General features: G+C 38.7%; 8 protein-coding genes and 1 long non-coding RNA gene across 9 annotated transcripts; 8 read left to right on the forward strand and 1 right to left on the reverse strand.

Annotated features, from left to right (window-relative positions):
- Positions 1–11,061: 11,061 nt before the first annotated feature.
- On the forward strand, positions 11,062–17,488 carry LOC114267960 (uncharacterized). Its single transcript, XM_082921587.1, has 12 exons — positions 11,062–13,488; positions 13,989–14,117; positions 14,251–14,442; positions 14,527–14,570; positions 14,674–15,374; positions 15,612–15,802; positions 15,919–16,134; positions 16,235–16,363; positions 16,612–16,759; positions 16,838–16,971; positions 17,232–17,318; positions 17,402–17,488. The coding sequence occupies exons 1-12, from the start codon at positions 11,110–11,112 to the stop codon at positions 17,486–17,488; spliced, it is 4,437 nt and encodes a 1,478-aa protein (XP_082777713.1). The 5' UTR covers positions 11,062–11,109.
- Positions 17,489–18,295: 807 nt separating this feature from the next.
- LOC114267959 (uncharacterized) lies at positions 18,296–46,074 on the forward strand. Its single transcript, XM_082924975.1, has 12 exons — positions 18,296–18,711; positions 39,598–39,726; positions 42,980–43,153; positions 43,238–43,281; positions 43,413–43,798; positions 44,093–44,250; positions 44,345–44,560; positions 44,661–44,936; positions 45,037–45,184; positions 45,263–45,396; positions 45,600–45,686; positions 45,770–46,074. Exons 1-12 carry the CDS (start codon positions 18,658–18,660, stop codon positions 45,854–45,856), a joined length of 1,893 nt encoding a protein of 630 aa, XP_082781101.1. The 5' UTR covers positions 18,296–18,657; the 3' UTR covers positions 45,857–46,074.
- On the forward strand, positions 31,774–33,963 carry LOC145824650 (uncharacterized). Its single transcript, XM_082924966.1, has one exon. The coding sequence runs from the start codon at positions 31,912–31,914 to the stop codon at positions 33,961–33,963; it is 2,052 nt and encodes a 683-aa protein (XP_082781092.1). The 5' UTR covers positions 31,774–31,911.
- Positions 37,171–38,822, reverse strand: LOC145824651 (uncharacterized). Its single transcript, XM_082924972.1, has 2 exons — positions 37,671–38,822; positions 37,171–37,356 (listed from the first exon to the last, which is right to left on the reverse strand). The coding sequence occupies exons 1-2, from the start codon at positions 38,683–38,685 to the stop codon at positions 37,322–37,324; spliced, it is 1,050 nt and encodes a 349-aa protein (XP_082781098.1). The 5' UTR covers positions 38,686–38,822; the 3' UTR covers positions 37,171–37,321.
- An 844-nt stretch (positions 46,075–46,918) lies between the features above and the next one.
- Positions 46,919–49,136, forward strand: LOC114267958 (uncharacterized). The gene is made up of 2 exons (XM_028209062.2): positions 46,919–47,053; positions 47,725–49,136. The coding sequence occupies exon 2, from the start codon at positions 47,739–47,741 to the stop codon at positions 49,056–49,058; it is 1,320 nt and encodes a 439-aa protein (XP_028064863.2). The 5' UTR covers positions 46,919–47,053; positions 47,725–47,738; the 3' UTR covers positions 49,059–49,136.
- Positions 49,137–51,988: 2,852 nt separating this feature from the next.
- LOC114267948 (uncharacterized) lies at positions 51,989–56,772 on the forward strand. The gene is made up of 12 exons (XM_028209044.2): positions 51,989–53,093; positions 53,354–53,482; positions 53,572–53,763; positions 53,869–53,921; positions 54,014–54,402; positions 54,625–54,818; positions 54,934–55,149; positions 55,278–55,553; positions 55,654–55,801; positions 55,880–56,013; positions 56,304–56,390; positions 56,474–56,772. The coding sequence occupies exons 1-12, from the start codon at positions 52,137–52,139 to the stop codon at positions 56,558–56,560; spliced, it is 2,862 nt and encodes a 953-aa protein (XP_028064845.2). The 5' UTR covers positions 51,989–52,136; the 3' UTR covers positions 56,561–56,772.
- Positions 56,773–62,111: 5,339 nt separating this feature from the next.
- Positions 62,112–64,707, forward strand: LOC114267957 (uncharacterized). Its single transcript, XM_028209061.2, has one exon. The coding sequence runs from the start codon at positions 62,112–62,114 to the stop codon at positions 64,698–64,700; it is 2,589 nt and encodes an 862-aa protein (XP_028064862.2). The 3' UTR covers positions 64,701–64,707.
- Positions 64,708–64,881: 174 nt separating this feature from the next.
- Positions 64,882–65,879, forward strand: LOC145824664 (uncharacterized). The gene is made up of 4 exons (XR_014366602.1): positions 64,882–65,239; positions 65,346–65,398; positions 65,490–65,565; positions 65,685–65,879. It is a non-coding gene; the product is annotated as an uncharacterized LOC145824664 (long non-coding RNA).
- Positions 65,880–65,938: 59 nt separating this feature from the next.
- LOC114267956 (uncharacterized) lies at positions 65,939–67,288 on the forward strand. Its single transcript, XM_082869804.1, has 5 exons — positions 65,939–66,133; positions 66,326–66,509; positions 66,589–66,722; positions 66,816–66,902; positions 66,986–67,288. Exons 1-5 carry the CDS (start codon positions 65,939–65,941, stop codon positions 67,070–67,072), a joined length of 687 nt encoding a protein of 228 aa, XP_082725930.1. The 3' UTR covers positions 67,073–67,288.
- Positions 67,289–70,719: the final 3,431 nt, after the last annotated feature.

Below are 70,719 nucleotides of genomic sequence, written 5' to 3' on the forward strand. Positions count from 1 at the left end.
AAAAAGCTCACTAGGACCAACCAGTTGCCGCCTAGACGGGGCAATGCGACTCAATCTCTCTCATGCCCAAATCTGTAATAGTTTGAACACAATTACAATACTGATATATGGCATACAATATGAATTGACATGTAATAAAATTCTTACTAACCTGTAACAACACAAGTGGTCCTCCAATCTCCCTCGTACTCACCTGAGCTGCTCGACATAGCATCCTATACAAGTATGCCAGAGCCGCGCTACCCCAGCTGTACTGCCCAATCTCGTCAATGTCTCTCAGCAGTGGCAAGTACATCAGCTTGAGCAGGTTCAATGACTTATCAGGGAAAAGTACCCCCCAATAAGCCACAGAATATATGCTTGGGTATGCTGCTGTACTAACTCATCTGGAGCATGATCTGGAAGATGAGCAAACATCTCGGCCAGCCACCTGACCTTCAGTCTACCTTCCTGTAAGTCTGCTGGTGTAGGTGCTACTCCCAATAGCTTAGCACATAGGGCTATCCACTACTCCGTCGCGAGAGATGGGTCAACTCCTGTAACTGCTCAGCCATCAATCTGAAGACCATATAGGACGGATACATCCTGTAATGTGACGCTGGCCTCCCCGATCGGGAAATGGAATGTATGAGTCTCTATGCGCCACCTCTCGACGAGAGCAGTGATGAGTGCGTGGTCCAGTCAAATGTGCCCGATACGATACACACCATAGAATCTCGCACGTAATATATACTGCAAGACTCTATGGTCCAACGGATGCTCCCACAATCCAGAATCTGCCCGACGGCATGTCAACACGATGCGTGCCTTATCCTGCACAACAGAATGACCAATTTAAATAATAGCATTATCACGAAATATACAACAAAATGCAATGTATTTTAATTGTAAGCGTAAAGTCCAACAAACGTTATTGCATACCGGACGCTCCCATATACTGTCAGCCCGATGTGCTTGTTTGAACAGTGGAACCTCCTCAGGTATATGTGCCATGACGCTTGTATAACTGAAATATTAGATCATCCATATCCAAATCTCATTTAATCATAACATAATAACAGAGAAACTGTAATTATTGATTTTGTACTTAACGATTTAAAATACAATGAAGTAAATCTTATGGGTTCGAGAAAAGACAAATTTATGTGCCACTTACATGGAAGCAATTCGAAATTAATGATTACATTTATGGCATATTTGATAAAACTTAAATATTGATTTTGTAATGCTAAAAGTTTGAATAAATTACAAATTTTGTAAATTACATATAAAATTTGTAATTGTGAACAATGACTGCAGCATTCCAATTTTTAAAATTTTAATTTATAATAGGTTAATTTTTTTAAAATTTGTAAATTTTTTAAATTATAAAATGTGAACAATGATTGCAGCATTCGATATTAAATTTATTCAAAAATATGAAATTTTGAAATGGTAGAAGAACTACGTGATTAAGTATAGAATCTTGTAATACACATTTTGAATCAAGTACATAGTGAAAAACTAGTACACATTTTCAATAAATTATACAAGTTTAAATAAATTATACACATTTTCAATTTTGTATTACACATTTTGAATCAAGTACACATTTTGTAATACACATTTTAAATGTACAACCCCGTTTACAAATAAAGAATTTAAAAATACATAATTAAATGATCTATTACAAATAAAGAATTTCAAAATGATATATTACAATATGTAAGTATTACATAGTCTTCATCGACCAAGTCGCGCTGGGCATGTTCGTCTGTCATGACCTGTCTGCTGGCACTAACTACAACGAGTTGTTAAACGCCTGTCTGATATATCCATCTCATTCGGAATACGAGCCATAGATGTACGACCCCGTTTTACTTCTCGCAGACGAAGTACATTAGGCATTAAGGTTCACTGCGGATCATCCCAATAATCTTGATGCGGTATTGGATTGAATTTAGTTTCCCAAACCCTCATGTATACATGAAGCCTATCTACTGGATCAATGTACTCGAATGGATTGTCACCGCATTCAGACATTACAGCGAACATATGGGAACATGGATAGTGTCTTATCTCATATTTTCCACAACTGCACGTGGGTTGATTTATCCGCACAATCTTTCTATTGCGACCTCGTCCACGGCGAAAAGATGTTTGCACCTCAAATACGCGGCGGGGCCTATAAGACAATATTGATACAAACTAATCAAGTTCATGTTTTTAGGTGTAATTAACTTAACAACATAATAATAACAATTTTTTCACATTACAAACTAACCTATCATACGATATCAATTGGAAAGTATTTCCCCTTGCGATACCCTCCTCGATAGTTTTTTGTATCTCTCTAGGGTATTGGAACTCATTCCGTACATCTGTTTCAGCTTGGGCTCCCATCTCGTCAAAATATTTGACGAGCCATCGAAATGTAAATTCAACCATAGTTGAGATAGGTAAGTTCCTTGCACCTTTCAAGACGCTGTTGAAGCACTTTGCATCATTACTGGTCAATACCCCCCAGCGATATCCACCGTCATATGCAAGGGCCCAGTCCTTAGGATTCATCTTGTGGACCCAATTGATGGCTTCTTGGTTAATAGCCTGTATCTGTTCTAAGTAACCATTACACTTTCGTCGTTAATCAGCACTCCCTGCTTTCCATAGAAGTTGTTTGAGCTCCTTATTTTTGAACTTTGTGTTAAAATTACTACAAACATGTCGAAGGCAGTGCTGATGATATCCAACACATTGGAGCGAGGGATTCAGCCAATGCCGCCTCACAGCAGCTAAAATACTCTCAGCTCGATCAGATATCAAAGTCACTCCCTGTCAGTCCAGGACAATATGTTCCTTGATATTTTGAATGAAGAACAACCAAGACTCCAAACTCTCTCTGTCGACAACAGCGAATGCAAGCGGTAATATTTTGCCATTGGTAGTGACAATCGTTGCTACAAACAACACACCAGTGTATTTACCGTATAAGAATGTACCATCTATAGTTATAACAAGCCTACAATATCTAAAGCCATCGATGACGGGTTTGAAAGACTAGAAAACAAAGTGGAAGACGGGCATAATGGTTGTATGCCCGGTATATCTATGCTTCCATTTGACGATGGTGCCAGGAGTAGATGTCTGTGATGCATGCATGAATTTAGGCAACTGCCTATATGATTCATCCTAATCACTGAATACCATTTTAATTGCCTTTGCCCTTGCATGCCACGCCTTCTTGTATGATATACTATAGTTCATGGTCATTTTGATATCTTCGATGACATTCTTAATTGGCATATCAGGTTCATTCTACATACGACAATCAAATATGAGTTGGATTATCTGGGTGTGAACACTATAAACAACCAAATATGTATATATATGTAAACATTTATTTTTTATACTAACCGCAACTTGTCCCAAAATATGAGAAGCAATGTAACTGTAGCTAATATTAGTGTGGTCCCTGTTCATTCGTGGGTATAAACAATGGTGAGGACCCCTGTACTGCTTTATTTCAAAAAGACCATGTTTCTTACTAAGAGATGCACGTAACCACCAACTGGAGTCGTGCTGGCAAACAGACACCCAAACGTCTCGCTTGGAGGTTACGACCTTATACTCTCGATTATTTGTTGCATGGTACAATTTCACAGCATGTATAAGTTGCTTCTTATCAACAAAAACCATTCCTCTATCCAACTCTGGATTTTCAGCGCTCCAGATCCGATTACGGGGAACGACATCACGGGTACTAATGTCAAAATCACCACCCATGTGAATGTTGTCATAGAAAGGGATTTCAACTCTAGGTGGAATGGGGGCATTTTCAGGATCAACGGGAGCCTCGGCGTCATCTTCATCATCATCATCATCATCTGATCCGCCCAATAAATTTTCTTCATCACACATTCATTGTCATCATCGTTTAGGGCGACATCAGGACCGTACATGTCACTATCAGCAAATTGCACATTGTTCACTATTTCTACCATGTTACCCGCAGCTTCAACCGGAGTGGTATGATGGCTACATGTGGGTGCATCTTGTGTGTTATTGTCAAATTCATAATCGTATCCACCACGTGAACTTGATTCTACACCATGGCCCTGAAATGACTATTGTGTGTAGCCTAGTGGATAACATTGATCTGATTCATAAATAGGAGACTGAAACGCTGTTGTGTCAATCCCATGCGTCAGCAATGTAGTGAACGGACGAGAACCCATCTGTGTCATGTTTGGGATATTGTGTACAACCACTTTATCAATGTAGACTTCCAAACAATTTGGTGCTTGAAAACTTGCACCGATACTTAATACGGTGTGCAACGCCTCATCGTCATTGATCGGTAATATCTTGTATTTGCTGCGTGCTTGCCACTGACGATAAGGATATCTACATTTGAAGGTCAATCGGACACTTTCCCCGTAACTTGCCACCTTTGACATAAACATGTCCTCCAAATTGCTAAGCGTGGTGCCAATTTGCACCGTATATATCCCTTTCGGCTCAGCATCATATGAGACGCCTTCATCAGGATCCCGAATTATGTTTCCCCCCCAGTAAAAAATAATTAGAACAGTCTCCATATACTTGCTTCAATTAAGATAAAAAATATTAAAATAGCAACAATATACTTATATCTGCTTGTACTTGTAAAAGAATTATATGAATTTTAACTCATTCAATTACAATTACTTGTGACGCAAAAATTTTATTTAAGTAATCAGCAATTGTAATCCAACAATCATTATTGATTTTTTAATTAAAATATGAGTTAAAATAATGATAATGCTTTAGATATTTTAGCTTTTTAAGAAACAAATCTTACAACACATACAAAATTAACATCATGCTCTTGCGTTATGCTTTTTACATTATTTATTAGGATTATGATCATGCTCTTGTGCACATTAAATGTAATTTAGTTAAGTTTTAGGTCTGAAAATCTTTTATTAATTTTGGATTAATTTTGTATAAATTATATAAAAATGATTATAAATTATAAAGTAACAACATTTGTAATCATTAAATAAATGTAGTTGATGTAAGTTGATTTAGGTAATTTATAAATTATGAATCTAAGTAATTTACATAAACTTATGAGTGTAAGTTGTTAATCTTGTTACTTTGAGTGTAGGTAAACTTATGAGTGTAGGAAAATCCAACAATCTTATGAGGTAGGTAAACTTTTGAGTGTAGGTAAACCTAACTTTACATCAAAGTAACAACCTACATCAAAGTAACAATATTTCTAATTTACCTAAATCTCTAATAATTACATAAATTATGAGTGTAGGTTGTGACTTTATATAAATTATAAAATGTTGGTAAACTTGATTTATACATAAAGAAATTTGATTTATACATATTCGTGACCACGCTTGTAAGTAAAATATGTAAAAACGTGTTTTCAAAACACATTTTGAACAAAAAATCAAAAAGCAGCACTCACTTTTCTTTGTCACACACATACACAAATAATGTAGGAAATAACTTAGGGAAATAACGTAAGAAATAACCTAAATAAAAAAGTAACGAGCTCTCATAATTTTAAGCAATATAAAAAACATAACAAAAAAATTATCGACCTGAACCGAGTCGAACTTGAGTTTCATTAATATTAATGAGCTCTCATTATGTGTTAAAAATTAGGTATGCTCCTTTCAGGTCTCAAGTTGAACTCTCAGTATGTGTCATGTTTATAGGTATTAATTGAGATTTGTTGGATCTACGTGGAAGGAACGTTTGGTGTGGATTTTAAGATTAGTCCATAAATACGTAAACTGATTCAGACATTCGACTATCATAAAAAGTTAAAACTTAATTGAATAAACATAATGCAGGCGCATAGAGAATAAGTCAATTGGATAATTCAAGTGGGTAAAAATTATCGAGAATGAGTCATTTTATAAATCAAATATTTTAATTTTTTCAAACATAATTTTTAAACAAATTTTTTTTATTTATATTAAATGTTTTGATAATAGCATTTTCCAGGACGACTTCAAAGGCCTCTTTTGGGAAAGAGGTAAAAAGTCATTTTTTGACTTCTAACTTTTTGTGGATCACCTCTAATGTTTATATCAATTTTTTTGTGGATCAAATGTTTTGACCTCTAATGTTTATATCAATTTTTTTGTAAAAAGTCATTTATTTATATCAAATTTTTTGACTTCTAATGTTTTGGTAATTTTTTGGCAAAGAGGTAAAAAGGCATTTTCAGTATTTTTTTTACACGTTTTTCCAAAAAAAAAAATTAAAAAAATACAAAAAATTAGCTTTTAACTTATTTCCTAAAACAACCCAAAAAATTGTTTGTACAAGTTATAGTGGCATAATGATGAAGTTGAAGATATAAGCGAAAGAATAATAAGATTTAACCATATCGACAGTACTAAGAAGCAATCAGAAATTAAATTTTCAATTCAAAAAATATAGGCAGGATTTACAATTCAAAATTCAAAAACCTAATTTGTAAAAAAATAGATAGGATTCACAGTTCACAATGCAATAAATATATACAGGATTCACAATTCAAAACCCAAATTCCTGAAACCATAACCCTAATTTCTGATTTTACAATTGAAAACCCTATAAAATATATTTGTAATTCTCAATCAGAAGAACGTCGTCGACGACCATTTTGGGTTTCACTCAGACTATTCCCGGTGAAGGACACGGCCACTCTCTCACAACTGAAAATTTTCTCTCATTTTCCCTTAAATTTTCTCCTCATTTTTTTTTGGCTGAACTTGCTTTTCTTTTATGCCAAACATCCCCCTTATATTTTCCATAATAGAGAAAGAAAAAATTATATAATGATCAGTTGGATCTATAGACTCGGGATAATTAGTACTAGACTAACCATGACAACTTTAAACATGTTCCTTGTAATTCAATTTTGTATGACACTGATATATATTATATGATTCTATTTTTATTTTTTTTTAATATATCGTAAATATTGTTAGGCTGTGCTTAATTTATTGGAATGAAAATAAAAGGGAATGGCATAATTATCCCTTAAATATGTTTTGATTAAAAAGAAAAATTTGTGGAAAGTGAAAGTGAAAGAAAAAAAAAATTTGGAAATTTTGAATGAAAGGGATAGAAAATTTTGAAATTTTAATTATAGATAATTTTTATATAGACAAAATTAGATTTTCTTGTGTTTTGCCATGTTTTTTTCCAAGAAATTATAAAGTTAGTTACGATAATAATATACAAAAAAATTATTATTATTATAGATAATTATTTGTTCCTAAAAATTATTTGTTCCTAAAAAAAATCATATAACATTATTAAAAAAATTTAACTTATCATAAATTTGTTAAACCCTAATTTCTGAAACCATAACCCTCATTTCTGATTTCACAATTTAAAACCCTAACCCTAATTGAAAAATGATTTCACATTCATCAATTCAAAACCCTAATTCAAAACCAAAACCCTCATTTCTGATTTCACATTCAATAGAAAACCATAACTCTCATTTTCTCATTTCAAACATAATATTTAAATTTTTCTAAACAGATTCAACATTCAACAAATTTCACATTTAACAGATGTCACATTGAACAGAAATTTGATTTCACATTCAATAGAAATCTGATTTCACATTCAACAGATTTCACAATTATAAACAAATTTCACATTTCTAAACAGATTTCACAAATTTTTAAATAGATTTCACAATTCAAAACCCTAATTTCTCAAACCGTAATCGTAATTTCTGATTTCACAATTATAAACCCTAACCCTAATTTATTATTTATGATTTCACAGTATTTTCACATTCATCAATCCTATTCTACCAACATTATACCCACATTCATGAACCCTATTCTACCAACATTATACCCACATTCACATTTTCACAAACACAAAAAATGCATTAAAGTAGATCAACAGAGAGAGGCAGAAGCCATACCAACGAGAGAGAGCACAGAGAGCGACAGTACTAAAGCAGAGGGAGCTCGAACACAGCGACAGAGAGAGAGCAGTAAGAGCGAGAGAGAGAGAGAGAGAGTAGTAAGAGCGAGAGAGAGAGAGCAGGGAGCGAGAGAGAGAGCAGGCAGCGAGAGTGAAAGGTGTAACAAGCGTGATTGCAAAAGACGGGGCTGGGGAGATTTTATATAAGTTTTAAAAGCGTGGTTACAAACCACGCTTTCACTTAAAGAAAAAAAATTGTATAAAAAGCGTGGTTCACAAACACATTTTCAGAACAAAAAAGTTTTTTCCAAAAAGCATGGTTCATAACCACGTTTTCAGAAGAAAAAAATTTAAGCTAAAAGCGTGGTTCGTAAACACAATTTCAGAAGAAATTTTTTTTGGTTAAAAGCGTGGTTCACAACCACGCTTTCAGAACAAAAAAAAATGTAAGTTAAAAGCGTGGTTCAGAACAGCAATTTCAAATGAAAAAAAAATTAATTAAAAGTGCCTTTTGTAACCGCACTTTCTTAATTAAAAGCGCGTTTTGTAACCACGCTTTTAAGACTTCCCAATCCTCACGCGGGACAGGCGCACAGACGTGAAAGCGTGGTTGTGAACCACGTTTTAGCCTATTTTGGAAAATCTTTCAAAACTAGGCCTAGTTTGGGAATTGAATTGATAATTTGGCTGATTTGGGGAAATGGCCCCATTAAGTCGACTCAAACCCTAATACGCAAACAAAAAAAAAACAAAACAAAACAAAACAAAAGGTCAATATTTTAGGTAGTTAAATTTGTTAAAACCATTGCACCTAATCTGAGCGAATCCCTGACATATGCCTATTTTCAAAATGGGAATGGCTTCTGTCCAGTCCTTAATCGGACTGCACCGTGTTGTTGGGCCCGTGGAGGCCTACCACGGGTCCCGTTTTGATAATCTGAACCGTTGAATGTGTAGAATTCGTCGAATACTATATATTTATTAAAAATCACATTGATCGGATATCGATAGCTATGTGATCAAAATAGATTTTTGTCAACCGTTAATTTATTCACCGTCCATTTTTTTTTTTATACAAAACTGATTTGATCACCTACCTATCGATATTCGATTAACTTGATTTTTTATAAGCATATAGTAATCAACGAGTTCTAGACATTGAACGATTTAGATTATCAAAACGGGACCCGTGGTGGGCCTCCACGAGCCCAACAGCATGGTCCAGTCCGATTAAGGACGGAACAGAAGCCATGCCCTTTGAAAATATAGTAAAGAGTAATTTTTTTGACTTTTAACTAAGTTTTTGGCTTTTTTAAATAAATGATTTGGAAAGTTGATAAAAAGTTACATTTGACTTTTTTGATTAATATTTGTTTATGATGTCAAATCATAATAAAATGACTAAACTACCTCTATTTAGTTTAAAATATTTACAATTTCATCCATGTAATACATTTTGACCCATGAAAGATAGAATTGTAATTTCACCATTGGCTAAAAACTAACTTCCCAAATGAAAAAAAATTCAAAAAGTCAACTTTTAACTTTTACTACAAACCAAAAAAAATAACTAAAAGCCAACTTCCTAAAACAAGCCATAGTGACCCACTTAAAGACTGCTACTGTTCCATCAAATCGAATTCTTGATCTTTCTACACTTTGTCACAAGGACACGAAATTATCATTTAAATAATTTTATATCAATTATTATATCTTTACACTAAAATATATACGTAATTTTATTTATTAATTTTGGTCACTTTTATCTTATTAAAAATGAGGTTTGTGTAGTTATATAAAGCTTGTGGAGTTAACTATATATATATTTAAAATATAGGAGAGGTAATTGTAATTTAGAATAGATTATGTTACACACTCCTTAAAAGCGTGTATACTATATGCACTTTATAATTATAGAATAAAATAATATAATTTCATAATTTTTTAATCATAACTATAAAAAAAAAAGTCATAATCAAACACACAAAAAAAAAAATCATAACTAAATATCTCAAAATAATGCCATAATTAAAAAATAAATAAATTTGGTTATAACTACATAAGAAAATGACGTAACTAAGAATCTATATGATATGAGGGTGTATATAATAGAATTTTCCTGATAATTTACAAAAAAATAAAAAATAATATACCACAAAATTGTTTGTAAAAAAATAATTTTAATCGTGTATTAATAACAAATATATAAGAACATTTCCAATCCCATGTTAGATGTTTCATTAAATTTGAATTTGATGAAAAGCGTCTCATTTTGGGGCCAAGCCTTTCACCAGATTCATATGAAATAGAGGAAAAATCAAAACTTTAATCAAATTTAAATTGTTACTATTGGTCTGAATATCTTCCCTAATATTCACCCAAATGTCCACATTTTTCTTTTCATGTCCGAACGACCTTGAGGACATCCACGACAACCAAGATGTGAAAAAATTTGATAAAAATTATAATTTTAACATTAGAGTTAATGGTATCAAATTTAAATTTTTACTCAAATTTAATAAAATTTTTAACTCAACGTTGGAAAAAAAAAAACAAAAACTTACAAGTGTTCCCTTGACCCAAACTCAGGGAAACAAAATAAATACTTACGCAAATATGTAAATTACGATTTTATACAAAATGGGTGAATAACATTATTATTTTCGACCCACTAAAAAAGTTAATACGAATTGTAAAATAAAATGATTATACAGACATAACCCTCACTCTTTTTCCTTTTTTTTTTTTTTATTTCCCTCCATTCTCGTTTGAAAAAAAAAAAAAATTGATTAAAAAATCCAAAAAATACGCATATGCGAATATTTTGAAGTAGTTTTCGGAAAATAAATTTATGTACTCTTTTTTAAATTGGGAGAATAACAGCTCAGTGAGTTTTTGAAAAAATATTTACAAACATATGATAATATTTAGAATTTTAATTATTTATAATAAAAAAAAATTCACTATTTTTTCACTAAATTGCTATTTTCCTTTTTAAATTTATGTTTTTCCCTCCAAGGTCCTGCCTCCGTGGCACCACAGATAACTGACTTAGAAAAATCCTATATATATATATATATATATCTGATCTTGAAAGCTGATAATCAAGAACAAACATCCGATGCTAATCAATCACATAATCGAATTATCGTATTCAATTATTTTCAGTTCAGTTTGAATCTCCCAATGGGGCGTAAGAAGCGAAACCTGCCTCCGCACTCGAAACCACCACCGACAGAGGATAGAGCCGCCGTGGACGGCGGAGCATCATCAAGTGTCAATCTCAGCGACGATCTCTCTCAAGAACAGAGCAAGATTGATCCACACTCTCCCGCAAACGCCCCAATCAAACTTGAATGCGTGCGCGCCATCAATGCTATCGAGCGTGGAAACCACGCCAAAGCCCTACGGATCTTGAAAGACCTGTGTCTTCGCCACGAGGACTCTCCTTTCGTTCACCGCGTTGAAGGCTATGCACATTGTCAACTAGCTTCTCTAATCGATGACAATGTCACCAAGCTACGCCACTTGCAAAACGCTGTGGATTCGGCTCGTCGAGCGGTTTCTTTATCGCCAAACTCGTTAGAATACGCTACTTTTTACGCGAATTTACTCTACCGACTGTCCTGTGATGACAATAGCTACGAAGAAGCAGCGAGAGAGTGTGAGCGAGCGTTGTCGATTGAGAATCCGATCGACCCTGGCAGAGAAATGGTTGTAGCAGCGAGCCAATTAAATGTATCCACCGTTGAAGAGCGAATTGCGAATACGAGGGATTCATTGCAGATTCTTGTACAGAAATGTAGGATTGCTTCTTCATCTTCGACTTTGACAGAGAATCTTGAAACCAGGAGGCCAAATGTAATTCAAAAGGTAGTGAAAACGGTTGAGGAGCGGAGAAGGGAAATCGAGGTTCAAGTGGCTATGCAGCAAAATTTAGAATCCATGCAAACGGGACTTGATCTGAATTCGGAGAATAACAAACATGATGACAGAAGGAAGTACGCTTCCCTGATGAAGATGATGCCATCATTGAAAAGAATGGATGAGTTTAAATCATATTGGAACTCTATGAGTGTCGAGAAAAAGCGGGGATTGCTTGAACTCAGAATTCGTGATTTGAGAGACCATTTTAGTTCATTCAAGGATGGTTTAGCGACAAAGGCTTTCTCGGAAGCTATAGGCTTTGCTCAGAAGAACAAGACTTGGAAGTTCTCGTCTTGTTTCTTTTGTGGTGAGACGTTTAAAGACTCAGAATTGCGAATTGAGCATATTGAGCAGGAGCACGAGGGAGGCATCTCATCGAAGTTGAAACGAATTATGCCAGAAGAAGTTGATGCTGATTGGGCTGAAATGCTTGTCAATTGTACATGGAAGCCAGTGGATATCCATGGAGCTCTGAAAATTATTCAGAAAAAATTAGAAAGCGTATTGGCTAATCTTCCTGATGATAATGAATACTGTCCGAAGGAGGATGAAGAGCCAAACAAAGGGCAGGTTTGCAGTGGTAGTGAAAGTACCAGCCATGATTCTGAGGGGTATTTGCAGCTTATGGCCTGCCCGGATGATCAGAAGTGGCCAATATCTGATGATGTTGAGCGTGCAAAAATTCTTGAAAGTATTCATGCCGAGTTCGAAATGCTTCGTAGACACAAATGTCTTTCTAAGAGTACTCTTAAACAGTTGATAAATGATACCATAGAAGAACTGAAGAATTTTGTTCCAATATCGCAGATTTGCAGTAATGGCCTGGACAAAACACCTCTTTGTATCTGTTTTATGGAGGAGCCCTACTTAAAAAAGATCCTTAGATGCTTGCGGATTGTGTCTGATACTTGTGGCTTGAACAGGTCCCCTGACGAGGGTAGTTCCTTGAATGATGAACTTAATGTCTATGAGGGGAAAGAATTGAAGGAAATGATTGTTTTTAATGGTGACTCATCGTGTCTCCTCCTGGATGAGCGTTTACTGAGAGGGGAGCTAATGCCATGCAATTACGAGGATGCTGTTGCACATGATGGTTCAGCAATAACTTGTACCATTGGTCATGATGAAGTTGATGTGCTACCAGATAGTGATGCTTTAATGCGTTGGTTGTTTTCTGGTCGTTCAATTGGAGAAGAATTAGTATTATGGACAACTATACAAGATACTATGAAGCATCAAGGACTGAATGTTATTCAGACAATTGAGAAAGAATATGATCTCTTAGAAATGTGGCACAGCAGAAAAAGTGAAGTTTTGAGCTATGAGGAAGCATTACAGGCAATGGAGAGCATTTGTATTGAGGAACTTGAGAAGAGGGAGCAAGTTCCAGAGCATATCCCACAAAGTTATGTGTCCCTCTTAAGCAGGCGGCAAGATGAACTTGTTGCGGAAGACAATGATGTTATGTCCCGCAGCAGTAGATTTGAGTTAGATGCTATATCGAGCATACTTAAGGAAGCTTTGACTGGCATAAATTCTCCGAGTAGTGACCATGAGCATCAAGAAGATGCTTGCATTAGAACTGCAATCCAGGGACAAATTGATGAATCATCTAAAGAGGTAGCTATGTTTGTTTGGGCACTCAACCCATAGGCAAATAGCCTTCTTCTTTTTTTTATCGGCAAATGTTAGTTGTTAGTTGTTGGATTAGCACTTATGGGAGAAAATCTCCCCATCCTTGGCAAACCAACCAAGTACTTGCACTCCCTTAATTCAACCCTCCATAGGCAAATAAAGCCTTTTTGATATAATAAACTTTCCATATTGTAAAAATCTTGTATACCTAACCTTGTTGAGGTCATATAATTGACTATTTATCAATCAATGCTTCAGATGCTTTGCAACTATCAATCTTGTGATTAGTTCAGGAGTATTGATTTATGCTTCTTTTCTATATTACAACTTGCTTTGTTTTTCCCAATCTGAAACTAATATTTCAACTGTTACTGTTATGCCTAATATTTTCCTTATTCAACTTCTTGATTTTGCATATTTCTTAGGTATGATTCCTGAATTCTTGGCCTATTTCGAGTAATGTATTGTGATATTTCCTGTGCTCATTATGTTAAGTCTTGCAGCTTGGGCAAATTGAAGGATTGATCGTGAGGGGTTTTACCGTTGCACGGCAGCTGGTGGTAAAATTTATGCAAGCATCTAGACATGACTATCGGTCCATCATGTTGCCCCTTCTGAAGTCATTCATGAGGGTTTGCATTGTTTACGCTGCATAATTCTCTGCAATGTTGTCCAACCTCCTGTGAGAATAATATTAGTATATACTAATATTATTCTCACACCTCCTTGGATCTAAGTTTAACATTGTAAGAATTTCTCTTTCAGGCAAAATTTGAGGCTTTGGTTAACGAAGATGCAAAGCAGAAGTCAGCTGCTGCAGAAGAAGCATTTTTATTAGAGCTTGCACTAGAAGCCAAAAAGAATATTAGCAAAGGAGGCAATAATACAAAACTTCCACATGGAAATCCAAAGGCTAAGAAAAAGGAAAAAAATCAAAGAAAAGTGAAGGATTCAAAGGTTTTGAACTTTAGAGTCTGGTCATGTATGTCTTAAGTGTTATATAATTTTAGTCTAATACTCTAATAATCAATAGTATTGCAGGCTACTTGTGGCAGCGAGCTGAAAGAGAAAATTGAAGAACAAGAGTAAGTCCTCGTATGGCTCTCAGCCGTAAGATCACAGCATTTTCTGCTATTCACTCTAATGTACATTTTTAGTTTAAGGGTTTTGACTTTTTTCTTCCTCCAGTCACTTTCCTGTTGGCTATGATGGTGATTATCAGAGTTCTGAGATTGCTGTTGCTGAAAGACCTGATGAATTCGAGCTACATGAAGAGGAACCTCAGCATGAAATTGAGCATGAAGTGGAGGAAAGAAAGCTCGAAGAGATGTTGGAATATCAAAAAAAAATTGAGGATGAGGCTAGACAGAAGAATCTAGCCAAGAAAAATAAGAATACAGTTGCAACCATAACAGAAGAGTTGGAGAAAATGGATGTTACTTGCTCAACACTTAGTGATGATAGTGGTCCAGGTGTCCCTGTGAGCACTTTGGAAGAAACTAAGGTGCCCATTGGCTATGATGGTGATTATCGGAGTTCTGAGATTGTTGTTTCTGAAAGATCTGATGAATTCGAGTTACAAGAAGAGGAACCTCAGTATGAAATTGAGCATGAAGTGGTGGAAAGAAAGCTCGAAAAGATGTTGGAGTATCAAAAAAAGATTAAGGATGAGCCTAGGCAGAAGAATCTAGGCAAGCAAAATAAGAATGCAATTGCAACCAGAACAGAAGAGTTAGAGAAAATGGTTGTTACTCACTCAACGCTTAGTGATGATAGTGGTCCAGGTGTCCCTGTGAGCACTTTGGAAGGAACTAAATTGCTCGACAATTCTTCGAAAGTACAAAGGACCACAAGGAGAAGATCTCAAACCCATGGCAAGGCCAGGCAAGGTAAAGAACCAGAATCCTCTTCTCTGCAAACGATACATGTTGACAGAACAACTGCAAATGCCCAGGACTTGTTTGGATGGTTATATTCCCAAACGAATATGTCACAGTACAAGGGCTATATGCCTCTTATTAATTGACTCATTATGTAGTTTGCATATACATTTATCATTGTTTACTCTCTATGGTTATTAAGTGACTCATTATATATATACTTTTGGTTTGTCTGCCTAATTTCAGAGACATTAGTAGCACAGGAGAGCCTTCCCTCAACAACGAGCCAAAGGGTGCCTCCAAAAGTATCCTCAGAAGAACTTTTGGTCTGGTCAGCTGATTTCGCATTTGGAAATATTAGTGTATCAGATTTATTCGGCCCAGGACTGAGAAATGATGTTGGTGAAAGCAATTCCTTTTTAAACGTAGTTATACAGGTTGGAGTTCAGTTTAAAAAGCTTTCTATGCTCCCAGAATAATTTTTCTTTTTCTATCCCCTTTAACTACAATATGGTAATGAATTCATTTTATCAACCTTTCTGTGAATATGCAGTCTCTCTGGCATTTAAGAAAGTTTAGAGATGAGTTTTTGAGTAGACCAACATCCATGCATGTGCATATCGGAGATTCTTGTGTTGTTTGTGCATTACACGAGATTTTCAATGCCCTAGATGTGGCATCTACAAATATGACAAAAGAAGTTGTTTCTCCTACCAATTTAAGAATTGCTTTGAGCAAGTTGAGCCCTGATGGTAATTTATTCCAGGAAGTAAGTTCAGATTTTTGTTGGTCTTGTCATCATATTTTCACCGTTCTCCAAAGTAGTAAATTAAGAGGTCATTTCTGTTACTGATTTGCTGATTTTACAGGCACAGATGAATGATGCTTCTAAAGTTTTAAAAGCCATTTTAAGCTTTCTTCATCAGTCATTTACCTCTGGTTCTGCTGTTTCTGATACTAAATCAGCAGGAAGCAATTGCACAGGCTTGTGGGATTGTGTTAGTGATGCTTGTATAGCACATACAATTTTTGGAATGGACATATTTCAAAAAATGAACTGTCACAGCTGTGGTATTGAATCTGAACAAATGAAGTTTACTACTTTTTCCCACTTCATACGTGCTGTAGCACTCAGGGGAATGAAGGCATGTTTTGCCTGAAGCATTTAATGATCTGGCAAATTTTCCTTTGATAATGCAAAATTATTAGATCCGTGGTTTAAAGTTTATCTTCTTTCATAACCCAGTGTTACTATGCGGAGAGACCTTTTGATGAGCTTTTGGAGCTTGCGGAAACCCATCATTATAGAATGTGTGATCCTGAGGTTGGCGGCTGTGGAAAATTAGACAATGTCCACAATATTCTTTCAACTCCGCCACATGTGTTCACAACAGGTAAATGATAAGTTGTTTAAAAATATTTCATTATGCTTTGTGTTATTTGTTTAATAGTTTTTGGTTTGTTGATTGCAGTTCTTGGTTGGGAGAGTCGTAGTGAGCCTGCAGATGATATATCTGCAACATTGAGAGCCCTGAGTACTGAGATAGATATTGGTGTCATGTATGAGGGTGTAGATCCAGGGAAGATATATTCCCTTATTTCAATGGTAAACGTGCCTTAGCTTTATACTCTTCTATCATTTGCTTCCATTTTTCATGATGGATCTAAGTAAACAAATTTTCCCAATTTCTGTAGGTTATGGACTTCATTTAGAATTTTTTTTTTTCTTTTTCTCTTTCCATTTTATACAAGAATGTCTTCATAGCAAATGAAATGTCACTAGTTTGGTATCACTATGTATATTTTTGTAGTAAATCAATGATATGCCATAAGAACAGATTATCTTATAACTAAATTCCCTTTTAGGTTTGCTATCATCGGGAACACTATATCTGCTTCGTTTACAACCATGAGTATAAAAAGTGGATTATGTATGATGATGAAACTCCGGAGGTACATTCAATTAAGTTGCATGGTTTTATTCATATATTTTGCCTTTTGTTTAGTTTGCCAAATCTATGTTTAAAATTGAACAGGTTATTTTCTGTTGGGATGATGTTCTTACCAAGTGTAAAGAAGGGTGTTTACAACCTCAGGTTCTATTTTTTGAAGCTGTAAAGTAGTTTTTCTTTGGATACATCGTTGGAATACATAACAGTTAGGCAGTTAAACTTGTTAGCATTTCTGATAAAACTGTATTTTTGTTCATTTTGGTTTCTGTTGCTTTGGCTTTGTTAGGGAGAATAATCATGTATGATATAATTAGAGTAGGAAGGTGTATGACAGTTCGTTCATTGTATCAATAACTCAAATTCAATAAGAATTCTGTCTGAGTTTCTCTAAATTTTGAAACTGTGAGATTAGCAACAGTTGACTTACTAACCTCGCGTAAAGAAAAAAAAACTATCACAGCTTGTGTCCAACAAAATGGCTTTATTCCATTCTCTCTGAGTGTGAAGAAACATAACCGACTCGTAGCCTCATTCCACTCGTTATCTGCAAATGCAAGACCAAATATACTGAACTTGTTGGAGCATATATTGGGAATATGATTCTGTGTCAGGTGCTGTCATGATGAAGTAGGTGTCTCCAGTGCAAAATCTCTTGCCACTGATTGTCTTAACCAACAAAAGGGTAAAAATACATAATCCAATTCAAACTGCATAAAACCAAAGGTAACCATAGGAGGATATTGACTACAAAAAATTCTAAAATGGACATTCCTCTGAAAATATTTACAATTCCATATGTAATTCCTGTAATTGACAAACTTGAGCCCAACACACTAGACATGAAAATTACATTTAATTGGACTAGGAAACAGCACAGGCTTCTAGAATCATCGCTCTGTGAGTGATATTGCCACAAGACTAGTTAATGGCCTCATGATACCTAGTCCTGACTATGTACTTGTTATCATTGCTACCAAGTAATGGAAAATTCCAAATACTCGTAATTTTTATTTTGAAGATTAATTCGGATGTAAAGTGTAGGCTATAAATTTGAATTTGGCGTGATGTGATAAAAAATGGTTCATAGATTTATTTTTTTTTGAGTAATTTTACTAGGTATATTGTATTATACAAGTCATTAGTTAAAACTCGATCAATAAATAGAAATCGAGAAAACTAAGCTGAAAGAACACGAAAGGAAAGGATCACCGATTACCCTTTTGTTTTTGTTTTTGTGTTTTAGGGCTGAGATCAAATGCATTCGGTAGAGATTACCAATTGCTGTCTTTGAGCAGTATTGAAGGTTTCGACACACTTCTTCTGATAAGGGATTCAACTCCATGAGCCTGTTGTTGACATCAAAAAGTGCTCAGCGTTTTGGTTTCCTTGCAAAGGTATTTCACAAAATTTCTCTGTTCTAATTTTGACTTTCATTTCTTATACAGATCTAGCGAGTAAACTAGTGTTTGTATTATGAATTTGAGAAGAAATATGAAAATGGAAAAAAAAAAAAATTTGATAGAAACATGAGTATATACTTTGTTAATTTTTTTTTCTTTTTCTTCACAGTCTAAATTTATGATGCATTACATTTAACAAAAAAGAGAAAGTATTAGATAATCTAAAAAATGGTAGTTACAAGTGATTCATCAAAATTGGTTTTAGTTACAAAAATGACACATCTCCAATACTTTGGACGGGTTTTGTGAAAACAAAATCATGTAAAATTATAAAAATAAAAATAAACAAATTCTTTGTAATTTATCAAAAAAATTTTTAAAATAAACAAAATTTTTTGTGTAAAAAATGAATTTGAATGGTGTAGTAATAACAAATATGTAAGGACTAGGCTTTAAAAAAAACAAAAAAAGAAAACCTTACGTGTGTTCCCTTGACCCAAACGCACGAAAACAATACTTACAATATTATACAAATTGCGTGAATAATATGTATATATATATATATATTAGAATGTGAATAATTTTTTTTTGATCCACTAAATAGTTATTATGAGCCAATAAGGTTTATTCAATTGTGTTGTTAAATCAAAAGTAAATTACAAATTATTTAAAGAATGAATTGTGTCTTGTGATTCAAGAAATTACATTTTCCTGAAATTTCTAATTTTATAATAAATGATTTATTTTATTAATGAATTATTAAGTTAATTAATAATTTTTAATGATACCAAAAATATATTTTAATTTTATACATTCAATTATGTAAATAAGTCTTATACCTTTTTTTTTTTTTGGAAAGGTGTATCTCTCTACTAGAATACCCTTTTTAATGATTCATTTTGGAAACCAATTGCTGAGTTTGTGAAATTTGGTGGGTAAGACGTGATTGATATTATTCTGTGTGGAATTCTCATACATCACCAGGACCACATTTTGGTAATATGCTTTAATGTGTATGTGGAATTCCCACACATCACCCATTAACATCACAATCCAATTCATGGACTTAGGCTATGATTGTACAGAACTCGCTCACCAAACGTGCGAACATTGTTCTATTCATGGACTTAATATTTGTAATCACACTCCATAAACACACTTACGACGTAAATGTGTATGCCTTAACGATTCATTACATACGGGAACAATTAATACAACCTCACAGTCTCATGGAAGAGCCAATAACACATTTTCGAAGAAGTGTGGCGTAACACATAATAATCAAGGTAACATTTCCCATCAAAGACCTAAACAACTATGGCAACATTTCGAATCACATACGAACAACACCTACAACAACACATCAGCCACCCATTTCGACCCATATTGGTTCAAAAACTATAACACATTAAAACGACAAAAAAAACTACAAAACCTCGACGGAACAATGTCCATACACATTTACACTACAACCACTACTCCTCATTTTCATATCGTTCAACGACACGGTTGAGTACGTTGTTAATGCCGTGTTATATAATCAGATTCAACACATCTACAGTTCCACAACGCAGGGTACTCCCCCTAGGTTGGCCAACGTGTAATGCCAAACCACATAGACATTAGGATCACATAACCAGGACCACATTTTGGTAATATACTTTAATGTGTATGTGGAATTTTCATACATCACCCATTAACATCACAATCCAATTGCAAAATGTGCCACCTGGATAATACCCGAACTTAACAGTGAAACACAAACACATAATGGTTGATCCTACCAAAAAAATACACACATCAATACACGATTGAATACTAGACGACACTGTCAAACAACCTAAACCCAACAAAATTCAAAAACCCAACAATGGTGGACCAAATACCAAGCACATACCACACAAAAAATGCATACAACATCAGTAATACATCCCAACATTACAACCCCCAACTCTAGGCTAACAAACCCTATCAATACGCCTCTCATTCACGACTTCATTTCAAATAAACATCACTAACCTGGTCGTGGCGTCGTCATCTCTGCAACACCCGCTCAACAATACAAATTCAATGTCTGCTGGCTCTAACACCAAATCCCACATTCACACAATGTAGGGTTTCTGTATCCTAATGTCCTTCAATCTCATGATTTCTGGAAGCTACAACACAAAAAATTGGCACCCAATTTCATATTAACTATGCAACAATTAAATATTGGGAATACAAATATTTCCTTCCTTGATAGTGTGGGATTCGATCGCAAATGAGGGAAAACACAAAAAGTCTATAGTGAGCTTGGTGCAAATGTGTAATTTTAGCCTATTGCGAAATCTCACATTCACCTCTCGTTTTCCACACACGCGTGTTTTACTCCCATCCTTTACACTGTGTTTGGTTGGGGGACACGCGCGTTTTACCCCCATCCTTTACACTGTGTTTGGTTGGGAGATTTGATGAGGGATTTGGAAAGGGAAAAGTAAAATATGTGTAAAATTAAGTGAAATATAAGCATGTTTTATTCATATTTAACCTATCTTTTTCATTTTTCTTTTCAAATCTCTCCTCAAATCGCTAACCAAATACAACATTAATGTAATTTCACTTATAAGATGACTTTTGGGTCCATAAGAAAAACTTAAGGACTGATTAGTTCACGAAATCTAAATTTAAGATTTATTGGTGGTTGACCCTTATATTTTCCCTTATTCTCATCTGAAAAAAAAAAAAAAAAATCATTACGATTAGAAAAGTGAGTTATATAAATATATATATATTTTTTCCCTCCAAGGTCCTGCCTCTGTGGCGCGAAAGACAACTGACTTAGAAAAGTGAGGTTTTTATATAGAATACATATGCTTATATCTTCATCTGCACCGAGCATTGATCATTCTCGCTCTCTACTTCTTGAAATCTGAGAATCGAACAAACAGTAATCAAGAACGAACATCGATCATAATCAATCACATAATCGAATTCTCGCGTTCGATTCTTTTCAGTTCAGTTTGAATCTTGCAATGGGGCGTAAGAAGCCAAACCTTCCTCCGCGCTCGAAACCACCACCGACGACTGAGGATAGAGCCTCTGTGGGCGGCGGAGCATCATCATCGAATGTCAATCTCACCGACGACGATCTCCCTCAAGAACAGAGCAAGATCGATCCACACTCCCCCGCTAACGCTCCGATCAAACTTGAATGTGATCGCGCCATCAATGCTATCGAGTGTGGAAACCACGCCAAAGCCCTAAGGATCTTGAAAGACTTGTGTCTTCGTCACGAGGACTGTCCTTTCACTCACCGCGTTCAAGGTTATTGTTGGCTAAAATGTTGGCTTATTTTTCCTACGAAGGAAAATATCATAAATGCGAGCGTGCCAGCAAGGATTGAAAAATCCTTACAGATTAAATTCAAGCCAATTATCAAGCGATTGTGTTGACGGTTCTTTTGCCTCAACGAAGAGGACTTCAAGATTGCCAAGTGTAAAGAAAAGAAAAATTAAAAGAAGAATGGGGAACGGAGAAAGATGATTGAGTGAACAATCAAAGTAATAATTACTTACCTCTACTCCTATGCTTCGAAAAGAAAGTGCATAAAATGCTTCGAAATATAAATCTATGTTAAACTACTCCTAAGATAAGGAAAATAACAAGAAATATTGAAATCAAGTGTCTTTGATTATGAATTCTGGATCTTTTACAATGTAGCCATTAATGGCTATTTATAGAAGAAAAAATACAGCAATAACTACTTAGTAACTACCCATTTCTTCCATCTTCATTCTTGTCTTGCCATGTGTCATTCCACTCATCCACTTTGTCCTCCCACTCATCCACTTTGTCCTTCATATTCTCCATTATCTCTATAACTTCTTTTAACTTCCAAATGAATAAGAGGATGCCACGTGTCCTGCAATTATATAAATAATAAATAATAATAAAAATTGCAGATTTATGGTGTTAACATTACCCCCCGCGGCCCTTAAAAATGATGTTTATTTGAATTTTTGAAGGGCCGAACCAAGCACATGACTAACCTAAGCAGCAAAGTGCTTCGAATGATGTAACAACACCAATAAAGTGCTTCGAATGAGTATGAAATTATGACAAGATGACTCGAATTATTACTAGTAACAAGCTTCGAAAGTGATATAAAGAACCAAAATCATTCTTCGAAGGTCGATGGAACCGACCAAAGACGAATTACATCCTCAAAAATACTCGACAAAGCTTCGAAGGTTCATAACCTCCATTATTATTTCTTCGAAGCTGTTGTTGATACAAGATAGAGTGCTTCGAAGCTTACAAAATTATGGCAAAACGGCTTTTGAAGCAACTTATGGCAAAACGGCTTTCGAAGCTGTTTTTGGCCAACATTGTGGTTATTCAAAACTTATATGTTCTGGTTCACACAGAATTAATGAAAATATTAATTTTGTGCTTCGAACCAATTATTAATTCTTCGAAGACACCAAAACTGTTGTTCTTCGAGCCAACTTATGATGCCAAAAACAGGCATTATTCGACAACTAATTAATTGTCATTTTACATATATTTGAAGAGATGTACACATTTCGAAAGTTTTCAAAGTTTTATACAGTTTCGAAGGTGAAGTAATCAACCTTCGAAACAACTTTTGATGTTTCGAATGTATCTTCAAAGCTTTATACAGCTTCGAATGTGAAGTAATCAACCTTCGAAACAACTCTTGATGCTTCGAATGTATCTTCGATGCTTTGATTGTGTACATACAAACAACTGGCCATCAATTTGAAAAGATAAGCCATTCTCAACCATTTATTTAAATGCAAAGGCTTTTTCTAGCCAAGTTCATGCATTTTAAATGGTCATCCCTTGTTCTTAGTGCTTCGAACTCATAAGAACAATTTGTTAATTTTATTAACCACATCATCATAATTATATTTTGATGTGAACCACAAATCCAAAAAGGATTTTGAACACCAAAAGTCATGGTATAGTGTGACCATGAAAATTTATACTTTTTGACATTTTGAAAAATGTCAAAAATTTTGAATTCATGAACAGTGGCTTGTTCATTGTTCTTGACCATGTTTGTTTTAAAAACATGACTTTTGCCGAATAGGTTTTCATAATTATTTGGCAAAATGGGTTGTTTTTCCATGTTAGCCATTAATGGCTTATGAAAATCACCCATAGATATATTATTTTCATGACTTGACTCTCTAAAATTTGGTTTTTGGACCCCCCGAGTCATACATGGAACATCATTCTTAGCCAAATTTGGTTCAAGAACATGCTCTTTCGTTGTGTTAATTTCATAATTTGGCTCTTTAAAAACGGATTCTTGAACCCCCCGAGCCATTGATGAAATCAACTCTTTGCTTTTGCTATTTTTAACCATGGAAAAATTCTGAAAAAATTCACCAATTCTGGCCATTAAGGCCTCAGTTAAAGACTTGGTAGTGAGAGTTGATAACTCATCATTCCATTGGCGAATTTCCATATCAAGTTGATGAATTTCTCCAATTAAATGGTGTCTTTTTTCTTCCACCAAATAATATTGTAAGGGATGAAAATTTATTTCATCAAGAAAATGGATCTCTTCTTGAAGATCCAAAATTTCTTGTTTACGCCAATAAATTTCATCTAGACTATTCGAAATGGACAAATCCAATTCTTTTTTCATTTATTACACTTGACGTCCCACTGGGCGTGCCAAAAAATGTTGGCTAAAATGTTGGCTTATTTTTCCTACGAAGGAAAATATCATAAATGCGAGCGTGCCAGCAAGGATTGAAAAATCCTTACAGATTAAATTCAAGCCAATTATCAAGCGATTGTGTTGACGGTTCTTTTGCCTCAACGAAGAGGACTTCAAGATTGCCAAGTGTAAAGAAAAGAAAAATTAAAAGAAGAATGGGGAACGGAGAAAGATGATTGAGTGAACAATCAAAGTAATAATTACTTACCTCTACTCCTATGCTTCGAAAAGAAAGTGCATAAAATGCTTCGAAATATAAATCTATGTTAAACTACTCCTAAGATAAGGAAAATAACAAGAAATATTGAAATCAAGTGTCTTTGATTATGAATTCTGGATCTTTTACAATGTAGCCATTAATGGCTATTTATAGAAGAAAAAATACAGCAATAACTACTTAGTAACTACCCATTTCTTCCATCTTCATTCTTGTCTTGCCATGTGTCATTCCACTCATCCACTTTGTCCTCCCACTCATCCACTTTGTCCTTCATATTCTCCATTATCTCTATAACTTCCTTTAACTTCCAAATGAATAAGAGGATGCCACGTGTCCTGCAATTATATAAATAATAAATAATAATAAAAATTGCAGATTTATGGTGTTAACAGTTATGCACATTGTCAACTAGCTTCTCTAATCGATGACAATGTCACCAAACTACGCCACTTGCAAAACGCTGTCGATTCGGCTCGTCGAGCAGTTTCTTTATCGCCCAACTCGATAGAATTTTCTATTTTTTACGCGACTGTACTCTACCAAGTGTCCAGTGATGGCAATGGCTACGAAGAAGCAGCGAGAGAGTGTGAGCGAGGGTTGTCGATTGGTAATCCGATCGACCCTGTCAGAGAAATTGTTCAACCTCCTAGCCAATCAAATGTACCCACAGTAGAACAGCGAATTGCGAATATGCGGACTGCATTGCAGATTGTTATGCATAAATGTAGGATCGCTATGGTTTCTTCATCTTCGACTTATGTTAAACCTACTCCACTAAACCTAACCCACTACACTGTTGCGGATCTTGGGCACACCAGGGGACACTCACAAGCAAAAACACAAGACTTTTAACGTGGTTCGGCAAACCGGCCTACGTCCACGGGAGCGATGTTGTTATATATCAACAAATGGAGAAGATTACACACTCTCAACTCACTGTCTCTCTATATAACACACTCTTTCAGCTATGATGCCCTATCTTCAACTCTCCTTAGCTTCTCTATATATAGATTACAAAGGCAAGAGGCACCCTTTGAAATGAGCTGGCTGCCAGCCCATTTCGGTGGCTTTCCAGATTGCTTCATGGCCTCATGGCCTCATGGCCAACTCACATGGTTTCCCCACCATGTAGCTGGCTGCTCCTTTCCCTTCCTTTTACCATGTGGGTTGGCCACCCTTCCATGTGGCTGCCAACTCAATTTGGGTTGATCTCCTACAAATCACCCCCTCAACCCATATGAGGTGATCCATAATAGCACCCCCTGCCTGGAGTGCTCGGCACCCCCTTACTGGGGTGCCATGCAAAGCTTACTTTGCAACTCTTTGAGATGGCATCTCTCCCTTCCATCCAGTCTTGGAGAGATCCCAATATGTCTCTAATTCAGGAGCAAAAGAAACTTTCTTTCCTGGGACATGCTTTGCTGTCTTGGTCTCTTTGCTCTGAGCTGTCTTTAAAATTGGCCGCAATGGCTCCGTTTTGTGCACCTCCGAACTGCCTCCATGCGTTCTTGTACACTTTGGTTGCCATGTCTGCTGGGCCCTATGTCTTTTCTGTGCATGTCTTGTACGTCTTGCCCGGTAAGTGACAGTAGCTCCGTCTGTCACAACCTTCTCCACAAGCCTGTACAGATTCCCCTCCAGTCGTCCATGTAGCATCACCGTATCTCCATGGATGACTTTGAGATTTCCTTTGCTAGATGTGAAGCTATAACCCTTCATGTCTAGCATACTCAAGGAAATTAGATTCTTCTTCAGTCTTGGCACGTGTCGGACTCCATCCAACGTGAAAATTTTTCCATCTTCCATCCTCAGCCGTACTGTTCCCATGCCAACAATCTTACTCACAGTGTTGTTAGCCACTCGAACAATACCTCCATCCTTGGCTTGGTAGGTAGAAAAAAGTTTCTTATCCATGCATATATGATATGTGCTTCCGGAATCTAAGATCGAGTCAGGTTTCGTCATACTCGACGAAACTGTAAATGCATACTCATCCTTAGCATTTACTGCAGCAGCGACATTTGATGAGCTCGCCTGTTTCTTGTGTGCCTTGTCCTCCTTGAGCTTTGCACAGTCTTTTATGAGATGATCCTCCTGATCACAGTAATAACACTTTCTCCTGAAGCTTGACCTTGATTGCGAACGTCCTCTTGATTTGGATCTATCCCGTCTATTATTGGACCTACCTCTGCCTTGCTCATTTTCTGAGGCAACCATGGCATTTTCTTCTGGGTGTTTGCTACTGCTACCTTCCTGTTTCTTCATCGACTCATGAGAAATGAGCGTAGCAATCACCTCATCCAGTCCAAGAGCATCCTTCCCGTACAATAGAGTTGTCCTGAGATGCTCATATGATGCAGGTAGAGAGACCAGCAAGATCATAGCCCGATCTTCCTCCTGGGTCTTATCTCCAATGGTGTCCAATTCCATTGTGATCCTATTGAACTCGTCCAGATGTTCTGTGAGGTTCGCACCTTCTGGCATTCTAAGTGTATATAGCTGCCTCTTCAGAGATAACCGGTTTGTCAAAGACTTTGACTTGTACCTCATCTCTAACTTTGCCCATAGCTCCGCCGGATCTACTTCACTGATGACTTCCCGGAGTGTGTTGTTCCCGAGATACAACTGAATTGTACTGTTTGCCAATTCCCTCAACTCCTCCCACTTGTCATCCCTCATGTCTTCCGGTTTGTTGGACTTTTTGAGAAGAGTTTTCACCAGACCTTCTCGTGTTAAAATGTTTTTCACCCTTTGCTGCCACAGGGTAAAGTCATTATTGCCATTAAAAGGCTCAATCATGAAACTTGCGCCTTTTCCTGCCATTGTAAATTTCTTCCCTTTTTAAAGAAATTTCGATTTAAGAATCTGACCGTACGGATGGGTCCGGAATATTCCAAATAGTTGGAACGCACTATTGGATCGCCAAAAACGGACTCCGAATGGCCTAGATCTAGCCAAAAGAGTTTGAATGCCTCCGATTCAAAAACTAACCGTACGGATGTGTCCGGAATACTCCAAATAGTTGGAAATCACTATTGGATCGCCAAAAACGGACTCCGAATGGCCTAGATCTAGCCAAAACAGTTTCAACGGTTCAGATCTGCTGAATCTGGTGCGCCTGAGAAGCACCAGATAATTCCTCCCGACGACGGCTGGTCAACGACTCAGTCAACAGCGCAGGCGGCGCGGTCAACGGCGGCTTGACGGCTGGTCAACGCGGCTTGGTCAGCGGCTCAGGCTGACTGGGCTGACACCTGTCTGACACGTGGCTGACACGTGGCTGACGTGTCGGCTGACGTGGTACGCGCGTGTATTACACGCGCCTTCCCCCACTCGTCTTCTTCCTCTGTCAGCGCGTGGGGCGCGTGGATGAGAGTGGGACCACGCGCCGGGTACCTGAACGGCGCGTGCTGGCGCGTGCCGAGACTGTGACTCACGCGCCCAATTCCAGGAGCGCGTGAGGGTGCGTCGAAGCTCTTCTGGGCTCTGTTTTTGCTGTTCTGGACTCCTCTCGGGGAGTTCTTCCTCCTGGTATGGTCAAAAGCAGATTTCGACCACTTCGAAATCTGGACACTTTCGGAAAAAACTCAATTTTTCTCCACCCGGGCTCTGATACCAATTGTTGCGGATCTTGGGCACACCAGGGGACACTCACAAGCAAAAACACAAGACTTTTAACGTGGTTCGGCAAACCGGCCTACGTCCACGGGAGCGATGTTGTTATATATCAACAAATGGAGGAGATTACACACTCTCAACTCACTGTCTCTCTATATAACACACTCTTTCAGCTATGATGCCCTATCTTCAACTCTCCTTAGCTTCTCTATATATAGATTACAAAGGCAAGAGGCACCCTTTGAAATGAGCTGGCTGCCAGCCCATTTCGGTGGCTTTCTAGATTGCTTCATGGCCTCATGGCCTCATGGCCAACTCACATGGTTTCCCCACCATGTAGCTGGCTGCTCCTTTCCCTTCCTTTTACCATGTGGGTTGGCCACCCTTCCATGTGGCTGCCAACTCAATTTGGGTTGATCTCCTACATACACCACTACCACCTCACCTACTCCACTAAACCTAACCCACTACACCACTACCAGCTCCACTTCACCCACTACACCACTACCACCTCCACTTCACATCTCCTATATAATGTACATACAATACAATCAACATACATCAATCAATAATACATACATCAATTTTAACATGGTATCAGAGCAGGTTTAGAACCTAATATTTTTCGCTTCACCGGCGGGCGGCAACCTCACCTTAGCCGTCCGCCGGACCTCCACCTATTCCGCTTATTTTCTACACATACCTTTCCCATTTCCAATGTAGTTCGTTCCTCAGGCAACTGAATCCATAGTTGACTGTACTACACACTCTCTCCGTCATTGCCATCTCCAACCTCACAGGATGATCAGATTCACAAATCCAGAAATTCCTCCCCTCATTAGGGATAGCTTTTCTATGATTGGTTCTGCCGTTGGTTGTACAACAAGTGCATTCTATGGATTCAACCATGTGATGCCAATCGTTCAGAGGGTTGACAGGTGGTGCTGTTCCAGCACTTGCCCAACTTGCATCTTCATCTTATCATTCAGCATTCTCGCCATGAATACCGGTGTACCGGAAAACACCGTATTGCCGCCGTGTTCCGCCAATCTAGCACAACCCAGATCAGCAATCTTCAATCCACAACATCGGTGTTTCATTCCGACGTAGCCTTACTCGCCGTCGTGTTCTGAGAGATTCGTGTTCTGAGAGAGAAACTCTGTAATATTCTGTAACACTCTGTTGCCCAGAACATGGCCTCGTCTTGCTCATGCCGTCGCCCGACCAGCTCGCCAACTTCAAACATTTGCTCACTCTTCTTAATCTCTCTCTTCTTAGTCTTGGACTCTCTCTCTCTCTCTCTCTCCTATCATACACAGAAGGAGATGACAGACAGCATTTTTTGGAGCTACACAACACACCATACTTTCACACCCCAATACAGACAGCACGGCACCGTCCCACATGCACTTTATGATGAAACCATTTTTTTTTAATCCATCCACTCCCTCTCTCTCTGGTCCCTTTTTTCTCTCCATCAGACCCTCTTTCATCATATCCATCATTTGCCTTCATTTATTCCACCCACCAACGCACATGCTTTCCCATTAATACATTTTTATTATTATTATTTTTATTCTTCTTATTATTCTTCCCACCACCACCAAAAAAAAAAAAAAAAAAAAAAACCATCCACCGCCCGAACTTTATTTTTTCTTATAACTTTATTTTTTATTATCCCGCTTAATTGGTGCTCTTAATTCGCCCTGTTCCCCACTCCCACCTTTCTTATTTTTATTCATCATTATCTATTCATCATCACCATGCTCATCAAAAAAAAAAAAAAAAAAAAAAAAACACACACACACAAAAAAATTTCAAATTTGCACACCAACCCATATTTTATCTCATGGATCACCCCGATCACATTTTTTACAACAAAAAAACAAAACCACACAAGATCCCCATCACAACAACAACAGATTTGTTTTCTTTTCTGCAGACGGCCACCCACCGACCTACTCTGCCGCAGGTCTCTTCTTCTTGCCTCCGTCCTGGGCGGCCCTTGCCGGTGTTGCCTCCATGTTTCCCACTCCACTGGGCACGATCACTACTCCCTGCTCCTCCACTGCAGCATATGGCGGCCCTCCAAATCGGAACATCACGGTGGCCTTCCGCTTTAGCTCCTTATTTTCCGCCTTTAGCACACTTATCTCTGCTCGCGCATCCTTATACATGCGTTGGAGTAGAGCCAGTTGGGCGTTTAACTGCTGCACCTCATTTGTCCTACTCTGCAGCCGGTGCGACAGGTTTGTGACCGCCGTCATGGTCTCCACACATGACTTCAAAGTATACTAATTGGCCTCAATATCAGTTTGCACCGCCATTTTTTGCTCCACCGACCGCATCGGAAAGTTCAACGGAGCAAAACCAGAGGCGCTTGGTTGAGGTTCACTGGCCACCGCACCAGTTATCTCTCTTGTTGACTCGTTGAGGTCGGGAAAGAGAGTGAGCAGACCACGGGACGAAGAGGCCATATTCTAGGTAGCTGAACGGGAAGACGAGGCCATGTTCTGGGCAACAGAGTGTTACAGAATATTACAGAGTTTCTCTCTCAGAACACGAATCTCTCAGAACACGAAGAGTTTTTCAGATGTTTCTTTCAGTTTTTTTTTTTTGTCTTAGTCTCTGCCTCAGCCTCAGCCTCAGCCTTCGTCTTGGTTAAATAGCCAAGGCAGACACGCGCATCATGCGCCGCTCGGCGCTCGACGACAAACTGGGCGCGCCTTTTGATGGCACACCTTTTTATGGATTGGGCACGCCTTTTGATGGCACGCCTTTTTTGAAAGATTGGGCACACCTTTTGAGGGCACGATTTTTGAGGGCTCGATATCTATATCCATGTATATCTTTTGGGCAACCTATATACACACTCATACAGTGTCTTCTACACCGGTCAGCTTTATCAATCCCTTTGTTTCAACCTCAAATAGGTTTCTATCTTCACACCTATTTGAGTTTGAGGGGGGGTTATACACAGTATCATGTATAAGTCGCCCATGGCGCACTCCCTAAGTCACCCCCTTGGTGCACCATCACAATTTTCTACAACGGTCCGACATGACCCCGTAAACTGTCCCGACATTGATTCCGGTCAGCTTCTACAACGGTCTGACATGACCCCGTAAACTGTCTTCTACATCGGTCCGACATGACCCCATAAACTGTCTTCTACATCGGTCTGACACGACCACACAGTGTCTGCTACAACGGTTCGACATGACCCCGTAAACTGTCTGCTACAACGGTCCGACATGACCCCATAAACTGTCTGCTACAACGGTCTGACACGACTATACCGTGTCTCCTATCCTGTTTTGTTTTTATTTATCAGTTTACTTTCCTGTTTTGTTACTCTCTCCAAACTCAAGTTGGTTTGTGTCTAACCTCCTTGAGTTTGAGGGGGGCTGTTAAACCTACTCCACTAAACCTAACGTACTACTCCACTAAACCTAACCCACTACACCACTACCACCTCCACTTCACCCACTACACCACTACCACATCCACTTCACCTACTCCACCACTCCACCTCCACTTCACATCTCCTATATAATGTACATACAATACAATCAACATACATCAATCAATAATACATACATCAATTTTAACAACTTCTATGGAGAATCTTGAAACCAAGTGGCCAAATATAGTTCAGAAGGTAGTGAAGACACATGAGGAGCGGAGAAGGGAAATTGAGGTTCAAGTGGCTGCAGCGAGGCTTGTGCAGCAAAATTTAGAATATATGCAAACAGAACTTGATCTGAATTCGGAGAAAAACAAACTTGATGAACGAAGGAAGTATGCTTCCCTGATGAAGATGATGCCATCATTGAAAAGAATGGATGAGTTTAAATCGTATTGGAACTCTATGAGTGTCGAGAAAAAGCGGGGATTGCTTGAACTCAGAATTCGCGATTTGAGAGACCATTTTAGTTCAATGAAAGATGGTTTAGCGGCAAAGACTTTCTCAGAAGCTTTAGGCTTTGCCCAAGAGAACAAGACTTGGAAGTTCTGGTCTTGTTTCTTTTGTGGTGAGACGTTTAAAGACTCAGAATTGCAAATGCAGCATATTGACCAGAAGCACAAGAAAGGCATCTCATCGAAGTTGCAACAAGTTAAGCCAGAAGAAGTTGATGCTGATTGGGCTGAAATGCTTGTCAATTGTACATGGAAGCCAGTGGATACCCATAGAGCTCGGAAAATTATTCACAAACAATTAGAAAGCGTATTGGCTAATCTTCCTGATAATGATGAATACTGTCTGAAGGAGGATGAAGAGCCAAACAAAGGGCAGGTTCGCAGTGGTAGTGAAAGAAGCAGACATGATTCTGAGGGGTATTTGCAGCTTATGGCCTGCCCGGATGATCAGAAGTGGCCAATATCTGATGATGTTGAGCGTGCAAAAATTCTTGAAAGCATTCATGCTGAGTTCCAAATACTTCTTAGACACAAATGTCTTGCTCAGAGTACTCTTAAACAGTTGATAAATGACACCATAGAAGAACTGCAGAATTTTGTTCCATTATCGGAGATTTACAGTAATGGCCTGGAGAAAACACCTCTCTGCATCTGTTTTATGGAGGAGCCCTATTTAAAAAAGATCCTTACATTCTTGCAGACCGTGGCCATTAGTTATGGCTTAAACATGTACCCTGACGAGGGTAGTTCCTTGAATGATGAACTTAATGTCTATGAGGGGAAGGTAGTTAAAGAAAGGATTGTTTTTAATGGTGACTCATCATGTCTCCTTCTGGATGAGCGTTTACTGCGAGGGGAGCTATTGCCATGCAATTACGAGGATGCTGTTGCAGATGATGGTTCAGCAATAACTTGTACCATTGGTCATGATGAAGTTGATGTGCTTCCAGATAGTGATGCTTTAATTCGTTGGTTGTTTTCTGGTCATTCAATTGGAGAAGAATTAACATTATGGACAAACATACAACATGCTGCGAGGCATCAAGGAATGAATGTTATTCGGACATTTGAGAAAGAATTTGATCACTTAGAAATGATGCAAAGCAAAAAATGTGAACTTTTGAGCCATAAGGAAGCATTACAGGCATTAGAGAGCATTTGCATTAAGGAGCTTGAGAAGAGGGAGCAAGTTGCAGAGCATATCCTGCAAAGTTATGTGTCCCTCTTAGGGAGGCGGCAAGATGAACTTATTGGGGAAGACAATGATGCTATGTCCCACAGCAGTAGATTTGAGTTAGATGCTATATCTAGCATACTTAAAGAAAATTTGACCAGCATCAGTTCACCGAGTTGTAACCATGAGCATCAAGAAGATGCTTGCATCAACTTAGAAAATATGAGGAAGAAGAACTCCGAAAATATGAGGAAGAAGGAATATATTTCTGTTATATTCAAAACTTCTTATCTTACAAGACCAAATGACACTCCTTATATAGGAGATATTACAAACATCATTATAACCCATTATATGCCACTTACATATTATATATTACCACTATCTACCACTATCATATTATATACATGTCACTATCTACCACCAACACCACTATCATATTCTATACATGCCACTATCTACCACCAACAACACTATCATATTCTATACATGTCACTATCTACCACCAACACCACTATCATATTCTATACATGCCACTATCTACCACCAACACCACTATCATATTATATACATTAACACAAATTTCCAGCACTCCCCCTCAAGCTGGTTTGAAGATATCTTCCATAGCCAGCTTGCTAGTCAGCTTATCAAATTGCTTCTTGTGTAGTCCCTTCGTTAGCACATCAGCTAATTGTTCACCTGTTGGAAGGTAGGTCATACAGATTATACCAGCATTGATTTTCTCCTTGATGAAATGTTTATCCACTTCTATATGTTTTGTGCGATCATGTAGAACTGGATTATGAGCTATAGATATAGCTGCTTTGTTGTCACAATAGACCTTCATAGGTGTCGGGTGAGAAAGCTTTAATTCTTCAAGAATTCTTTTAATCCACATTACTTCACAGATTCCATGGGCAACAGCTCTGAACTCTGCTTCTGCACTACTTCTAGCTACCACATTCTGTTTTTTACTCCGCCATGTAACTAGGTTCCCACCTACAAAGGAGCAGTATTCGGATGTTGATCTCCTGTCTGTAACACTTCCTGCCCAGTCTGCATCTGTGTATACTTCAACTTGAAGATGTCCATGTTTCTTGAACAGTAAGCCTCTCCCTGGAGTTCCTTTCAAATATCTTAAGATCTTATAAACGGCCTCAAAGTGCTCTGCCCCTGGTGAGTGCATGAACTGACTTACCATGCTGACTGCAAAGGCAATATCAGGCCGCGTATGAGACAAGTAAATCAATTTCCCTACAAGTCGCTGATATTGTTCCCTCTCTTTGACTTCTTCAGCCTTAGCAGCTTGTAACTTCAAGTTAGGCTCGATCGGAGTCTCCACCATCTTACAACCAAGCATACCTGTTTCTCCAAGGAGATCAAGAACATATTTTCTCTGATTAACGAAGATACCTTCCTTGGATCTTGCAAATTCCATTCCGATGAAATACTTGAGGGCTCCCAGATCCTTAATGTGAAATTCTTTTGCGAGTTTCTCTTTGAGGGCTGCTAACTCTGCTTCATCATTACCAGTTAAAATGATGTCATCAACATAAACAATCAAAATTGCAATTTTACTGTTTTTTGAATGTTTATAAAATATTGTGTGATCTGCTTGACTCTGCGAGAAGCCACAACTGATAACTGCCTTCCCAAAGCGTTCAAACCACGCTCTTGGTGATTGTTTGAGTCCTTATAATGACTTGTTCAATCTGCAAACTTTGTCGCTTCCAAGTCTCTGCTCAAATCCCGGCGGTAGGCTCATGAACACCTCCTCTTCAAGATCACCATTGAGAAATGCATTTTTAATGCCAAGTTGATGTAGAGGCCAATCTGAATTTACTGCAAGAGATAACAGTACTCTGATGGAATTTATTTTAGCAACAGGAGCAAACGTCTCCTGATAGTCGATCCCATAAGTTTGAGTGAAGCCTTTAGCCACCAGTCTCGCCTTGTATCTCTCAACGCTTCCATCTGCGTTACATTTTATCGTAAACACCCATTTACACCCAACTGTTTTCTTGTCTTTGGGTAGATCAACTATCTCCCAAGTACCACTTCTCCTTAAAGCATTCATCTCCTCCATGACTGCTAATTTCCAATTCGGATCATCCAATGCTTCCTGTATATTCCTTGGAACAAACAAGTGTGAAATCCTAGATGTGAAAGCTCTATGGTTTTTAGACAGTCTTTGATAGGAGAGGTAATTTGCAATAGGATGTTTAATGCAATTTCGGACACCTTTCCTAATTGCTATAGGAACATCAAGGTCGGAAATAGAAGGAATAGGATTACCTAAAATTTCGATGCCAGAACTCGAGTGGACATCTGCGTTACATTTTATCGTAAACACCCATTTACACCCAACTGTTTTCTTGTCTTTGGGTAGATCAACTATCTCCCAAGTACCACTTCTCCTTAAAGCATTCATCTCCTCCATGACTGCTTATTTCCAATTCGGATCATCCAATGCTTCCTGTATATTCCTTGGAACAAACAAGTGTGAAATCCTAGATGTGAAAGCTATATGGTTTTTAGACAGTCTTTGATAGGAGAGGTAATTTGCAATAGGATGTTTAATGCAATTTCGGACACCTTTCCTAATTGCTATAGGAACATCAAGGTCGGAAATAGAAGGAATAGGATTACCTAAAATTTTGATGCCAGAACTCGGGTGGACATTCGGGTCATTAGGATGGACATTCGGGTCATTATTCCTCAGATGAAATCGCTTCCTAGTATAAACCTGAAGCTCAGGATTTAGATCATTTTGTAGTACTTCTCCTCCTAAACAAGAATCTTCTTGACTAGGCACCATAGAACTTGGTTCTCCTAAGTGATCATTATCAGACAGATGTGGTTTTTGTGTAGGATAAATGACATTGGGGAGCGGGATAGAAATATCCCAAAAACGATCTTCTACTCCACTTGTCTCCCCCTGAAGAGAAGTGTTGGGGAAATAGGATTTTGTTTCCACAAATGACACATCCATACTCACATGAAATTTCTTGGTTTGAGGATCGAAACACTTATACCCCTTTTTGTTTGAGGAATAACCCCAAAAAAACACATTTTATAGCACGGGGGTCAAGTTTTGAACGAAATTGACTGGGAACATGAACATAGGTAGTACATCCAAAAACTTTGGCGGGTAAATCAGAAAACAACCTCGTGTCAGGAAAAAAAGTTTTGAGACAATCAAAAGGTGTTTTGTATGTTAACACCTTTGTAGGCATCCTGTTTATCAAATAAGAGGCTGTTAAAATTGCTTCACCCCATAGATATTTAGGAACATGCATGTAAAACATTATAGCACGTACTACTTCAAGTAGATGTTTATTTTTTCGTTCTGCAATGCCATTTTGTTGAGGGGTATCCCGACATGTAGAGTGATGAAAAATCCCTTTTTTTTTCCAAAAACTCACCCAACTGCTCATTGAAATATTCTGTTCCATTATCAGAATGTAAAATACCAATTTTGGTTTGAAATTGGTTTTCAATCATACTGTAAAAATTTGTGAATAAATTTTTCACGTCAGATTTTTTATTCATCAAATAAATCCAACATAAGCGGGTATGGTTATCAATAAATGTAACAAACCATCTTTTACCAGAAAGAGTAGTGATTTTAGAAGGGCCCCAAACATCACTATGAATCAAATAAAAAGGTTTGGAAGCCTGGTAAGGTTTTGGCAAATAAGTAGAGCGATGAAATTTTGCAAAAATGCAACTTTCACAATGAAAAGAAGAACAATCAATCCCTTTAAATAATTCTGGAAATAAATGTTTCAGATAAAGAAAACTAGGATGTCCTAACCTATAGTGCCATAGCATTATTTTTTCTCGAACAGAGATTGAACTAGTACTATTAAAGCTCTGAGCTTTTTTATTACTAACAGGTACTTCATCAAAGTAGTAAAGACCTTCAAGCATCCTAGCACGCCCAATCATCATCCCCGAGTTCTGGTCCTGAAATTCACAATGGGATTCAAAAAATGTAACACGACAATTAGAATCCTTAGATAGTTTACTGACAGACAAAAGGTTACAGGCTAAGTTGGGGACGTGAAGAACAGCATTGAGATTAATTTTCTCAGTTAGTTTAATAAATCCTTTTCCTGCAATAGGTGAAAAACTACCATCGGCTATTCTGATTTTGTCATGACCAGAACAAGGGAAATAGGTACTAAATAAATGGGAAAAACTAGTCATGTGATCGGAGGCACCGGAATCTATGATCCACGGAGAGAAGTTTAGGCAAGAGAAGGCTTTAGGATTTCTACCTGTTTGTGCCAACAAAACACTAGGAGTACCGGCTGAAGAGTTGGATTTTATCAACTTGAAGAGTTGATCAATCTGCTCTTTGTTGAAGGGACTTGAATTGGCTTCATTAGCGGTAGGAAAGCCACGATTCTTCTCTCCTTGTTTGCTGCTTTTCCAGTTGACAGGTTTGCCATGGATCTTCCAACACGTTTCGCGTGTATAGCGAGGCTTGTTGCAAAAATCACACCAGACCCGTGGCTTATCATCAAACCTGCGCTGGTAATTCGCAGCCTTGTTGGCCGCAGCATCGCTAATTAAAGCAGAAATTTCAATTGATTCACCAGTACCTTTTTTCTTAAGCATGATGCTCCTTCGGCTCTCTTCCCTTCTGACTTCGGCAAATACTTCGCCAATGGATGGGAGAGGAGGTCTGCCAATAATTCTTCCTCGCACTTCATCGAACTCGATGTTGAGGCCGGCAAGAAACTTGTAAATACGGCTGTCTTCCACAGTTTTCTTGTGGTGGTTGCAGTCGTCAACCGATTTCCATTCGTATGTGTTGAAGATGTCAAGATCCTGCCACAACCTTTTCAATGAATTGAAATATTTGGTGACGGAATCATCTCCTTGACGAATCTCTCCTAACTTCAAAGTTAATTCGAAAACTTGAGATTGATTTCCTAGGTCAGAATACATCTGACTAACATTATCCCACAATTCTTGTGCAGTAGTATAGCACATGTAATTAGAGCTTATATCCTCCTCCATGGAATTGACCAACCATGTCATAACCATGGAGTTTTCAGCGTCCCAACTGTCGAACAGCGGATCATTAACAGCAGGAGCCTTCTTGTCACCAGTGATGCAACCGATCTTTCCTTGCCCACGAATATACATCCGGACAGATTGTGACCAGCGGAGAAAATTATCACCATTTAGGCGGATGGTGGTGATTTGGACAGAGTGAGAGTTGGACGTTTTCACCGGAATGGCAGCGGCAGGGGTTGAAGTGGTTTCGGACGTGACTTCCGACATGGTTATGACGGTTTTAGGGCTGCTGTGTTTGTTGTTGCTCTGATACCAACTTAGAAAATATGAGGAAGAAGAACTCCGAAAATATGAGGAAGAAGGAATATATTTCTGTTATATTCAAAACTTCTTATCTTACAAGACCAAATGACACTCCTTATATAGGAGATATTACAAACATCATTATAACCCATTATATGCCACTTACATATTATATATTACCACTATCTACCACTATCATATTATATACATGTCACTATCTACCACCAACACCACTATCATATTCTATACATGCCACTATCTACCACCAACAACACTATCATATTCTATACATGTCACTATCTACCACCAACACCACTATCATATTCTATACATGCCACTATCTACCACCAACACCACTATCATATTCTATACATGTCACTATCTACCACCAACACCACTATCATATTCTATACATGCCACTATCTACCACCAACACCACTATCATATTATATATATTAACACAAATTTCCAGCAGAATTGCAATACAGAGACATATTGAGGAGCCATCTGCAGAGGTAGCTATGTTTGTTTGTGCACTCAACCTATTTTTGATATAATCAACTTTTCATTATTTTAAAAATCATGTATACCTTACCCTATCGAGGTTAGATAATTGATTATCTATCAATGGCTGATTCAGATGCTTTGCAACTGTCCAATCTTGTAAATAGTTCAGCAATATCAATTTATGTTTCTTTTCACTATTACAACTTGCATTGTTTTTCTCAATCTGAAACTAATATTTCTACTTTCTACTGTTATTCCTTATTCAACTTCTTGATTTTGCATATTTCTTAGGTATGATTTCTGAATTCTTGGCTTATCTTGAGTAATGTATTGTGATATTTCCTTTGCTCATTATGTTAAGTCTTGCAGCTTAGAAAAATTGAAGCAATATTTGTGGGGAGTTTTATGGTTGCGCGACAGCTGGGGGTAAACTTTATGCAGACATCTAGACAAGACTATCGGTCCATCATGTTGCCCCTTCTTAAGTCATTCATGCGGGTTTGTATTGTTTATGTTGCATGTTAGAATTTACCACCACCTACCACCAATTTACCATCACCTACCACCACCTACTCCTCACCTACTACACTCACCCTCTCCTATATAATGGGCCACTCACCATTTGTAATACACATCAATTTACCATCACCTACCACCACCTACTCCTCACCTACTCCTCACCTACTACACTCACCCTCTCCTATATAATGGGCCACTCACCATTTGTAATACACATCAATCAGATATCAATCAATAAATACATCAATTTTTACATGATATCAGAGCAGGTTTAGAACCTAATATTTTCGCTTCCCCGGCGGGCGGCAACCTCACCTTAACCGCCCGCCGGACCTCAACCTAGTCTGCTAAAATTTTCTACACATACCTTGAAATTTCCTTTCTTCAACCTGCTGAGTGCACAAACCAGCACACATAGACACATACAATTCTCTCCCTCTCTTTCTGGGCTTCATCCGTTAAGTCAACCTTGGAATTTCCTGGCCACGGAAAAGCCACAGACCCTTCACCTTGCATGGGGCTTCTGCGCCGATCACCAACATCTTCCCAAAGGCATACTTGCGTGCCAGATCCATACGTTGAAGGAATCGCCCGAGCCGAGGCCGTGTTCGGCTTCCCTTTCCCACCCGACCTTCCAGCGGTTCTCTCCGCCGGTTTACCCGTCGGCCGCACCCGCGACCGCTGCCGCAGCTGCGTTTCTCCACGACCCATGCCACGCCGTTGGTGATCTCGTCGGAATCACGAAGCCTTTCAAGGGAAACATAGTAATACTCAGCAGTGGGTTTGTGCGAAGTGATCCCACGGCTATGCTGTTCAATCTGCTCCCAAACCTATTTCTCTCTTCTCTCTCTCAGGTTAGAGGGAGGATAGTCTTTTTCTCAGACTAAACAAACTTATGTGCATGAAAAGAATCCATACGTTGAGACACTCAACACACAGATCACATGGAGACACAGATCACATGGAGACACTCAACACCCACTCCACTTTCTTTTTTTTTTATATTTATTTTAATCCTTCTTTTGAAAAGAATCCATCCCACTCCACTTTCTTTTCCTTTTTTTTTTTATATTCATTTTACTCCTTCTTTTGAAAAGAATCCACCGCCCACATCCCTCATTTTTTTTTAAACTCATCTTTTCTTTTATTTTAATATATATATATATATATTAACATCATGAATCCTCAAATCCCAACCCTGTACTGGTTCCACGTTATTTCCCGCTTCTCTTTTATTTTAATATATATATATTTTTATTATAATATATTTTCCCTACTTTTCTTTTATTTTATTTTATTTTATTTTTTTCTATCTTTCAAAACAAACCCAAAACCCTTTACCAATTTGCCCAACAAACCATATTTTATTCATCTCCGGGGTTCACCCCGATCCACATTTTACACCACAACCAAAAAAAAAAAAAAAAAAAAAAAAAACACAACCACATAGACAACAAACTCCCTTCCCCCGGAGGGATTTTTCTTTTCCCTTCTTTACTCTACTGCAGGTCTCTTCTTTTTGCCTCCGTCCTGGGCGGTCCTTGACGGTGCTGCCTCCGTACTTCCTAGTCCACCGAGCACGTTCACTCCCCCCTGCTCCTCCACTGCAGCATACGGCGGCCCTCCAAATCGGAACATCACGGTGGCCTTCCGCTTCAGCTCCTTGTTTTCCGCCTTTAGAACACTTATCTCTGCTCGCGCATCCTTATACATGCGTTGGAGCAGAGCCAGTTGGGCGTTTACATGCTGCACCTCATTTGTCCTACTCTGCAGCCGGTTCGACAAATTTGTGACCGCCGTCATGCTTTCCACACATGCCTTCAAAGTATACTGATTGGCCTCCACATCTGACTGCACTGCCATTCTTTGCTCCACCGACCGCATCGGAAAGTTCAACGGAGCAAACTCCGGGGCGCTTGGTTGAGTTTCCAGTGCCACCGCACCAGTTCTCTCTCTCGTTGACTCGTTGAGGTCGGGAAAGAGGGTGAGAAGCCCGCGGGAAGACGATGAAGCCATTTTCTAGGCACCAGAGTGTTACACAGTATCTCTCTCAGACTCCTCTCTCAGAAAACAGAGTGTTACAGAATCTCTCTCAGAAATCTCTCTCAGAATATCTCTCGCAGGTTTTTTGCCTCAGCCTCAGCCTCTGTCTTATAGCCGAGGCAGCCACGCGCATCGCGCGCCTCTTACCACCAGCCGACAAACGGGCACGCAAGCCAAGGCGCCCACGTGCCTCGCCATCATGTCCGGCACACCTTTTGATGAATTGGGCACGCCTTTTGACAAAATTGGGCACATCTTTTGAGGGTGCCACTTTTCCAAGGGTCCGACAAGACTCTATAAACTGTCCCGACATTTGATACCGGTTAGCTTTTTCAAGGGTCCGACAAGACTCTGTAAACTGTCCCTACATAGATTCCGGTTAGTTTCTACAAGGGTCCGACAAGACTCTGTAAACTGTCCCGACATAGATTCCGGTTAGTTTCTACAAGGGTCCGACAAGACTCTGTAAACTGTCCCGACATTGATTCCGGTTAGTTTCTGCAAGGGTCCAGCAAGACTCCGTAAACTGTCACAACAACTGTCACAACATTGTCTGCTACAACGGTCCGACATGACCCCATAAACTGTCTTCTACAACGGTCCGACATGACCCCATAAACTGTCTTCTACAACGGTCCGACACCGCCATCCAGTGTCCTCTACACCGTTATGACACCCCCATACAGTGTCCTCTACAACGTTATGACACCACCATCCAGTGTCTTCACCAATGGTCTGACACGACCATACAGTGTCTCCTATCCTTTTTTATTTTTATGTATTTTCTTGTTTTGTTACTATCTCCAACTCAAGTTGGTTAGTTCCTATCCCCCTTGAGTTTGCGGGGGGCTGTTAGAATTTACCATCACCTACCACCAATTTACCATCACCTACCACCACCTACTCCTCACCTACTCCTCACCTACTACACTCACCCTCTCCTATATAATGGGCCACTCACCATTTGTAATACACATCAATTTACCATCACCTACCACCACCTACTCCTCACCTACTCCTCACCTACTACACTCACCCTCTCCTATATAATGGGCCACTCACCATTTGTAATACACATCAATCAGATATCAATCAATAAATACATCAATTTTTACACTGCATAAATCTCCTGCAATGTTATCGAACCTCCTTGGATCTAAGTTTAACATTGTATAAATTTCTCTTCCAGGCACAATTCGAGGCTTTGGTTAACGAAGATGCAGAGCAGAAGTCAGCTGCTGCAGAAGCAGCATTATTATCAGAACTTGCAGTAGATGCCAAAAAGAATATTAGCAAAGGAGGCAATAATACAAAACTTCGAGATTTAAATCCAAAGGCCAAGAAAAAAATGAAGGAGTCAAAGGTTTTGAACTTTCGAGTCTGGTCATGTATGTCATAAGTGTTATATAATTTTAGTCTAATACTCTATTAATCAATAGTATTACAGGCTACTTGTGGCAGCGAGCTGAAAGAGAAAAATGAAGAACAAGAGTAAGTCCTCGTTTGGTTCTCAGCCACAAGGCTACACTAAAGAAAATTAAATAAAAGACCACAGCATTTTCTGCTGTTCACTTTAATGTACATTTGTAGTTTAAGGGTTTTTGACTTTTTTCTTCCTCCAGTCAATTTCCTGTTGGCTATGATGGTGATTATCAAAGTTCTGAGATTGTTGTTCCTGAAAGATCTGATGAATTTGAGCTACAAGACAATGAACCTCAGCATGAAATTGAGCATGAAATGGATGAAAGAAAGCTCAAAGAGATGTTGGAGTATCAAAAAAAGATTGAGGATGAGGCCAAACTGAAGAATCTAGCCAAGCAAAATAAGAATGCTGTTGCAATCATAACCGCAGAGTCAGAGAAAATGGATGTTACTTGCTCAACGCTTAGTGATGATTGTGATCCAGGTGTCCCTGTGAGCACTTTGGAGGAAACTAAGGTGCTTGACAATTCTTCGAAAGTACAAACGACCACAAGGAGATCTCGAACCCTTGGTGAGGTCAGGCAAGGTAAAGAACCAGAATCCTCTTCTCTGCCAAAAAAAATAAAAATAAAATTGCACGTTATACATGTTGACAGGACATCTGCAAATGTCCAGGACTTGTCTGGATGGTTATATTTCCAAAGAAATAGGGTGCAATACAAGGGCTATATGCCTTCTTATAAAGTGACTCGTTATGTATTTACATATATTCATCATTGTTTACTCTCTATGGTTATTAAGTGACTCATTATGTTACTCTCTATGGTTATTAAGTGACTCATTATGTATTTACTGACTTTTTGTTTCTGTCTATTTTCAGAGACATTAGTAGCACAGAAGAGCCTTTCCTCAACAACGAGCCGAAGGGTACCTCCTACAGTATCCTCAGAAGAATTTTCAGTCTGGTCAGATTTATTCGGTCCAGGACTAAGAAATGATGTTGGTGAAAACAATTGCTTTTTAAATGTAATTATACAGGTTGGTGTTCAGTTCAAAGAGCTTTCCATTTCTTTTCCCTTTAACTACAATATGTTAATGAATTCATTTTATCAACCTTTCTGTGAATATGAAGTCTCTCTGGCATTTAAGGAAGTTTAGAGACGAGTTTTTGAGTAGATCAACATCCATACATGTGCATATCGGAGATCCTTGTGTTGTTTGTGCATTACATGAGATTTTCAATGCCCTAAGTGTGGCATCTACAAATGTGACGAAAGAAGTTGTTTCTCCTACCAATTTAAGAAATGCTTTGAGCAATTTAAGCCCTGATGGTAATTTATTCCAGGAAGTAAGTTCATATTTTTGTTGGTCTTATCATCATATTTTCACCCGTCTCCAAAGTAGTAAATTAAGAGGTCACTTATGTTACTGATTTGCTGATTTTACAGGCACAGATGAATGATGCTTCTAAAGTTTTTAAAGCCATTTTGGGCTTTCTTCATCAGTCATTTACTTCTGGTTCTACTTTTTCCTATACTAAATCAGCAGGAAGCAATTGCACAGGCTCGTGGGATTGTGTTAGTGATGCTTGTATAGCACATACAATTCTTGGAATGGACATATTTCAAAAAATGAACTATCTCAACTGTGGTATTGAATCTGAACAAATGAAGTTTACTTCTTTTTCCCACTTCATACGTGCCGTAGCGCTCAGAGGAATGAAGGCATGTTTTGCCTGAAGCATTTTATGATTTGGAAAATTTTCCTTTAATAATGCAAAATTATTAGATCTGTGTTTTAAAGTTATCTTCTTTCATAACTCAGTGTTACTATGCAGAGAGATCTTTTGATGAGCTTTTGGAGCTTGCGGAAATGCATCATTATAGAATTTGTGATCCTGAGGTTGGCGGCTGTGGCAAATTAGACAATGTCCACGATATTCTTTCAACTCCTCCACATGTGTTCACAACAGGTAAATGATAAGTTGTTCGAAAATATTTCATTATGCTTTGTGTTCTTTGTTTACTAGTTTTTGGTTTGTTGATTGCAGTTCTTGGTTGGGAGAGTCGTAGTGAGCTTGCAGATGATATATCTGCAACATTGAGAGCTCTGAGTACTGAGATAGATATTGGTGTCATGTATGAGGGTGTAGATCCAGGGAAGATATATTCCCTTATTTCAATGGTAAACTTGCTTTTGTTTTATACTCTTATATCATTCATTTGAAGTCAATTTTTTTTCTCTTTCCATTCTTTAAAAGAATGTCTTATTGCTTGCTTGATACTTAAAATTGCATTGTTGCTAGTTTGGTATCACTACGTATATTTTTGTGTAAATCAATAATATGTCACACTAACAGCTTATCTTGTTACTAAATTTCCTTTTAGGTATGCTATTATCGACAACACTATATCTGCTTCATTTACAACCATGTGTATAAAAAGTGGATTATGTATGATGATGAAACTCTGGAGGTACATTCAATTTAAGTTTCAAGGTTTTATTCACATATTTTGCCTTTCATGTTGTTTGTCTAATTTTGTTCAAATTTGAACAGGTTATTGGCTATTGGGATGATGTTCTTGCCAAGTGTGAAAAAGGGTATTTACAACCTCAGGTTCTGTTTTTTGAAGCTGTAAAGTAGTTTTTCTTTGGATGCATCATTGGAATACACAACAGTTAGGCAGTTAAACTTGTTAGCATTTCTGATAAAACTGTACTTCTGTTCATTTTGGTTTCTGTTGCTTTAGCTTTGTCAAGGGAGAACTATCATGTATAAATAGAGTAGGAAGGTGTATAACAGTTCCTTCATTGTAGCAATAACTCTGAACTCAATAAGAATTCAGTCCTAGTTTCTCTCAATCTTGAAGCTGTGTGAGATTAGTAACAGTTTACTTATTAACTTGCATAAAGTAAACAAAACTAGCACAGCTTGTGTCCTACAAAATGGTTTTAGTCCATTCTTTTGCAGTTAACCAACTCGCAGCCTCATTCCATTTGTTATCTGCAAATGCAAGACCAAACTATATACTGAACTTGTTGGATCATATATTGGGAATTGGATTCTGTGTCAGGTGCTGTACACCCAGGTCATGATGAAGTAGGTGTCTCTAGTGCAAAATATCTTGCCACTAACGGTCTCTTATCCAACAGAAGGGTAAAACATTAATCCAATTAAAACTGAATAAAACCAAAGATTATCATAGGAGGATGTTGACTACTAAAAATTCTAAAATAAAAGTTCCTCTGAAAACGTTTACAAGTCCATATTCAATTCCTGTAATCGACAAACTTGAACCCATCACACTAGACATGTAAAATTAAATTTAATACTAGAAAACATCACAGGCTTCTAAAATCGTCACTCTGTGAGTGATATCGCCACAAGACTAGTTAAAGCCCTCGTGATACTCTGTCCCGACACTGTCCTTTTCGATCATTAGCTACTAAGTAACGGAAAATTCTATCTACTCATAATTTTTGGTTTGAAGGTTAGTTCGGATGTAAAGTGTATGTTATAAATTTGAATTTAGCGTGATGTGATAAAAATGGTCCATAGATGTATTTTTTTGGGGAATAATTTTTTGAGGTATATTGTATTATATAAGTCATTAGTTAAAACTTGATCAATAAGCTGAAAGAACATAAAAGGATTATCAATTACCTTTTTGTTTTTGTTTTTGTGTTTTAGGGCTGAGATTAAAAGGATTCGGTAGAGATTACCAATTGTTGTCTTCGAACAGTATTAAAGGTTTTGATACACTTCTTCTGACGAGGGATTCAACTCCATGAGCCTGTTGTTACATCAAAAAGTACTGCATGGTTTGGTTTCCTTGCAAAGGTATTTGACAAAATTTCTGTCCTCTAATTTTGACTTTCATTTCTTTTATAGATCTAGTGAGTAAACTTGTAGTGTTTGTATATGAATTTGGGAAAAAATATGAAAAGGCAAAAAGAAAAGATTAAGAAACATGAGTAAAAATACTTACTTAAATTTTTTAACAAAAAGAAAAAGTATACTAGAAAATCTAAAAATGTTGGTTACAAATGATTCATCAAATAGGTTTTAATTACAAAAATGACACATCCCTAATATTTTTGATGAGTTTTCCTAAAACAAAATAATTTAAAATTATAAAAATAAAAATAAAAATTCCAAAATCTTTTGTATGGTTTGATTCTTTAAAAATTTGTCTTTAATATTTTTTTCATATTTTAGTTTTTATTTATTTAATTTTTTTTTAGATACAACTAAAGACAAAAATTTAAAAACAATTTATTTTAATTAAACCAAACATTGCTCTATTTTTCCCTCCAAGATTCCGCCTCTGTGAGCGAAGATAACAAACTTTTAAAAGACAGGTTTTACATATAACTATCGCGTATGTACTTCGTCTGCATGTAGTCTTGTTCATATTCGCCAATTCTTGATAGGTGAGAACCGAACTGGTAACAAGAACCAACATTGAAGATCACATTATCGAATTCCTTCTCTTTCTTTACTCATTTCAGCTTGAAATCTTCCAATGGGGCGTAAGAAGCGAATCCTTCCACCGCGCTCGAAACCACCACCCACGGAGGATAGGGCCACCGTGGACGGCGGAGCACCACTGAATGTCAATCTCACCGACGATCTCCCTAAAGAACAGAGCAAGATAGAACCACTCACCCCCTCCGATCACGCTTCCATAAAACTTGAATCTGTGCGCGCGCTCGCTGCTGTCCGCCGCGGAAACTACCCCAAAGCTGTGAAGATCATGAAAGAAGCTTGTTCTCGCCACCAAAACTGTGCCCTCGTTTACCGCGCCGAAGCTAATGTACATGTTCGTGTAGCTTCTCTAATCGACGACAATGGCAAGAAACAACGGCACTTGAAAAAAGCTCTCGAGTCTGCTCGATGCGCTGTTTCTTTATCACCCAAGTTGTTAGAATTTGCAGCTTTCTATGTAAATCTACTCTATGATGTGTCGATTGATAGCAAAGGCTATGAAGAGGTAGTGAAAGAGTGTGAGCGAGCATTGTCAATTGATAATCCAATGGACCCTGCCAAAGAAAGTTTGCAAGACGAGAGGCAATTGAAGGTATCCACTGCTGAAGTGCGAATTGCGAATCTGCAGAAAGAATTGCAGTCTCTTGTACAGAAATGTAGGATTCCTTCTTTGTTCACTTCGATGGAGAATCTTGAAACCAGTCGGCCAACTGAATTTGAAATTACAATCAAGATCCCTGAGGAGCAGAGAAGGAAAATCGAGGTTCGAGTGGCTGCAGCGAGGCTTTTGCAGCTAAAATCAGAATCTATGCAAATAGAACATGACGAGGAGAGGGCATTTGACAGGAATGCGGAGACTAACAAACTTGATGAACAAAGGAAGTATGCTGCCCTGAAGAAGATTATGCCGGCAGTGATGAGAATGGATGAGTTTAAATCATATTGGAACTCTATGAGTGTTGAGAGAAAGCGGGGATTGCTTGAACTCAGAATTCACGATTTGAGAGACCATTTTAGTTCATTCAAGGGTGGTTTAGCGGCAACGACTTTCTCAGAAGCTATAGGCTTTGCTCAGAAGAACAAGACTTGGAAGTTCAGGCCCTGTTGCTTTTGTGACGATAAGTTTAAAGACTCAGAATTGCAAATGCAGCATATTAAGCAGGAGCACAATACAGACATCTTATCGAAGTTGCAAATAGTTGTGCCAGAAGAAGTTGATGCCAATTGGGCTGATATGCTTGTCAATTGTACATGGAAGCCAGTTGATACGTCTAGAGCTTTGAAAATTATTGAAAAACAATCAAAAAGCCAATTGGCTATTCTTGTTGGTGAGGAACGTATGCAGGAATGTATATGATGTTTTGTATATATTACAATTACAAAGATTCCTATTATATAGGAGTGTGTTTGGGAGTAGGTGGAGAGTAGGAGAAGTGTGGTAGGTGGTAGTGGTAGTGGTAGAGTGGGTTAGGTTTAGTGGAGTAGGTGAGGTGGTAGTGGTGGTAGGTGATGGTAAATTCTAACAGCCCCCCGCAAACTCAAGGAGGATAGAAACTAAGCAACTTGAGTTTGAAGAGAGGAACAAAACAAGAAAATACATAAAAATAAAAAAGGATAGGAGACACTGTATGGTCGTGTCAGACCGTTGGTGAAGGCACTGTATGGTGGTGTCATAACGTGGTAGAGGACACTGGATGGTGGTGTCATAACATTGTAGAGGACACTGTATGGTGGTGCCAGACCGATGTAGAAGACAGTTTATGGGGTCATGTCGGACCGTTGTAGCAGACAATGCTGTGACAGTTGTTGTGACAGTTTACGGAGTCTTGTTGGACCCTTGTAGAAACTAACCGGAATCAATGTCGGAACAGTTTACAGAGTCTTGTCGGACCCTTGTAGAAACTAACCGGAATCTATGTCGGGACAGTTTACAGAGTCTTGTCGGACCCCTAAAAAATACACTTTATGATGGTGTATATAGGCTGCCCAAATATATATATATATGGATATATATAGTGAGCCCTCAAAAGTCGCTCCCTCAAAAGACGCGCCCACTTTATCAAAAGATGTGCCATGAAAAGGTGTGCCAGTTTGTCGGGCGTCAAGAGGCGCGTGATGCGCGTGGCTGCCTCGGCTATTTAACCAAGACGGAGCCTGAGGCCGAGGCAGAGGCAAAAAAACCTGCGAAATCCTCTGAAAAATTCTTCGTTGTGCTGAGAGAGAGAGTCTGTAACACTCTGTTGCGAGAGATATTCTGTAACACTCTGTTGCCCAGAAAATGGCCTCGTCTTCCCGGAGTCTGCTCACTCTCTTTCCAGACCTCAACGAGTCAACAAGAGAGAAAACTGGTGCGGTGGCACTGGAACCTCAACCAAGCGCCCCGGAGTTTGCTCCGTTGAACTTTCCGATGCGGTCTGTGGAGCAAAGAATGGCAGTGCAGTCGGATGTGGAAGCCAATCAGTATACATTGAAGTCATGTGTGGAAACCATGACTGCGGTGACAAACTTGTCGAACCGGCTGCAGAGTAGGGCAAATGAGGTGCAGCAGTTAAACTCCCAGCTGGCTCTGCTCCAACGCATGTATAAGAATGCGCGAGCAGAGATAAGCGTGCTAAGGGCTGAAAACAAGGAGCTGAAGCGGAAGGCCACCGTGATGTTCCGATTTGGAGGGCCGCCATATGCTGCAGTGGAGGAGCAGGGAGTAGTGATCATGCCCAGTGGAGTGGGAAACACGGAGGCAACACCGGAAAGGGCCTCCAAGGACGGAGGCAAAAAGAAGAGACCGGCGGCAGAGTAGGTCAGTGGGTGGCCGTCTGCAGAAAAGAAAACAAAACTGTTGTTGTTGTGATTTTTTTTTTTTTTTTTTTTTTTTTTGTGTAAAATGTGGATCGGGGTTGATCCCGATATGAATAAAATGAGTGTATTGTGCAAATTTGTAAATTGGTTGCAATTGTTTTTTTTTTTTTTTTTTTTTTTTTTTTTTTTTTTTTTTTTAATAAAGTGAAAAAAAAATAAAAATAAAAATAAAAGAAAGAAATAATAATAATATATTTAAAATAATAATAAGAATAATAATAATAATAATAATATGTTTAAAAAAGTGAGGCGGTGGAAAATGTGATGATGATTTTGGGTGTGAATAAAATATTTGATGTGTCTATGGAGGTGGCGTACCCACCACGTGAAATATCTTGAGGCATGTGGGGTGATTATTAGAGAGAGAGATAGTGACAGTGTGTGCTAGGTCCCCCCTGTATTGTTTGCTCTTTTCTTCTTTATTCTCCTCAAGAGAATCTAGGTACTTGAAAATCTTTGAGTCTTCCTCGCTCAAAAGATCACCAGATCTTTGAGTCTTCCCCCCTCTCTCTCTCTCTTCCTCGTTCCAAACCATTTTAGCCTAACAGATCGCCGTCTCAGCCTCAGAGATTGCCGTCTCAACTTGAGACTTCATCGAAACCCTAACCCTGTGCTCCTCCCCCGCTCTCCAAAGCCTCATCGTTGTGTCGCTCTACCTCTACTCAACCTCGCCGGCGATGCCTGATTGGGGAAGAGTAGGGTGAGACGATGGTGTTCATCTCCGTCAGAAGTGTAGGGTGCTTTGATCCCTCAACGGGCGGAGATCGCGACAGCACGGGAGAAGAGCGACCACCGATTCTTGTGCTCCACGGCGGCGATGATGAAGACGAACATCAACGATGGTGCGATCTATAGATTTGAAGGTAAATGGAATTTGTTTCCTTTCAGATCTTGTCGGATTGGAGATGTAGATCTGAAACGACGTATGGTGTCTTGTTCTCCTCATCAATTCTATTCCTGACTTTTGGTTGACCGCTTTCTTTAACATAGACAGTCTAACGGCGGTGATAGCAAGGCAAGTAGCGCGGTGGCGCCGATCGGCAAGGTAAGGAAGAAGGCCAACAGGGTACGAAACAGATGAATGAAATGAGATGTTTTGTGAGGTGTGAATCAGGTCTGTTTGAGATTTGATTATGTAACAGGTAGGGTCCGGCGGGCGGTGAAGGCAAGGTTGCCGCCCGCCGGAAGGTGAAGCTCACCAAGAGCTAACCTATAGCTCTGATACCATGTAAAAATATATGTATTATTGATTGATATTTTGATGTTTTGTATATATTACAATTACAAAGATTCCTATTATATAGGAGTGTGTTTGGGAGTAGGTGGAGAGTAGGAGAAGTGTGGTAGGTGGTAGTGGTAGAGTGGGTTAGGTTTAGTGGAGTAGGTGAGGTGGTAGTGGTGGTAGGTGATGGTAAATTCTAACAGTATAGATGATAATGAATACTGTCCGAAGGAGGATGATTGCAACTCTTCCTGTCAAGAAGATAGGTCTACGAGCAACCCGGATGATCAGAAGTGGCCACTATCTGATGATGTTGAGCGTGCAAAAATTCTTGAAAGCATTCATGCCGAGTTCCAAATGCTTCTTAGACACAAATGCCTTTCTAAATGCATATTTAAAAGGGTGATAAAGTATACCATGGAAGAACTGCAGAAGAATTTTATTCCATTATCGCAGCTTCGCATTCATGGCCTGAACCGAACACCTCTCTGCATTTGTTTTTTGGAAGTTCCCCAGTTGAAGAAGATCCTTGAAGTCTTGCAGCTTGTGTCCAGTTTTTTTGGCTTAAAGGGGTACCCTGACAAGAGTAGTTCCTTGGATGATGCACTTAATGTCTATGAGATTGAGGGGAAAGTTAAGGAAAGGATTGTTTTTAATGGTGACTCATCGTGTCTCCTTCTGGATGAGCGTTTACTGCTAGGGGGGCTTACGCCACACAAGTATGAGGATGCTGTTGCAGATGATGGTTCTGCAATAACTTATACCATTCGTCATGATGAGGTTGATGTTCTTCCAGATAGTGATGCTTTAATACATTGGTTATTTTTCGGTCTTTCGATTGTAGAAGAATTAGCATTATGGTCACAAATACAAGAAACAACGAAACATCAAGGAATGGAAGTTATTCAGATGTTTGAGGAGGAGTTTGACCTCTTAGAAAAGCGAGACAGAAAAAAAAGTGAAATCTCAAGCCATAAGAAAGCATTACAGGCAATTGAGAGGATCTGTATCGAGGAGCTTGAGAAGAGGAAGCAAGTTGAAAATCATATCCCGCAACTTTATTCTTCCCTCTTGGGAAAGTGGGAAGAAGAACTGGTTAGGGCAGACAATGATGCTATGTCCGGCAGCCATAGATTTGAGATAAATGCTATATTGAGCATACTTACAGAAGCACAAGCTCTAAATATTAATCAGTTTGACTTTCCGGAAGCCTTGACCGACTTAATTTCTTCGAGAAGTAGTGTCCTTGAGCATCAAGAAGATATTTGCATTACAATTGCAATTGAGAGAGAAATTGAAGAGACAGCTGCAAAGGTAGCTATGTTAGTTTGGGCAATTAACCCAGAGGCAAATAAAGCCTTAGATTTGACTCTAGACATAATAAAGTTTCCATATTGTAAAAATCTTTTATACATTACTTCATCAAGGTTAGATAATTTATTATATATCAATCACTGGTTCGGATGCTTTGCAACTATCCAATCTTGTGAATAGTTCAGCAGTATCCAATTTTACTTCTTATCTTGAATAAAGTTTTGTGATATTTCCCGTGATCATTATGCTCAATCCTGCAGTTTAGCAAAATTCAGGAATTGATCAAGAGAAGTTTTTATGTTACCCGGCAGCTGGGGCTGAAACTAAAGAAGTCATCTAGTCACAACTATCGGTCCATCATGTTGCCCCTTCTGAAGTCATTCATGCGGGTTTGCGTTGTTTGTTCTGCATAATTATCTGCAATGTTAACCAACCTCCTTGGATCTAAGTTTAACATTTGCAAGAATCTCTATTCCAGGCACAATTTGAGGCTTTGGTTAACAAAGATGCAAAGCAGAAGTCAGATGCTGCAGGAGAAGCATTTTTATCAGAACTTGCAGTAGAAGTCAAAAAGAATAATATCAAAGGAGGCAATAATACAAAACTTCCACCTGAAAATTCAAAGGCTAAGAAAAAGAACAAAAATCACAGAAAAGTGAAGGCTTCAAAGGTTTTGAACTTTAGAGTCTGGTTGTGTTTTTTACAGTACAGTTTCTGGTAATGTATGTCTTACAAGTTTTATACAAGTTTAGTCTAATACCCAATAATATTGCAGGCTACTTGTGGTGATGAGCTTTATGTGCTGCAAGAGGAAAAAGAAGAACAAGCGTAAGTCCTAGTTTTGCTCACAGCCTTTTCTGCTATTGACTCTAATGCACATTATGAGTTTAATTTGGTTTTTGACCTTTGTCTTCCTCCAGTCACTTTCCTATTAGCTACGATGGTGATTATCCGAGTTCTGAGATTGTTGTTGCTGTAAGTGCTGATGGATTGGGAATTCAGGAAGAGAAATTTAAGCATGAAATTGCACTTGAAATGGAGGAAAGAAAGCTCGAAGAGATGCTGGAGTATCAAAAAAAGATTGAGGATGAGGCTAAGCAGAAGAATCTAGCCAAGCAAAATAAGAATGCAGTTGCACCCATAAAGGAGGACTTGGAGAAAATGGATGTTGCTTGCTCAATGCTTAGTAATGATAGGAGTCCATGTGTCCCTGTAAGAACTTTGGAGGAAACTAAAGTGCCCGACAATTCTTGGAAAGTGCCACGGGCCAGAAGGAAAAGATATCGCACCCATGGCAAGGTTAGGCAAGGTAAAGAACCAGAATCCTCTTCTCTGTAAAAAAGATTTGCACGTCATACATGTTGACAGGACATCTACAAATGTCCAGGACTTGTTTGGATGATTATAGCAAGGGCTATATGCCTTCTTACTAAGTGACTAATTTTTTTATTTACATATATTCATCATTGTTTACTCTTTATGGCTATTAAGTGACTCATTATGTATTTACTGACTTTTAATCTATGTTCAGAGACATTAGTAGCACAGAAGAACCTTCCCTCAACAATGAGCCAAAGGGTGCCTCTAAAAGTAGCCTCAGAAGAAAAACTTTTGGTCTGGTCAGATGATTACAAATTTGGAAATATTAGCGTATCAAATTTATTCGGGCCAGGACTGAGAAATGATGTTGGTGAAAACAATTGCTTTTTAAACGTGATTATACAGGTTGGTGTTCAGTTCAAAGAGCTTACCATTTCTATGCTCCTAGAATAAATTTCCATTTTCTATCCTGTTTAACTACAATATGATAATGAGTCCATCATCAACCTTTTATATGCAGTCTCTCTGGCATTTAAGAAAGTTTAGAGACGAGTTTTTGAGTAGATCAGCATCCATGCATGCACATATCGGAGATCCTTGTGTTGTTTGTGCATTACATGAGATTTTCAAGGCCCTAAGTGTGGCATCTACAAGTATGACGAAAGAAGTTATTTCTCCTACCAATTTTAGAATTGCTTTAACCAATTTGAGCCCTGATGGTAATTTATTCCAGGAAGTAAGTTTTAATTTTTTTGTTCTTGTCATCATATTTTCACCCTTCTCCAGATTTATAAATTTAGAAGTAAGTTCACAATTCTGTTTCCTATGCAACTTACCTTTGCTACTGATTTGCTGATTTTATAGGCATGGATGAATGATGTTTCTAAAGTTGTAAAAGCCATTTTGGGCTTTCTTCATCTGTCATTTACTTCTAGTTCTGGTGTTTCTGATACTAAAGCAGCAGGAAGCAATTGCACAGGCTCTTGGGATTGTGCTAGTGATGTTTGTATAGCACATACAATTTTTGGAATGGACGTATTTCAAAAAATGAACTGTCACAACTGTGGTATTGAATCTGAACAAATGAAGTTTACTTCGTTTTCGCATTTCATACGTGCCATTGCACTCAGAGGAATGAAGGCATGTTTTGTCTGAAGCATTTTATGATTTGGCAAATTTCTCTGTAATAATGCAAAATTATTTGATCTGTGTTTTAAAGTTACCTTCTTTCATAACTCAGTGTTACTATGCGGAGAGATCTTTTGATGAGCTTTTGGAGCTTGCGGAAACGCATCATTATAGAATTTGTGATCCTGAGGTTGGCGGCTGTGGCAAATTAGACAATGTCCACGATATTCTTTCAACTCCTCCACATGTGTTCACAACAGGTAAATGATAAGTTGTTCGAAAATATTTCATTATGCTTTGTGTTTTTTGTTTACTAGTTTTTGGTTTGTTGATTGCAGTTCTTGGTTGGGAGAGTCGTAGTGAGTCTGCAGATGATATATCTGCAACATTGAGAGCTCTGAGTACTGAGATAGATATTGGTGTCATGTATGAGGGTTTAGATCCAGGGAACAAACATTCCCTTATTTCAATGGTAAACGTGCCTTTGCTTTATACTCTTCTATCATTTGCTTCCATTTTCATGATTGATCAAGTAAACAAAATTTCCCAAGTTCTGTTGGTTGTGGACTTCATTTAAAGTCAAATCTTTTCACTTTCCATTTTATAGAAGAATGTTAATTTCCTGATTAATATTTATTCTCATTCCTTCCCTGGAGTATAGCAAATGCACTGTTGCTAGTTTGGTATCACTACATATGTTTCTGTAGTAAATCAATAATATGTCACATGAACAGTTTATCTTATTACTAAATTCCCTTTTAGGTTTGCTATTATCGGGAACACTATATCTGCTTCGTCTACAACCGTGAGTATAAAAAGTGGATTATGTATGATGATGAAACTCTGGAGGTACATTCAATTAAGTCACAAGGTTATATTCATATATTTTGCCTTTTGCTTAGTTTGTCTAATTTATGTTTAAATTTGAACAGGTTATTGGCTGTTGGGATGATGTTCTTAGCAAGTGTGAAAAAGGGTATTTACAGCCTCAGGTTCTGTTTTTTGAAGCTGTAAAGTAGTTTTTCGTTGGATACATCATTGGAATGCACAACAGTTAGGCAGTTAAACTTGTTTGCATTTCTGATTAAACTGTATTTTCTTTTTGTTCATTTTGGTTTCTGTTGCTTTAGCTTAGTAAGTGAGAAAATCATGTATAAGTAAGGTGTATAACAACTCATTCGGTGTATCAATAACTAAAATTCAATAAGAATTCAGTCCAAGTTTCTCTCAATCTTGAAACTGTGAGATTAGTTACTGCTTACTTACTAACCTTGCATTAAGAAAACGAAACTAGCACAGCTTGTGCCCAACAAAACGGTTTTGTTACATTATCTCACAGCCTCATTCAAAGGGGGAAAGGAAAATCTTATGGGCAAAAGAATGAAACCATCGGTGAGAATAGAAAGCTGCTAAAAAAGGAAAGTAGTATAAACTATAAAGCTTGAAGATGCCGAGCATAGCAAGTCATTATTTCATCCATATTAAATACTGTTTTTCACCGACTAGAAAACAGCACAAGCTACTAGAATCATCACATCACTATATGAGTCAAATGGCTCTTGATAAACTGTCCTGGCAGTTGATCCTTAGTTGTCAACCCACAATTTTTATTTTGAAAATTATCTCAAAAATGAAGTGTATGATGTAAATTCAAAGCTGGTGTGATGTAATAAAAGTTGTCCATAAATGTACTTTTATGAGTAATTTTTCTAACTACATTGTATTGTTGTCAAGTTATTAGTTAAAACCTGGGTTAAAAATAGAAACCGACAAAGCTAAGCTGAAAGAAAATGGAAGGGGCCACCAGTTACCTCTTTGTTTTTGTTTTTTAGAGATGAGATCAAATGCATCTTCAAACTGTAACAAAAAGAATCCAGTAAAGATTACTTATTGTTGTCTTCAAACAGTATTGAAGGCATTCAAATCCACGAGCCTGGTTGTTGACATCAAAAAGTGCTGAGTGGTTTGAAAAATTTTCTCAGCTCTAATTTTGACTTTCATTCTTATATAGATCTAATGAGGTAATGAAAATTTATTTTTGTATTTCTTCGTGAACAAGGCCATTTGATTCGAACTCAAGACAGACTCTTGATGACAGTCAAGAGATCATAATCAAAAATTCGATGGGAGAGATGAAAAAGAAGGAGCACGCGAGGGTGAGTGGGACTGTGGCGGCAACAGAGACAAAAGAAACAGAATGAACAAATGGATAAGAGGCAGACGAATTTGTAGAGAAAGTTAGTTAAGAGAACTGGGCACAATCAGTTAACAAGGTAAAACACCCACTTAAATCGGGTCAACCCGTTTTTATTGGGGGGTTAGAATTTACCATCACCTACCACCAATTTACCATCACCTACCACCACCTACTCCTCACCTACTACACTCACCCTCTCCTATATAATGAGCCACACACCATTTGTAATAGATCAATCATTCATCAATCAATAATAAGATCATCAGATACATTTATTCTCTCTGTATTTTTCTCTTTATACATTGATTATTTTACATGATATAGAATCTAATATTCTCGCTTCACCGGTGGGCGGCAATCTCACCTTAGCCGCCCGCCGGACCTCAACCTAGTCTGCTAAAATTTTCTACACATACCTTAAAATTTCCTTTCTTCAACCTGCTGTCTGTGTTTTGTGCACTCAGAGGTCGGTTTACCTTACCCCACCATATTCCACCCCCGGTCCGACTCCGACGTCATCGCATGGCAAAGCTTCGTCCGGACCCGACCCCGGTCCAGCCTTTTCTCATTTGTCGGCGGCGCTCGTCAATCCATCCAGCAGGATTTCCGAGGCCTTTTACAGACCCAGTGCCGCTGCGCCTCCCCCGTTTGTCGCCATGTGGACTGCGTTCGGTAAAACTGTCTCGACTACACGACGGTGATCATGGCAGCGCTCCTCGACTCCGACTTCTGTCTCCAGCCGAGAGGCGGCGGCTACACTTGGGATGAGCTTATCACTGTCACGTGATGTCCCATCGCCTTTGCTATCTTCAACCCCCTTTGCTATCTACACTATCACCCCGGCGTATAGTCGTGGCGCCGTCTGGAATGTGCACACCAAACTTTTGACCAGTGACCATGGAGCCAGCAAAGCCAACTTGGGTGGGTTTACCATCTGTGTAGATATCTTGACCTTGCTCACATTGGATCCCACCTCTATCACTTCACCAACCACTTCATGCCCTGGAACCATGGGGTAATTGGACATGCCAAGATCATTCTTGATTTGCTGCATATCAGAATGGCAGATTCCACAACAAATCACCTTGATGAAAACATCTTCACCATCTCTCTCTCTCTTGAGGAGCATAAAGAAGAAAAGAGAAAACAAAACGAGGGGCCCTCTCTAACTCTCTCGGCCTCCACTCTCTCTCACTTTATTTTATTTTATTTTATTTTTTTCTCCACCGCCCAAACCTACTTTCTCTTTTATCTATATATATATATATATCTAATTCATTTTATCATCATCATCCTGTGCCCTTTTTTTGTTTTTTTATTTTTTAAACCAATCTTCCTCTCTGCACCCACTCATCCACCTTTTTAATCTATTCCCCCGCCTGCACATCCTCCCCCCACAAATATTCTCTGTTTTCTTTCTCTATTTTATTGTATTCTTATTATTATTAAAAAAAAAAAAAAAAAAACCAGCAGAAGAAGAAGAACTGCACACCACACTCATTTTATTCATGTTGGGGCTCACCCCGATTACCATTTTACAACAACAACAACAAAAAAAAAAAAAAAAAAACAAACCACCCACACCCATAGTGGGATTTTTCTTTTCCCTTCTCTACTCTACTGCAGGTCTCTTCTTCTTGCCTCCGTCCTGAGCAGCCCTTGCCGGTGTTGCCTCCGTGTTTCCCACTCCACTTGGCACAATCACTACTCTCTGCTCCTCCCCTGCAGCATATGGAGGCCCTCCAAATCGGAATATCACCGTGGCCTTCCGCTTCAGCTCCTTGTTTTCTGCCTTTAGCACACTTATCTCTGCTCGCGCATCCTTATACATGCGTTGGAGCAGAGCCAGTTGGGCGTTTAGCTGCTGCACCTCATTTGTCCTGCTCTGCAGCCGGTGCGACAAGTTTGTGACCGCAGTCATGGTTTCCACACATGACTTCAGAGTATACTGATTGGCCTCAATATCAGTTTGCACCGCCATTTTTTGCTCCACCGACCGCATCGGAAAGTTCAACGGAGCAAACACAGAGGTGTTTGGTTGAGGTTCACTGGCCACCGCACCAGTTATTTCTCTTGTGGACTCATTCAGTTCTGGAAAGAGCGTAAGCAGCCCACGGGAAGAGGAGGCCATGTTCTGGTTAGCTGGACGGGACGAAGAGGCCATGTTATGGGTTGCTGAGTGTTTCAGAGAAGGGTTAGTTACAGAGTGTTTACAGAGTGTTTCAGACTGCAAAGGTTCAGAGGTTTCAGACTGGTTTGTTATGCTTCCCAGCTTCAGCCTCCGCTTCGATTTATAAAGACCCTGAAGAAGCGGCAGACACGCGCATCATGCGCCGCTCGACGCTTGCCGACAGCCGACACAACGGGTGCGCAAGCCAAGGCGCTCACGTGCCTCGCCATCATGTCTGGCACGCCTTTTGACAAAATTGGGCACACCTTTTGAGGGTGCAACTTTTACAACGGTCCGACATGACCTCATAAACTGTCCCGACATAGATTTCGGTTAGTTTCTACAACGGTCCGACATGACCTCATAAACTGTCCCGACATAGATTCCGGTTAGTTTCTACAAGGGTCCGACCCGACATAGATTCCGGTTAGTTTCTACAAGGGTCCGACAAGACTCTATAACCTGTCCCGACATTGATTCCGGTTAGTTTCTACAAGGGTCCGACAAGACTCTGTAAACTGTCCCGACATTGATTCCGGTTAGCTCCTTTATGGGTCCGACAAGACTCTGTAAACTGTCCCGACATTGATTCCGGTTAGTTTCTACAAGGGTCCAGCAAGACTCTGTAAACTGTCACAACAACTGTCACAACATTGTCTGCTACAACGGTCCGACATGACCCCATAAACTGTCTTCTACATCGGTCTGACACCGCCATCCAGTGTCCTCTACACCGTTATGACACCACCATACAGTGTCCTCTACAACGTTATGACACCCTCATACAGTGTCCTCTACAACGTTATGACACCCCCATACAGTGTCCTCTACAACGTTATGACACCACCATTCAGTGTCTTCACCAATGGTCTGACACGACCATACAGTGTCTTCTATCCTTTTTTATTTTTATGTATTTTCTTGTTTTGTTTCTCTCTTCAAACTCAAGTTGGTTAGTTTCTATCCTCCTTGAGTTTGCGGGGGCTGTTAGAATTTACCATCACCTACCACCAATTTACCATCACCTACCACCACCTACTCCTCACCTACTACACTCACCCTCTCCTATATAATGAGCCACTCACCATTTGTAATAGATCAATCATTCATCAATCAATAATAAGATCATCAGATACATTTATTCTCTCTGTATTCAGATACATTTATTCTCTCTGTATTTTTCTCTGTATTTTTCTCTTTATACATTGATTATTTTACATGGGGCAAAATTGATTTCATGTCATAAAATAAATTGGATTGTTAAATAGTTAATGGTCTTTTTATTATATGTTACACAAATTTAAAATGAGTTTTGTTAATGAAGAATTATAATTTCAATACTCTTTACTTAATTGTGAAAATATTTTCACAAATTTTTTTTTTGTATTTTTTGTATTTTTAGTGATTTTTAAAATATTTTAATCATTTTTTTTTTACTTTTTAAATCTACTTAATCATGATACACTAAAAAATATATTAATTTTAATACTCTTTACATATTTGAAGATATTTTCACTTTTTTATATTTTTAGTAATTTTTTTTTTACTATTTAGATCTACTTAAAAAATATTTAAAAAATTCATTAAATAAAACAAAATATGAAAATATACTGAATTTTTAAAATTTTTCTTTGTATTTTTTTGTATCTGGTAAATTTTTTTACAAATATTATAATTTTTAAGTGTATTTAAATTGGATGTATTTAAAAAAAAAAATTTACCTAAAAAAAAAAAAATCAATTTTCAAAAAAATCATAGCAAAACAGAATTGAAAATTGTTTGAGGGCTCAAAATCGTTTGGCTCGAAACTTAAAATGACGTCATTTTTGATTCTCTTACTGGTAACATGTAATAAAATTCTTTTACATATATTCTTTTACCGGTAAAATATATTAAAATTTTCTTACAGATCAGATAATCCAAAACGTCCTTTTGGATTCGGGACAAATTGGAGCTTCAAAATTTCGTGCCCTGTAGCAGCAAACAGAATTATTTTCCCTTTTTCAAAAATCATTTTTTCCCTCCAAGGTTCTGCCAGTGTCGCCAAGGATAACCGACTTTTCAAAGTACGGTTATATATATATATATATATATGGTGTATGTATCTTCGTCTTCACTCGTAACAAGAACTAACATCGACGAAAACCGATCACATTATCGAATTCTCTCTCTTTCTTTACTCAATTCAGCTTGAAATCTTCCAATGCGGAGACCACCGCGCTTGAGACCACCGCGCTTGAGACCACCGCCCACGGAGGATAGGGCCAACGTGGCCGGCGGAGCACCACCAAATGTCAATCTCACCGGCGATCTCCCTCAAGAACAGAGCAAGATCGAGCCACTCTCCCCCTCTGATTACGCTTCGATAAAACTCGAATCTGAGCGCGCTCTCACTGCTGTCCGCTGCGGAAACCACCCCAGAGCTTTGAAGATCATGAAAGAAGCTTGTTCTCGCCACCAAAACTGTGCCCTCGTTTACCGCGCTGAAGCTAATGTACATGCTCGAGTAGCTTCTCAAATCGACGACCATGGCAAGAAACAACGGCACATGAAAAACGCTGTCGAGTCCGCTCGACGTGCGGTTTCTTTATCGCCCAACTCGATAGAATTTGCAGCTTTCTATGTAAATCAACTCTACAACGCGTCGATTGATGGAAAAGGATATGAAGAGGTAGTGAGAGAGTGTGAGCGAGCCTTGTCGATTGATAATCCAACCGACCCTGCCACAGAAAGTTTACAAGACGAGGGCCAATCGGAGGCACCCACTGCTGAAATCCGAATTGCAAATCTGCGGAATGAATTGCAGTCTCTTGAACAGAAATGTCGGATTTCTTCTTCATCGACTTCGATGGAGAATCTTGAAATTAAAGTTCCAATCAAGACGCCTGAGGAACGGAGAAGGGAAATTGAAGATCGAGTGGCTGCAGCGAGGCTTTCGCAGCAAAAAGCAGATTTTATCCAAATGGCACGTGATCAGATGAAGGATTTTGATGTGAATGCGCAGGATAACAAACTCAGTAAACAAAGGAAGCACGATGCTGTGAAGAAGGTTATGCCACAACAGAAGAGAATGGATCAGTTTCGATCATGTTGGAACTCTATGAGTGTTGAGAAAAAGCGAAGATTGCTTGAACTCAAAATTCACGATTTGAGAGAACATTTTAGTTCATTCAATGATAATGATGGTTTAGCATCAAAGACTTTCTCAGAAGCCATGGGTTTTGCTCAGAACAACAAGACTTGGAAGTTCTGGTCCTGTTTTCTTTGTAATGAGAAGTTTAAAGACTCAGAAATGCAAATGCAGCATATTGAATCCGTGCACAAGAGAAACATCTTATCGAGTTTGCAAGAAGTTGCAAAACAAGAAGTTGATGCCGATTGGGCTGACATGCTTGTCAATTGTGAATGGAAGCCAGTGGATACCCGTAGAGCTCTGGAAATTATGGAAAAACAATCGGAAAGCCCATTGGCTAATCTTGATGGTGAGGATGATAAGGCTCAATCCGCACATGAAGAACCAAAGGAAGTGCAGGTTTGCAGTGGCAGTGAAAGTAGAAGCCAAGATGACATTTCTAAATTTGGCTCAAGTGAATCTGGTCAGAATTTGCAGCCTGTGGCCGGTCCAGATGATCAGAAGTGGCCACTATCTGATGATGTTGAGCGCGCAAGAATTCTTGAAAGCATTGGTGCTGAGTTCCGATTTCTTCTTAGACACAATTGTCTTCTTGAGAGTAATTTTGAAAAGATGATAGAGGAGACCATAGATGAACTACATAAATTTGTTCCATTATCGCTGCTTCGTATTCATGGCCTGGACCAAACACCTCTCTGCATCTGTTTTTTGGAGGCTCCTCGGTTAGAGAAGTTCCTTGAATTCTTGAAGCTTCTGTCCAATGTTTTTGGCTTAAACAGGAGCCCTTGCGTGGGTAGTTCCTTGGATGATCCACTTAATATCCATGAGATTGAGGGGAATGAAGTTAAGGAGAGCATTGTTTTTAATGGTGATTCATTGTGTCTCCTTCTAGATGAGCATTTACTGCAAGGGGGACTTACGCCACATAAATACAAGGATGCTGTTGCAGATGATGGTTCAGCAATAACTGGTACCACTCATCATGATGAAGTTGAAGTGTTTACAGATAGTGATGCTTTTATACATTGGTTGTTTTCCGGTTCTTCAATTGGAGAAGATTTAGAATCATGGGCAAATACACAAGATACAACGAAGCATCAAGGAATGAATGCTATTCAGACATTTGAGAAAGAATTTGATCTCTTGGAAACGTGGTGCAGAAAAGAAACTGAAAAATTGAGCACTAAGGAAGCATTAGAGGCAATTGGGAGCATCTATAACGAGGAGGTAGAGAAGAGGGAGAAGGATGAACAGCATATCCCTCAAAATTATGGGTCCCTCCTGAGGAAGCGGCAAGAAGACCTTCTTGGTGAAGACAATGATGCCATGCCCCTCAGCAGTAGATTTGAGTTAAATGCTATATCGAGCTTACTTACAGAAGCTCAAGAAGATGAGGAAGCCGCCTCGACTAGCATAACTTCTTTGAGAAGTAGCGATTATGTGCATCAAGAAGACGAGCGCCTAAGAATTGTATTCAAGAGACAACTTGAGAAGGCATTTGCAGAGGTAGCAATGTTAGTTTGGGCACTCAACCTAGAGGCATATAAAGTTCTAGACTTGACTCTAGATATAATAAACTTACCATATTGTGAAAATCTTGTATATCTTGCCTTACGCTTCTTTTCTCTATCACAACTTCAATTGCTTTTCCCAATATGAAACTTATATTTCGACTTTCCTTACTCAACTTCCTACTCTTGTATATTTCTCAGGCATGATTTCTGGATTCTTGACTTACCTCGAGTAAAGTTTAATGATATTTCTTGTGCTCACTATGCTCAATCCTGCAGTATAAAAATATTCGGGCAGGGATCATAAAGAGTTATAGGGTTTTGCGGCAGCTGAGGATAAAATTAAAGGAGTTATCTAATCATGACTATCAGTCCATCATGTTGCCCCTTCTGAAATCATTCATGCGGGTTTGATTTGTTTTTGTTTCATAATTCTCTGCAGTGTTATCCATCTTCCTTGGATCTAAGTTTAACATTGTCAGAAGTTTTCTCTTCTAGGCACAATTTGAGGCTTTGGTTGACGAAGATGCTAAGCAGAAGTCAGATGCTGCAAGAAAAGAGCTTTTATCAGAGCTTGCACTAGAAGATGCCAAGAAGCAAAAAGGAGGCAATCTTACAAAACATCCACAGGAAAGTTCAAAGGCTAAGAAAAAGAATAAAAATCAGAGAAAAGTGAAGGATTCAAAGGTTTTTAACTTCATAGTCTGGTTGTATTTTTTTTTACCATACAGGCTTTGGTCATGTATGTCTTGTAATTTTATACTAGTTTAGTCTAATACTCATAATATTGCAGGCTACTTCTAGCGATGAGCTATATGTGCTGCAAGAGGAAAATGAAGAACAAGCGTAAGTCTTAGTTTTGCTCACAGCCTTTTCTGCGATTGACTCTAATGCACATGTTGAGTTTAGTTTTGGTTTTGACCTTGGAAAATATTAGTGAATCAGAAATTTTCGGGCCAGGACTGAGAAATGATGCTGGTGAAAACAATTGCTTTTTAAATGTTATTGTACAGGTTGGTGTTCTGTTCAAAGAGTTTCCATTTCTACGCTTCTAGAATAAATTTTCATTTTCTTTCCCCTTTAACTACAATATGATAATGAATTCATTATTGACCTTTCTGTGAACATGCAGTCTCTCTGGCATTTAAGAAAGTTTAGAGACAAGTTTTTGAGTAGATCAACATCCATGCATGTGCATGTCGGAGATCCCTGCGTTGTCTGTGCATTACTTGAGACTTTCAATGCCCTAAGTGCTGCATCTGCAAGTATGCCGAAAGAACCTGTTTCTCCTATCAATTTAAGAACTGCTTTGTGCGTCTTCCAGGAAGTAAGTAATCAATTTTGTTGGTTTTTATGATCATATTTTAGAGGTTATGTTTGTTTCCTATGCAACTTACTTCTGTAATTAATTTGCTGATTTTACCGGCACAGATAAAGAATGCTTCTAAAGTTTTGAGAGCCATTTTGGGTGTTCTTCATCAGTCATTTACATCTGGTTCTGGTTTTTCTAATCCTGAATCAGCAGGAAGCAATTACAAAGGCTCTTGGGATTGTGCTAGTGTTGCTTGTATAGCGCACACAGTTTTTGGAATGGACATATTTCAAAAAATGAACTGTCACAATTGTGGCATTGAATCTGCACAAATGAAGTTTACTTGTTTTTTCTACATCATACGTGCAATTACACTCAGACAATTGAAGGCATGGTTATTCTGAAGCAATTTATTATAAACTGGCAATTTTTTCTGTTATAGTGACAAAGTTCCATATTAGATATGTCTTTTAAAATCATCTTCTTTCCCAACTCAGTATGACTATGCGGAGAGCACTTTTGATGAGCTTTTGCAGCGTCCAGAATTGCGTGGTAATGAAATTTGTGATCCTAAGGTAGGCGGCTGTGGCAAATCCAACAATCTCCACTGTATTCTTTCAACTCGTCCACATGTGTTCGCAACAGGTAAAATGAAAAGTTGTTTGAAAATATTTCAATCTGCTATTTGTTCTGTGTTTACTAGTTTTTGGTTTGGCCATTGCAGTTCTCCTTTGGAAGAGTAATAGTGAGCCTGTAGATGATATATCTGCAACATTGAGAGCTCTGAGTACTGAGATAGATATTGGTGTCATATTTGAGGATTTAGATCCGGGGAACAAATATTCCCTTATTTCAATGGTAAATTTGCTTTTGCTTTTATCACTATGTTTATTTTTTCAGTAAATCAACATGTGAAAAGAACAGATATCTTATTACTAAATTCCTTTTTAGGTTTGCCGTTATCAACAACACTACATCTGCTTTGTATATAACAATGAGCATGAAAAGTGGATTTTGTATGATGATGAAATTCTGCAGGTACATTCAATTAAGTTACAAGGTTCTATTTGTATATTTTGCCTTTTGTTTAGGTTGTCTGATTTATGTTTAAATTTGAACAGGTTATGGGTGGTTGGGACGAGGTTCTTATCATGTGTGAAACAGGGCAACTACAGCCTGAGATTCTGTTTTTTGAAGCTGCAGAGTAGCTTTTGTCCGCTTACATCATTGGAATACACATCATTTAGGCAATTAAAATTGTTAGCTTTTCGATTACAACTTTTTTTTCGATGTTGTTAGTTTTCATTTCTGTTGCTTTAGCTTTGTTGGGGAGAGCAATACTGTACAGATAGAGTAGGGAGGTGTATAACAGTTCATTCATTGTATCCATAACTCAAATTCAATACAGTCCAAGTTTCTCTCAATCTTGAAACTGTGAGATCAATTGTTAACATATAATATACTTTCATATAATGCCTTAGTAGCTGTAAATGTACATCACAGTGCATTAGGAGCTGTAAAGCCAACACCCACTACCACTTTCAGCTTTAGATTCCACTTTGATATTATTGTAATATATTACCTTATGGCTTCGTACTCCATTGTATCCTTCTGCTCTCTATAAAGAGAGAGACCTAATTCTCTTGTAAATATAAAAACACAACAATCTTGTAATACATTAATCAATAATATACATCAATATATTTTACATGGTATCAGAGCTATAAGATTTAGGCCTATATTCCTTTCTTTCCGGCGGGCAGCCGGCCGGCAACCATGCCTTCGCTGCCCGCTGGAGTTTTTCAACACCTCCACAGAATATGGCTCAATCCCAAGCTTACTTCCATCAAACAGTCTCAAACTTAGAATACCCACAAAAAAAAAAATCTCTCCTTTTTCCTCCTTCAAGATCCTTTATTTTCATTTTATTTGGATATGGATCCATACACACCCAAAAACATCCTCAAGATCCTTTATTTTCATTTTATTTGGATATGGATCCATACACACCCAAAAACATCCTCATACCTGGAGCTGCTGGCTTCATTGCATCCAAAAACATCCTGACTACAAGATTGTTATTCTGGACAAGCTTGAGTACTGTTCAAACCTCAAGAACCTCAGGCCTTCTCGATCATCCCCAAATTTCATGATTCATGATTGACATCGGTAGTGCTGACCTTGTCAACTTCATTCTCCTTACTGAGTCCATCTTCTGTCGCCCATAACAAGAATGGAACTCCAGCTTCTCCGGCCACTGCTCGAGCCAAAAGGGTCTTTCCTGCACCAGGAGGTCCACCCAGAAGACACCCTTTTGGCATCTTAACTGCTCTGGTTTCACTTCCGACTCTGTTCTTCCGTCTCACCTCGAGACTCGCTTCCGCAGGCTCAAGTCCTTACCAACAACAACCACCACCACATCAATGTCTCCTCTCGGCAACTCTCTCTTCCGGAAAACACACACCAAACCCAGCTCTCTTCTCTCTCTAGATTTCTAAGCTTCTCTCTCTCTAACACACAACACACACACACTCACATACCCACCCACGGGATTGACAGACCCAACACAACACACACTCACACACACAACCACGTGATTTTCTTTTCTCTATTTCTTTTAATTTTTTAATTCCTTCCCCTCTCCAATAAACTAATTCTCCCACCTATACTTTTTCTTTTTCATTACACTCCTGTTCCCCACACCAGCACTCACTTCCCTCTTTTATTTATTTATTTTAAACCCTTTTCCACGGACACTTTTTTCACGGACACTTTTTTTTTCACCACCCCACACCAGCACTCACTTCTTTCTTTTATTTATTTTAAACACTTTTTCACGGGCAGTGCGCCAGCCCTTTTCAAATAATTTTCCATTACATTTTTTATTAAAAAAAAAAAAAAAGGACATACAATTTTGCACAATCACCAATATTTTATTCATCTCGGGGATCAACTCCGATCACAATCTTACCAAAAAAAAAAAAAAAAAAAAACAAAACAAAACAAAAAAAAAACAAAACAAAACAAAAAAAAAAAAAAAAAAAAACAAAACAAAACAAAAACAAAAACAAAAAACAAACCAACCAACCACATCCACAGGCAGGCTTTTTCTTCTCTACTCTACTGCAGGTCTCTTCTTCTTGCCTCCGTCCTGGGCGGCCCTTGCCAGTGCTACCTCTGTGCTTCCTAATCCCACTCCACTGGGCACGATCACTACTCCCTGCTCCTCCACTGCCGCATATGGCGGACCTCCAAATCGGAACATCACGGTGGCCTTCCGCTTCAGCTCCTTGTTTTCTGCCCTTAGCACGCTTATCTCTGCTCGCGCATCCTTATACATGCGTTGGAGCAGAGCCAGCTGGGAGTTTAATTGCTGCACCTCATTTGTCCTACTCTGCAGCCGGTGCGACAAGTTTGTGACCGCCGTCATGGACTCCACACATGCCTTCAACGTATACTGATTAGCCTCCACATCCGTTTGCACTGCCATTTTTTGCTCCACCGACTGCATCGGAAAGTTCAACGGAGCAAACCCAGTGGTGTTTGGTTGAGGTTCACGGGACACCGCACCAGTTTTCTCTCTTGTTGACTCGTTGAGGTCTGGAAAGAGAGTGAGCCGACTCCGGGAAGACGAGGCCATTTTCTGGGCAACAGAGTGTTACAGACTATCTCTCTCAGCAAAACGACCTCTCTTTCTCAGCAAAACGAAGAATTTTTTCAGAGGTTTCTCTCAATTTTTCTGTCTCAGTTTCTGCCTCCTCTGCTTCGGTTTATAAAGAACATGACACAGAGGCAGCCACGCGCATCGCGCGCCTCTGACGCCAGACAAACGGGGCACGCCAGCCAAGGCACTCACGTGCCTCGCCATCATATCTGGCACGCCTTTTGATGCATCGGGCACGCCTTTTGATGGCACGCCTTTTGACAGATTTGGCACACCTTTTGAGGGCACGACTTTTGAGGGCTCGATATCTACATCCATGTATATCTTTTGGGCAGCCTATCTACACACTCATACAGTGTCTTCTACACCGATCAGCTTTATCAATCCCTTTGTTTCAACCTCAAATAGGTTTCTATCTTCACACCTATTTGAGTTTGAGGGGGGGTTATACATATATCATGGTGAGCACGGTTACACACCCTGCGAACCACCCAAGCCACCCCATGGCGCACTCCCTAAGTCGCCCCCTTGGTGCACCACCACAAGATTCTACATCGGTCCGACATGACCCCGTAAACTGTCTTCTACAACGGTCCGACATGACCCCATAAACTGTCCCGACATTGATTCCGGTCAGCTTCTACAACGGTCCGACATGACCCCGTAAACTGTCCCGACATTGATTCCGGTCAGCTGCTACATCGGTCCGACATGACCCCGTAAACTGTCTTCTACCACGGTCCGACATGACCCCGTAAACTGTCCCGACATTGATTCCGGTCAGCTGCTACATCGGTCCGACATGACCCCGTAAACTGTCTTCTACAACGGTCCGACATGACCCCGTAAACTGTCCTGCTACACCGGTCCGACATGACCCCATAAACTGTCTTCTACATTGGTTTGACACGACCACACAGTGTCTGCTACAACGGTCCGACATGACCCCGTAAACTGTCTGCTACAACGGTCCGACATGACCCCATAAACTGTCTTCTACAACGGTCTGACACGACCATACCGTGTCTCCTATCCTGTTTTATTTATCAGTTTATTTTTCTGTTTTGTTACTCTCTCCAAACTCAAGTTGGTTAGTTCCTACCCTCCTTGAGTTTGCGGGGGGCTGTTAACATATAATATACTTTCATATAATGCCTTAGTAGCTGTAAATGTACATCACAGTGCATTAGG

This window comes from Camellia sinensis, chromosome 1 (assembly GCF_055761805.1).
Source record: "Camellia sinensis isolate YWXY chromosome 1, ASM5576180v1, whole genome shotgun sequence".
Taxonomy (NCBI): Eukaryota; Viridiplantae; Streptophyta; class Magnoliopsida; order Ericales; family Theaceae; genus Camellia; species Camellia sinensis.

Excerpts from the sequence above, each read along its gene's own strand:
- LOC114267960 (XM_082921587.1), top strand. The coding sequence starts at position 11,110 with ATGGGGCGTAAGAAGCGAAACCTGCCTCCGCACTCGAAACCACCACCG. Across the intron at positions 14,571-14,673 it reads GAGAAAATTGAAGAACAAGA|TCACTTTCCTGTTGGCTATG; the intron begins GTAAGTCCTCGT and ends TTCTTCCTCCAG. Across the intron at positions 16,364-16,611 it reads GCACAGGCTTGTGGGATTGT|TGTTACTATGCGGAGAGACC; the intron begins GTTAGTGATGCT and ends TTCATAACCCAG.
- LOC114267959 (XM_082924975.1), top strand. The coding sequence starts at position 18,658 with ATGAGCCTGTTGTTGACATCAAAAAGTGCTCAGCGTTTTGGTTTCCTT. Across the intron at positions 39,727-42,979 it reads TTCTTAAGTCATTCATGCGG|GCACAATTCGAGGCTTTGGT; the intron begins GTTTGTATTGTT and ends TTTCTCTTCCAG. Across the intron at positions 45,687-45,769 it reads ATGATGATGAAACTCTGGAG|GTTATTGGCTATTGGGATGA; the intron begins GTACATTCAATT and ends AAATTTGAACAG.
- LOC145824650 (XM_082924966.1), top strand. The coding sequence starts at position 31,912 with ATGGAGAATCTTGAAACCAAGTGGCCAAATATAGTTCAGAAGGTAGTG.
- LOC145824651 (XM_082924972.1), bottom strand. The coding sequence starts at position 38,685 with ATGTCGGAAGTCACGTCCGAAACCACTTCAACCCCTGCCGCTGCCATT. Across the intron at positions 37,357-37,670 it reads TGTTTTGTTGGCACAAACAG|GACCAGAACTCGGGGATGAT; the intron begins GTAGAAATCCTA and ends TGTGAATTTCAG.
- LOC114267958 (XM_028209062.2), top strand. The coding sequence starts at position 47,739 with ATGGGGCGTAAGAAGCGAATCCTTCCACCGCGCTCGAAACCACCACCC.
- LOC114267948 (XM_028209044.2), top strand. The coding sequence starts at position 52,137 with ATGCTTCTTAGACACAAATGCCTTTCTAAATGCATATTTAAAAGGGTG. Across the intron at positions 54,819-54,933 it reads TTTTAAACGTGATTATACAG|TCTCTCTGGCATTTAAGAAA; the intron begins GTTGGTGTTCAG and ends TTTTATATGCAG. Across the intron at positions 56,391-56,473 it reads ATGATGATGAAACTCTGGAG|GTTATTGGCTGTTGGGATGA; the intron begins GTACATTCAATT and ends AAATTTGAACAG.
- LOC114267957 (XM_028209061.2), top strand. The coding sequence starts at position 62,112 with ATGCGGAGACCACCGCGCTTGAGACCACCGCGCTTGAGACCACCGCCC.
- LOC114267956 (XM_082869804.1), top strand. The coding sequence starts at position 65,939 with ATGCAACTTACTTCTGTAATTAATTTGCTGATTTTACCGGCACAGATA. Across the intron at positions 66,134-66,325 it reads TTGCTTGTATAGCGCACACA|ATATGTCTTTTAAAATCATC; the intron begins GTTTTTGGAATG and ends GTTCCATATTAG. Across the intron at positions 66,903-66,985 it reads ATGATGATGAAATTCTGCAG|GTTATGGGTGGTTGGGACGA; the intron begins GTACATTCAATT and ends AAATTTGAACAG.